Source organism: Bos indicus, chromosome 9 (assembly GCF_029378745.1).
Source record: "Bos indicus isolate NIAB-ARS_2022 breed Sahiwal x Tharparkar chromosome 9, NIAB-ARS_B.indTharparkar_mat_pri_1.0, whole genome shotgun sequence".
NCBI classification, from domain to species: Eukaryota; Metazoa; Chordata; class Mammalia; order Artiodactyla; family Bovidae; genus Bos; species Bos indicus.
Window position 1 is genome coordinate 1,170,433 of NC_091768.1, and position 72,089 is coordinate 1,242,521.

Below are 72,089 nucleotides of genomic sequence, written 5' to 3' on the forward strand. Positions count from 1 at the left end.
GATGAGTTACAAATTGGAATCAAGATTGCTGGGAGAAATATCAACAGCCTCAGACATGCAGATGATACCACTTTAATGGCAGAAAGTGAAAGGGAATTAAAAAGTCTCCTGATGAGGGTGAAAAACCCTTTTGAGGAGAGTGAAAAAGCTGGTAAAGAATCTTCCTGCAATGCAGGAGACCCCAGTTTGATTCCTGGGTCAGGAAGATTTCTTGGATAGGGATAGATTACACACTCCAGTATTCTTGGGCTTCCCTGCCCAGTCACTGCAGATGGTGATTGCAGCCATAAAATTAAAAGACACTTGCTCCTTGGAACAAAAATTATGACTAATCTAGACAGCATATTGAGTTATCAGGGAAGCCCAGCATGGACAGCATATTAAAAAGCAGAGACAATACTTTGCTTACAAAAGTCTGTATAATCTAGGCGATGGTTTTTCCAGTGTCACATACAGATGTGAGAGTTGGACCATAAAGAAGGCAAAGTGCCAAAGAATTAATGTTTTCAAACTGTGGTGCTGGAGAAGACTCTTGAGAGTACTTTGGGCAACAGGGAGATCAAACCAGTCAATCCTAAAGGCAATCAATATTTCCTTGAATATTCATTGGAAGGACTGATGCTGAAGCTGAAGCTCCAATATTTTGGCCACCTGATGTGAAGAGCCAACGTTTTGAAAAATACCCTAATGCTGGGAAAGATTGAAGGCAGGAGGAGAAGAGGACAATGGAAGATAAGATGGTTGAATGGTATCACCAATTCAATGGACATGAACTTGGGCAAACTCTGAGAGATGGTAAAGGACCAGGAGGTCTGATGTGCTGCAATTCATGGGTTCATAGAGTTGGACATGACTTGTTGATTAAACAACGCCGACAATGGCAGTGTGGAAGCCATGGGTTTTTTCTTCCTTCAATGTCTTGAATTCTTCCTATTTTAGGCATACAGTAAATATCTAAGATTTATTCTGATAGGCCTGACTCTTCAATGTTAATAGAATATGAAGAGGTTTAGAAATTTGTTTCCTCTCTCTTCCAAGACTGCTTTCCTAAAAAAAAAAAAAAAAGTTAGTTGGAAATCAGTGCTATTTAACAACCTCTTTGTTTAAAGCAGCAAATGCCCTCTTTTTCACTGGGCAAGGCACCTCAGCATTGAATGTGGATGAATGAAAACCATTTATTTCTAGTGGGATATTGCTTTAATATCCCACTAGTAATATTCCCCTTATATTGTAAAGGGGGAAATTACAAGGAAAATTTATTGTTCACTATTATTTTGTCTTCTAGGTATACACAAAAATCTTCTTATTAGGAACTGGCCCTGCAGCCCCTGGACCTGAGAAGTGAGTTCATTATTTAAGCTACTGAGGGGCAGGTTCAGTTAGTTTTATTTATATAATCTTCTTCCACAAAAGTATGTCATATTCCTAAATTTTCTCAAAACAAACATACAAACAACAAAAACTCCCAAATACTTTCAGGGATCTTTTCAGCCAACATATTACTTGCTTTTTGCAACACAGGTTGAAAAGCGTATCTTTCCTATTTTCCATCTATGCTGTCATTATGGTTCCTTGTTGTTGTTGAGTCATAAATTATGTTTGACTCTTTTGTGACCCGTGGATTGTAGTCCACTAAACTCCTTTGTCCATGGGCTTTCCCAGGCATGAATAATGGAATGGGCTGCCAATTCCTTCTTCAGAGGATCTTCCTGACCTAGGAATTGAACTCAGGCCTCCTATTTGGCAGGTGGATTCTTTATAACTGAACCACCAGGGAAGCCCCATTATTGCTCCTACTATGCTTCAAAATGTTACCACTGATCAGTAGAGAACTTTGGCGATTTGGCCAACAGTGATTTTGATTGATTTGGTTTTGTTCACATTTACATTTACTAAAGTTTTTCTATTATTGGCTTTCTGCCTGCGAGTATTACTTCAAGATGATTCAGATCAAAGTCTTTCTGGTTAGAAATGTGATGAAAGCTACGATCATCTGTGTAGAGAGTCAGGGGACTCTTCACGTGGAATATAAATTTGCTTATAAGGTAAAGGGCTTGTGTTAGGTGAGGGCTGCACCCTGGTGTTGCTCAACTCAGCTTGAATTTTAGCTGAATAATTCTTTGCAGCTCCATTTGTTACTTAATGTAGCTGTGCAAATGTATTGGTCTTTTGGTCTTTGACATTCACCATACATCTCTTAGAGTACTTAACATTCTTTCTATTCCATTTAGGTGGGAAAAAAAAAGCTAAATTTTCCTTTTTTACTGTTGATATAGATTATTTTAAATGATTTCTTACTTGAAAACTGTGATAGAACTCTATGGAGTGAACATGTGGTTTACTGTACCAAGTTGTTTTGTTGATTTAGCTCCAAAGTGAGCAAGAAAGTAAAAGGCAGAACTGAACAGTTTAGACCAAATAAGAGAGTTATAATCCAGATGACAAATATAACTCATTAAAATGTGAAATAAAGTGGCTGACATTAAATTTAGATTTCTTAAATTCATAGGGATTAACTGTATGTAAAATATTGTGTATAGAACATTGAAAACATCTGTTTTCAATCCAGATAGTCAATACTGAAATCAGATTGATTTTATTCTTTGCAGCCAAAGATGGAGAAGCTCTATACAGTCAGCAGAAAACAAGGCCAGGAGCTGACTGTGGCTCAGGTCATGAACTCCTTATTGTCAAATTCAGACTTAAATTGAAGAAAGAAGGGAAAACCACTAGGCCATTCAGGTATGTCCTAAGTCAAATCCCTTATAGTGGAAGTGACAAATAGATTCAAGGGATTAGATATGATAGACAGAGTGCCTAAAGAACTATGGATGGAGGTTCATGACATTGTACAGGAGGCAGTGATCAAGACCATCCCCAAGAAAAAGAGAGGCAAAAAGGCAAAATGGTTGTCTGATGAGGCCTTACAAATAGCTGAGAAAAGAAAAGAAACTAAAAGCAAAGGAGAAAAGGAAAGATGTACCCATCTGAAAGCAGAGTTCCAAACAACAGCAAGGAGAGATGAGAAAGCCTTCCCCAGGGATCAATGGAAAATAATAGAGGAAAAAAATAGAATGGGAAAGACTAGAGATCTCTTCAAGAAAATTAGAGATACCAAGGGAATATTTCATGAAAAATGGACATAATAAAGGACAGAAATGGTATGGACCTAACGGAAGCAGAAGATATTAAGAAGAAGTGGCAATAATACACAGAAGAACTGTACAAGAAAGATCTTAATGACCCAGATAACCACGATGGTCTGTTCACTCAACAAGAGCATGACATCCTGGAATTTGAAGTCAAGTGGGCCTTAGGAAGCATCACTATGAACAAAGCTAGTGAAGGTGAAGGAATTGCAGTTGAGCTATTTCAAACCCTAAACGATGATGCTGTGAAAGTGCTGCACTCAATATGTCACCAAATTTGGAAAACTCAGCAGTGGCCACAAGACTGGAAAAGGTCAGTTTTCATTCCCAACCCAAAGAAAATGGGAAAGAATGTTCAAACTACCACACAATTGCACTCATCTTACATACTAGCAAAGTAATGCTCAAAATTCTCCAAGCTGGGCTTCAACAGTACATGAACAATGAACTTACAGATGTTGAAGCTGGATTTAGTAAAGCCAGAGGAACAAGATTTCAAATTGCCAAAATCTGCTGGGTCATGGAAAAGCAAGAGAGTTCCAGAAAAACATATTCTTCTGCTTTATTGACTACGCCAAAGCCTTTGACAGTGTGAATCACAAAAAACTGTGGAAAATTCTTAAAGAGATCAGAAAAAACAGACCACCTAACCTGCTTCCTGAGAAATCTGTATGCAGGTCAAGAAGCAAAATGAAAGGTTGTTGTCGAATCACGCAAAGACGCCGGGATTCTTGGCCCCCAGAGGAGAAGAATTCAATCTGGGGCCAGAGATGATGCTTGATTTCTCAGAGCTTTTGTGTAATAAAGTTTTATTAAAGTATAAAGGAGATAGAGAAAGCTTCTGACATAGGCATCAGAAGGGGGCAGAAAGAGTGCCTCCCTGATAGTCTTCAGCTGGATGTTACATAGTCACTAGCAGTCTGTTAATGAAAGAAAGGAATGTCTTAAAACAGAATGGCACCAGGCCCCTCACCCATAACATGCACTTTGGGATAATCTTGGCACCAAATGGTTTATCCTAGGCTATAAAATGATTAACTTGAATCTTGAAGAAGGGCAGACCACCATACAAATAGTTTCATTTACATAAATTAGGGGAACAATATCTGAGTATAACATACTGGTTTGTCTAGTAGGTTCTGAGCCAAGAGGCAGAACTGACTTGAAGACAGAGTTTGGGGTAAATGCATAGTACATTAGCATAGCTTAAGACAAACATTTCCATTAAAAAAAGGCATTGGTTGTCTCTAGGTTTGAGAATAGTTAACTTCAGGCGAAACCAGGTGTCATTATGGAAACACAGTATTTTAAGAGAAACCTCCTTTTAAATTTGTATAGAGAAGGAGAAAATATCGCTAGTTTGTTTCCTCCTGCCACTTAAGAGAGATAAAAATGTCTGACACTTGCAGGCTATTTCCTCCGTTTGGAGACCTCTGGCCTTCCTGCCTGTTGCCCTCTCAAAAAGTTAGAACTGGACATGCAGAAACAGATTGGTTCCAAATTGGGAAAGGAGTACATCAAGGCTGTATATTGTCACCCTGCTTATTTAACTTATATGCAAAGTACATCATGAGAAATCTGGGCTGGATAAAGCACAAGCTATAATCAAGATTGCTGGGAGAAATATCAATAATTTCAGACATGCAGATGACACCACCCTTATGGCAGGAACTAAAGAGCCTCTTGATGAAAGTGAAAGAGGAGAGTGAAAAAGTTGGCTTAAAACTCAACATTCAGAAAAGTAAGATCATGGCATCTGGTCCCATCACTTCATGGCAAGTAGATGAGGAAACAATGGAAACAGTGAGAAACTTTATCTTCTTGAACTCAAAAATCACTGCAGATGGTGACTGCAGACATGATATTAAAAGATGCTTGCTCCTTGGAAGAAAAGCTATGATCAACCTAGACAGCATATTGAAAAGCAGAGATATTACTTTACAGACAAAGTTCAGTCTAGTCAAGGCTATGGTTTTTCCAGTAGTCATGTATGAATATGAGAGTTGGACTATAAAGAAAGCTGAGCACCAAAGAACTGATGCTTTTGAACTGTGGTGTTGGAGAAGACTCTTGAGAGTCCCTTGGACTGCAAGGAGACCCAACCAGTCCATCCTAAAGAAAATCAATCCTGAATGTTCATTGGTAGGACTGATCTGAAGCTGAAATTCCAATATTTTGGCGTCCTGATGCGAAGAACCAGCTCATTGGAAAATACTCTGATGCTGGGAAAGATTCAAGGAGGGAGTAGAAGGGGACAACAGAGGATGAGATGGTTGGATGGCATGACCGACTCAGTGAACATGAGTTTGAGTAAGCTCTGGGAGTTGGTGATGGATAGGGAGGCCTGGCCTGCTGCGGTTCATGGGGTCGCAAAGAGTCGGACTTGACTGAGCGATTGAACTGAATCCAGTGAAAGAGACTTCCTGCCCTTCCTATGCATATTTACAGGGGGTGCACAGGGGCAACAATCACTTTCAGCCCATCAACTGATGGTAATCATATGAGGATCCTTTGTCCACAGATATTTGAAACATTTAAAAATGGACTAAAAAATGTCGAGTCAAATTTTAGTTATCGAGCCTCCATCTGATAATGCTGCTGCTGTTGTTGCTAAGTCACTTGAGTCGTGTCTGACTCTGTGTGACCCCATAGACGGCTTCCCACCAGGCTCCTCTGTCCCTGTGATTCTCCAGGCAAGAACACTGGAGTGGGTTGACATTTCCTTCTTCAATGCATGAAAGTGAAAAGTGAAAGTGAAGTCATTCAGTCCTGTCCAACTCTTTAGGACCCCAGGGACTGTAGCCTACCAGGCTCCTTCACCCATGGGATTTTCCAGGCAAGAGTACTGGAGTGGGTTGCCATTACCTTCTCTCATCTGATAATGAAAACTGCCTGATCTTTACTTTTTATCAATGCAAAAACTTTCTTTAAGAAAACTTTTAAAATGTGAAGATAAATATTTTAGGATTGATTTCAGATTTGTTTTCCTGTTTTCCCTGAAAGTAACTAAGTTTTTGTTTGGGTAAAACAAGTTACAATAACTTATTAAATATATAATTACTAGTATGCATACATGTAATGTATTTTTAAAATTTTAAATATAATAGAAGACTTTTCTCCTTGAGGTTGGATACAAAATCTTGACTCGTCTGTATCTGTTCAGAGGTAACAGTGAAAATATGAAGGATTAAACTTCAGAGTTGAAGTACAAAAGGAATCTAAGGGTCTGAGGATTTTTAAAATGTAGTTTAATATCCCATTACTTTTAAAAATAGCTTTCACCTCTATCTTTGTCTACCTATCTACCTATCTCTCTATGGTCTGTCATTTTCCCTCAGTCATCTACATCCATTTATCCACTTGGATTCTCATGGAGAGAGAAAGTAGTCCTCTACATGACCATCCAGCTGAGAGTACACATGTTAATTAGTGCTTACACTTCTCTACATATAAATTTAATTCTAAAGTAGTAACTTGAGTTGAACAGAGCTCAAATATTATTCTCTTTTTGCAAACAAAAAGAAATAGCAGAATTTATTTCCTTTTTTTTTTTTTTAACACTGAAGGAAAGAAGCCTCCTTTAGGAGAGTAATATATTTTAAAAGCTGCATAAACTTTTTTTTTTTTTAAACAACAAAAGACTGAATTGTAAGCCCTGCCTTTTCTCCTTACAAAATTAATCTATAAAATCAAGACAGCATGTCACATCCTGACATTTACATTTGATTATAGTATAGATTTTTTTTTTAATCACAATTTTTCTTTGCCTAAAAAATTGTTTCTGTATTTACAACCTCTTAGAAATGAGGTATAATTTGTCAGAAGATCATGATTTCAGTGATTCCTCACATTTTTTATTCATTTTAGAAGTTTCAAGGTGGAGGCTAGGTCTAGTTTGCTAGTCTTTGGAAATTTTATTTATTCTCATAGTAGACCATGGGTATTCAGAAAGATACAGGGCAGGTGCCTCTGACACATCAACTGTGGCACTGAGGGCATTGCACAAAATGACTTTTGTTCCTTCTCCTTATTACATATTTGGAAGCAACTGACAAACAACTAATCTCAAAAATATACAAGCAACTCCTACAGCTCAACTCCAGAAAAATAAATGACCCAATCAAAAAATGGGCCAAAGAACTAAATAGACATTTCTCCAAAGAAGACATACAGATGGCTAACAAACACATGAAAAGATGCTCAACATCACTCATTATCAGAGAAATGCAAATCAAAACCACTATGAGGTACCATTTCACGCCAGTCGGAATGGCTGTGATCCAAAAGTCTACAAATAATAAATGCTGGAGAGGGTGTGGAGAAAAGGGAACTCTCTTACACTGTTGGTGGGAATGCAAACTAGTACAGCCACTATGGAGAACAGTGTGGAGATTCCTTAAAAAACTGGAAATAGAACTGCATTATGATCCAGCAATCCCACTGCTGGGCATACACACTGAGGAAACCAGAAGGGAAAAAGACACGTGTACCCCAATGTTCATCGCAGCACTGTTTATAATAGCCAGGACATGGAAGCAACCTAGATGTCCATCAGCAGATGAATGGATAAGAAAGCTTTGGTACACATACAAAATGGAATATTACTCAGCCATTAAAAAGAATACATTTGAATCAGTTCTAATGAGGTGGATGAAACTGGAGCCTATTATACAGAGTGAAGTAAGCCAGAAGGAAAAACACCAATACAGTATACTAACTCATATATATGGAGTTTAGAAAGATGGTAACAATAACCCTGTGTACGAGACAGCAAAAGAGACACTGATGTATAGATCAGTCTTATGGACTCTGTGGGAGAGGGAGAGGGTGGGAAGATTTGGGAGAATGGCATTGAAACATGTAAAATATCATGTATGAAACGAGATGCCAGTCCAGGTTTGATGCACGATACTGGATGCTTGGGGCTAGTGCACTGGGATGACCCAGAGGGATGGTATGGGGAGGGAGGAGGGAGGAGGGTTCAGGATGGGGAACACATGTATACCTGTGGCAGATTCATTTTGATATTTGGCAAAACTAATACAATTATGTAAAGTTTAAAAATAAAATTAAAAAAAGAAATTAACCAAACATTAAAATTAACACCTCTTTTCTCAGGTAAAGGACTTCTGCAATTCATACTCTAAAAAATTATAGTTGATTTACAATATTAAGTTAGTTTCTGGTATACACCAAAGTGATTCATACATATATATATATATATTATAATATATATACTATACACGAGTTAGTAATATATGCTTCTGAGTCACTTCAGTTGTGTCCGACTCTGTGCGACCCCATAGATGGCAGCCCACCAGTATGCCCCGTCCCTGGGATTCTCCAGGCAAGAACACTGGAGTGGGTTGCCATTTCCTTCTCCAATACATGAAAGTGAAAAGTGAAAGAGAAGTCTCTCAGTCATGTCCGACCCTCAGTGACCTCATGCACCGCAGCCTTCCAGGCTCCTCCATCCATGGGATTTTTAGGCAAGAGTACTGGAGTGGGGTACCATTGCCTTCTTCAAGGGATCTTCCTGACTCAGGGATTAAAGCTGGGTCTCCTGCCTTGCAGGCAGACAGATCCACATTTTCAGTCTTTTTAATTATAGGTTACTGTGAGATATTGAATATAGTTCCCTGTACTATTCAATAGGACCTTATTATTTGGCTATTAATGTTTTATATAAAGTAGTATGTATCTGGTGGGCTGCTGTCTATGGGGTCACACAGAGTCGGACACGACTGAAGTGACTTAGCAGCAGCAGCAGCAGCAGTATGTATCTATTAATTCCAAACTATTAATTTATCCCTTTCCCTCTTTTTCCTTTGGTAACTATATGCTTTCTATGTCTGTGAGTGTGTTTCTGTTTTGTAAATGACTTCATTTTTATCTTTTTTCCTAGATTCAATACATAAAAGGTTTAATATGATATTTGTCTTTGTCTGACATTGACCTACTATGACAGTCTGTTGCTTCAAACTCAGCAGTGGCCACAGGACTGGAAAAGGTCAGTTTTCATTCCAATCTCAAAGAAAGACAATGCCAAAGAATGCTCAAACTACCGCACAATTGCACTCATCTCACACGCTAGTAAAGTAATGCTCAAAATTCTCCAAGCCAGGCTTCAGCAATACATGAACCATGAACCATGAACTTCCAGATGTTCAGGCTGGTTTTAGAAAAGGCAAAGGAACCAGAGATTAAACTGTCAACATCTGCTGGATCATTGAAAAAGCAAGAGAGTTCCAGAAAAAAAAAAACATCTGTTTCTGCTTTATTGACTATGCCAAAGCCTTTGACTGTGTGCATCACAATAAACTGTGGAAAATTCTGAAAGAGATGGGAATAACAGACCACCTGACCCACCTACTGAGAAATCTGTATGCAGGTCAGGAAGCAACAGTTAGAACTGGACATGGAACAAGGACCTGGTTCCAAATAGGAAAAGGAATACATCAAAGCTGTATATTGTCACCCTGCTTATTTAACTTATATGCAGAGTACATCATGAGAAACGCTGGGCTGGAGGAAGCACAAGCGTAAACCAAGATTGCTGGGAGAAATATCAATAACCTCAGATATGCAGATGACACGACCCTTATGGCAGAAAGTGAAGAAGAACTAAGGAGCCTCTTGATGAAAGTGAAAGAGGAGAGTCAAAAAGCTGGCCTAAAGCTCAACATTCAGAAAACTAAGATCGTGGCATCCAGTCCCATCACTTCATGGTAAATAGGAGGGGAAACAGGCTCCAAAATCACTGCAGATTGTGATTGAAGCCATGAAATTAAAAGACGCTTACTTCTTGGAAGGAAAGTCATGACCAACCTAGATAGCATATTCAAAAGCAGAGACATTACTTTGCCAACAGTGGTCTGTCTAGTCAAGGCTATGGTTTTTCCAGTGGTCATGTGTGGATGTGAGAGTTGGACTATAAAGAAAGCTGAGCACTGAAGAATTGATGATTTTGAACTGTGGTGTTGGAGAAGATTCTGGAGAGTCCCTTGAACTGCAAGGAGATCAAACCAGTCCATCCTAAAGGAAATCAGTCCTGGGTTTTGGAAAGACTGATGTTGAAGCCGAAACTCCAATACTTTGGCCACCTGATGCGAAGAGCTGACTCATTGGAAAAGACCCTGATGCCGGGAAAGGTTGATGGCAGGAGGAGAAGGGGATGACGGAGGATGAGATAGTTGGATGGCATCACTGACTTGATGGAAATGGGTTTGGGTGGACTCTGGGAGTCGGTGATTGACAGGGAAGCCTGGCTTGCTGTGGTTCATGGGGTCGCAAAGAGTCGGACATGACTGAGGGAGTGAACTGAACTGAATAGTCCATTGTGTATGTGTGTGTGTGTGTGTGTGTGTGTGTGTGTGTGTGTGTGTGTATCTCATATCTTCTTTATTCCTTCATGTATTATTGGACACATAGACATGCTTTCATGTCTTGGGTGTTGTAAGTGCTATGGACATCGGGGTGCATGCATCTTTTCCAATTATAGTTTTGTTCAGGTATATGTCCAAAAGTGGATTGCTGGCATATCTCTAATTCTAAAGTATGTCATTAAGCAAATAAAGAAGATAACATTGTGATAATGATTTATGGGGAGAAAGAAATGGCCACCCACTCCAGTAGTCTTGCCTGGAGAATCCTTTGGACAGAGGAGTCTGGAGGGCTGCTGTCCCTAGGATCACACAGAGCCAGACACGTCTGAAGTGACTTAGCTTGCATACATGCATTGGAGAAGGAAATGGCAACCCACTACAGTATTCTTGCCTGAAGAGTCCCAGGGACAGAGGAGCCTGGTGGGCTGCTGTCTGTGTGGTCGCAGCTGCAATGATATTATGACATATTATTGGGGAAGTGGTATTAATAGAAATCAGAGGTTATTAGTGAGGGTGGTCTTTAGGCACGGAAAGAGGAACAGATGGGAAGGACACTAAAAAATAAACAAACACAAAAACTGATTATATCAATATGTAATAGACATATGAGGTACAAATGATGTAGAATCTCTACAAAAATGAGAACTGGGAAGATGAAGCTCATATTTTCAAGTGAAAACTTTTTTAAAAAAGATGCCCTTGATGAGCATTCAGGGTCCAGGCAGAAAAATGCCTGACAGAACAAAAAGTGCTTCTTGTCAATTTTGAGTTAAATTTTAAAATATGAGCTTCCAAGTTAATCAAGAAAGCTCAAAGAGTCATTATAAGGATTAGAATGCCTAATATTTGTGAAATATCTAGCACAGTGTTTATTACATAGCAAGCATTATATGAGCTCCTTTTTACTGTGTTTATTACAGCTGGTCCTTGCCCAATCCTATGGGGTAGATATCACCATTACTCCCTTTTCATGTGCATCTCTGGGGGTCAAGTCATATCCAAGGAGAAACTCTGTGTCCTCACTGAATTGTCTTGGTGGAACTCTCATTAAGGTGACCACCCTTCTCTGGCCAAGGAGTGAGCAGAAACACAAGTTGCTATTCTCAGATGCACTCTTTATTTTGAAATTTATTTATTTTTGGATGCACCATGTGGAATGTGGGATCTTACTTCCCTGACCAGAGATGCAACCTGCTCCCCTGTAGTAGAAGCCCAGATTCCTTACCACTGGACTGACAGGGAAGTCCCTCGATTTTGAAATTTAAATCTCAAACTATTGAAATTCATCAACATTGCACCCTGAAAAGGCTGACCTGGATCCCTGGAAGATACCCTACTGTAAATTCTCTCTGAGCCTGATTCTTGAGATTTCATTTCAGTTCTTGAGCTACTCTGTACCTTTCCATTACATTCTGTTTTTTCCATTGTGACTTCAGCCCTTCAGTTCTCTGCTTGGGTGAAAGGTTGGCATGCACTTGTCAAGGTCCCCTACATTCTACCTGAGTTGGCCCAGGAAATGGGGAATTGCTGGAATCCTTTGTCTTGGGAAAGGGAGGACTTGGAAGGCCCAGTACAGACCTGACACTTGATTTCTCTAATACAATAAAATCATGCTGATAGAGGTGGCCTTAAACTTTCTTCACCCAATTATTTGTGTCATCAAAGTAATGATTATCTGTAGAGTCTGTAGCATTTGTTTAAGTGCTTATGTTCATCCTGATAAGTCTCTTTGTAAATGTCTATAAGATTGTCTGATTGTTTTGTTCATAAATCTGTTTTTATTTTCTCTTATTGAGCCTGTATATTATTGGCCCTTTAAGAGACGGGACCACATGTTTTTCTACCCATTGTTACCTGCCATATTCTAGCTTTGCCATGTGTATCCAAAGCCATTTCTGACACCAGGCCCAGTTGTCTTTTTCTCCTGAAGCCTTGATTTCTGCATGATCCAACACATGTTCCTGCTGTTACCCCCTTGGAATGCTCTCCCTCTCCCACTTCATCTTTTACAATCCTACACTTTCAAGTCTTAAGTGGTCCTCCTTCATTATATATCAATCCATGCTGATTTCTCTTTGAACTCCTAATGCTCTCCAATCAGGGCCTCACAGTATAGTAATTGTTTCACATGTGAGTATTTAAATTCATACATGAGTGGTAAGATTCAGGTAAACAGTGATCAACTGCTTTCCCCCCAATATTTTATTTTATTTTATTTTTTTAATTAATTTTATTTTATTTTTAAACTTTACATAATTGTATTAGTTTTGCCAAATATCAAAATGAATCCACCACAGGTATACATGTGTTCCCCATCCTGAACCCTCCTCCCTCCTCCCTCCCCATACCTCCCTCCCCCCAATATTTTATTGTCAAAAATTTAAACACAAAATAGAGATATTTCACGGTGTGAACAGTCATGCACATACCTTGATCCTATAGTTAAAATTTTGCTATATTCACTTTATCATGTATATATCCCCTCAGTATATCCTTCCATCCTTCCATTGTTTCACCTTATTTTTTTGTGATACATTGAGAAATAAGTTGCAGACATCAGCATGCTTCATCTCCAACAATTTAGCATGCCTCTCACTAGAGTCGCCAATTTTTCACATTGTTTTTTTACTAATTTTTCACTACTTCACAGTTCTCTGTTGAGTATTGACCACTAATTAGAACATTAATATTTTCATATTGGGTTGAATTTAGACAGCACTTTGAAATTCATTGGAATCTAAAAGTGTGGAATCCCAGATAAATAGTTTTTGGAGCCTCAGAGGAACATGAGTGTGGGTGGGTCTTGTGGAGCTGGGAAGAGACCTATTAATGCATAGTTTGAACCAGTCCAACTTGTGAACTATGGAATATATTTTAGGTGTTGCTCAGGCAAAGTTTTGGAAGGCAGTTGGCAAAGAGACCAGACAGGTCACCATCTGACTGACTGGAGTACTGACATGGTGCTACTTACACCGAGAGCTTAATAAAGAAGAGAAGGACAACCCAGTTTCTCTAAAGATACATTGAAATGAGATAATAAAATAGCCACAAAAGGCAGAAAATGGGTGCCTGTGCAGCAGCTCATACAGCTTTATTACAGTTAGTTGGGTTCACTCTTAATTCTTTCACAGAATAGCACACACTCAGCAATACGTGAACCGTGAACTTCCACATGTTCAAGCTGGTTTCAGAAAAGGCAGAGGAACCAGAGACCAAATTGCCAACATCTGCTGGATCATCAAGAAAGCAAGAGAGTTCCAGAAAAACATCTATTTCTGCTTTATTGACTATGCCAAAACCTTTGACTGTGTGGATCACAATAAACTGTGGAAAATTCTGAAAGAGATGGAAATACAGACCACCTGACCTGCCTCTTGAGAAATTTGTATGCAGATCAGGAAGCAACAGTTAGAACTGGACATGGAACAACAGACTGGTTCCAAATAGGAAAAGCAGTACGTCAAGGCTGTATATTGTCACCCTGCTTATTTAACTTCTATGCAGAGTACATCATGAGAAATGCTGGACTGGAAGAAGCACAAGCTGGAATCAAGATTGCCGGGAGAAATATCAATAACCTCAGATATGCAGATGACACCACCCTTATGGCAGAAAGTGAAGAGGAACTAAAAAGCCTCTTGATGAAGGTAAAAGAGGAGAGTGAAAAAGTTGGCTTAAAGCTCAACATTCAGAAAACGAAGATCATGGCATCTGGTCCCATCACTTTATGGGAAATAGATGGGGAAACAGTGGAAATAGTGTCAGACTTTATTTTTCTGGGCTCCAAAATCACTGCAGATGGTGACTGAAGCCATGAAATTAAAAGACGCTTACTCCTTGGAAGAAAAGTTATGACCAACCTAGATAGCATATTCAAAAGCAGAGACATTACTTTGCCAACAAAGGTCCATTTAGTCAAGGCTATGGTTTTTCCAGTGGTCATGTATGGATGTGAGAGCTAGACTGTGAAGAAAGCTGAGCGCCGAAGAATTGATGCTTTTGAACTGTGGTATTGGAGAAGACTCTTGTGAGTCACTTGGACTGCAAGGAGATTCAACCAGTCCATCCTGAAGATCAGCCCTGGGATTTCTTTGGAAGGAATGATGCTAAAGCCGAAACCCCAGGGTTTTGGCCACCTCATGTGAAGAGTTGACTCATTGGAAAAGACTCTGATGCTGGGAGGGATTGAGAGCAGGAGGAGAAGGGGACGACAGAGGATGAGATGGTTGAATGGCATCACTGACTCGATGGACGTGAGTCTGAGTGAACTCCGGGAGTTGGTGATGGACAAGGAGGCCTGGTGTGATGCGATTCATGGGGTTGCAAAGAGTCGGACATGACTGAGCCACTGAACTGAACTGAAAGAGACACTTTGGGCCCAGGCAGAAGAATCTGTGAGGAAACTGCTCTGAACCAGTGTAGGCAGTGACTTTCTGATTTGGAGGAGATACAGGTTAGATTCCAAGATTGAGAAGATCCCCTGGAGGAGGGTATGGCACCCCACTCCAGTATTCTTGCCTGGAGAATCCTCCTTAGACAGAGGAGCCTGGTGGGGTCCATGAGGTCACAAAGAGTCAGGCATGACTGAAGTGACTGAGCATAGTACAGCAAAATGTTATTGTCATAACCATTATTCACCGTGACTTATTTAGGTGTTATACATTTATATCTATATCCCTTCATCTTTCATCCATGTATCTCTGGTCATCATCTTTTTGGAGAGTCCTCTCTTGGTCCTTATATTGACAAGAAAAGCCACTTTCTGGATGACATTCTATCACTGCATTCTATTTTACCTGGAAGCCCAACACAATTACTTACTGTATCCTTTTTAACCTATTTCTTATCTTTCTACCTAAAATTTTATAACTCTAGAATCACATTTTCCCATTCCCCTGTGCAATGATAGGCTCTCAGAGAGCTTGATCCATAACAGACTCCTTATGAAAATGTATTGAATTATAGATACAAATAAATATGAATAGGGGAAAATTTGTTCCAGTATTGTTCCAAATGTCCTTTCTGCGTTTGAGCCCTACCTATGCAGGCCTTCTTCCTTCTCCACTTCCAGATACTTTTTATTGAGGTATTGTTGGCTTATAACATTACACATTTCATCCACGTAACACTGTTTATACTTCTGTATAAACTATAGCATGCTCACCACCAAAAATATAGTTTCCATTTGTCACCACATACTTGATTCATGTACCCATTTTTTCCTCGCCTGTGACCTCCCTTGTTCTGGCAGTCACTACTGTATTATCTTGTTCTACATGTCTCTTTTTGCTTAGTTTGGCTTATTCATTTATTTTGTTTATTTTTGTTTTCATATAAGAGTGTAATCTTGCTGTATTTGTCTTCCTTTGTCTGACATTTCATTTCGTGAAATACCCTCAAGATTCATCCATGTTGTTGCATATGGCAAGATTTCATCTTTCTAATGGCTGGGTACTGTTCCATTGTATGCAGTTACCACATCTTCTTTATCCTTTCATCTGTTAATGGACATTTATGTTGTTTCAATATCTTGGCTATTGTGAATAATCTTGCAATGAACATAGTGGTGCATATATCTTTCCTAGGTAGTGGGGAGTTGTTGTTGTTGTTGTTGTTGTTTTTTCAGATAAATACCCAGGAGTGTAATTACTGGATCATATAGTGGTTCTGTTCTTCATTTTTTTGAAAGCTATTTTGTTTTTCATTTTTTTTTAAAGCTGCATAGTACTTACCATAGTGGCTGTACAAATTTACATTCCCACCACAGTATATGAGAGTCCCATTTTCTCTGCATTCTCATCACCACTTGTTATTTATTGTTTTTTTTTTTTTTTTTTAATGATAGCCATTCTGACAAGCATAAGGTGATATATAAGGTGATATCACATAAGGTGATATTTCATTATGGCTTGACTTGCATTTTTCTACTAACTAATGATGTTGAGTATTTTTTCATGTACTTGTTAGTCATCTGCATGTCTTTTTTGCAAAAATGTTTATCCAGCTCCTCTGCTAGTTTGAAATTACAGTTGTTTGATTTCTGTTGTTGTTGAAGTATATGAGTTCTTTATATATTTTGGATATATAATCATATATGATTTGCAAGTATCTTCTTCCATTTGGGAAGCTATCGTTCTGGTTTATTGAATATTTCCTTTGGTGAACAGAAGCTTTTTAGTTTGATGTAGTCTTTCTGGACGTGTCTCCTCAAGCAAGGGGAACAAAAGTAAAGATAAATAAATGGAAATACATTTCTTTTATTGTTGTTCAATTGCTCAGTCATGTCTGACTCTTTGCAGTCCCATGGACTGCAGTATGCCAGGTTCACCTGTCCTTCACCATCTCCAAGAGTCTGATCAAACTCATGTTCACTTAGTTGGTGATACCTTCCAATCATCTCATCTTCTGTCGTCCCCTTCTCCTCCTGCCTTCAATCTTACCCAGCATCAGTGTCTTTTCTAATGAGCTGGTTCTTTGTATCAGGTGTCCAAAGTACAGGAGCTTCAGTTTCAGCATCAGTCCTTCCAATGAATATTCAGGGTTGATTTCCTTTAGTATTGACTGGTTTGAGCTCCTTGCAGTCCAAGGAACTCTCAAGAATCTTCTCCAATGCCACAGTTTGAAAGCATCAATTCTTAACCACTGAGCCTTCTTTATGGTCCAACTCTCATATCCACACATGACTACTGGAAAAACCATAGCTTTGACTATATGGACCTTTGCCAGAGAAGTAGTCTCTGATTTTTAATATGCTGTTTAGGTCTGTCATAATTTTTCTTCCAAGGAGCAAAAAAGTGTCTTTTAATTTCAGAGCTGCAGTCACCGTCCACAGTGATTTTTAAGCCCAAGGAAATAAGATCTGTCGCTATTTCCATTCCCCGCCCCCCCATATGTTTGCAATGACGATAGGGGACTACATGCCATGATTTTAGTTTTATGAATGTTGAGTTTTAAGCCAGCTTTTTCACGCTTCTTTTTCACCTTCATAGAGAGGCTCTTTAGTTACTTTTCATTTTCTGCCATAAGGGTGGTGTCATCTGCTTATCTGAAGTTATTGATATTTCTCCGGGTGATCTTGTTTCCTGCTTTAGTTTCATCCAACCTGGCATTCTGCATGATGTACTCTACATAGAAGTTAAATAAGCAGGGTGACAATATACAGCCTTGATATATACTCCTTTCCTGGTTTTGAACCAGTCCTTTGTTCCATGTCTGGTTCTAACTGTTGGTACTTAACCTGCATATGGGTTTTTAAGGAAGCAGGTAAGATGGTCTGGTGTTCCCATCTCTTAAAGAATTTCCAAGTTTTTTGTGATCCATACATTCAAAATCTTTAGCATAGTCAATGAAGCAAAAGTAGATGTTTTTCCAGAATTCCCTTTCTTTTTTGTGATCCAACAGATATTGGCAATTTGATCTCTGGTTCCTCTGCCTTTTTTGAATCCCAATACTTACCTAATATTTACCCTCAGTGGACCTGCACTCAGACTTGACTCTCTGAACTGTGCCACAAGTTACAAAATCATCTACCCCATCTCTGAAAACTCCCACACCTTTAGCATGCTGGTCTCAGCTAGAGGTTATGAGATGACTAGATCTAATGGAGGAAATTGATCACAAGCTGTGAGTGATTGAGAGGCTTGCTTAATGTATTAAATCTCCTAAGGATGTTTACATATTATCAAGAGTAGTAAACTCTGGCAGTGTGATTAAGCAACCGAAATAATTTCAGGCAGTTTATATGAAAAAAGATCCAGGGATTTAGCTAAATAAAAACAAAATCTGAATGCCCTTAAAATTGAGAAAAGTTAGTTACTTCTTCTTTGAGTGCAATATAGCCTCAACTGACGTTGTGCATGTTTACAGTACACAGGGAATGCTGATTTTCATTGACTCTGACAATTTATATGGTAGTTGACATACTGAAGAGTGCAGAGAATGATTAGGGTGTGAAGCTCTCTCAGATTATGTCAGTTGAAGAATCACTTAGGAGTTGGAAATATTTAGTTTGCAGAAGAAAAGACTTAGGGAAGATCAGTAAAATTGTTTCATCTATTTGAAAATAACTATTGACCACCTAATATATGCTAGCACTAAATTAGGAGCTGGGGGAAAATGGTGATGAAAATCAAAGTAGAAAAAAAAAAAATCAAAGTAGTCCTATTCACAGAGAACTTAGATTCCGTAGTTAAGGAAATGAAGATGATCAGGTAGAAAAGGAAATAAAGACTATTAGGCAGAAAAAAAATATATTCTTTTCCTTTTCTTTGTCTTAAAAGAGCAGATAAAGGACCAATACACACAAAATTGCATAAAAATACATTTACTTGATCTAAATAAGTCTCTAACATTTACAGAGTAGGAAAACCTAGAATAAGATGATTTCTGGGATGGCAAGTTCCCATTATTGATAATATTTACTTAATACTAGCAAGGTTCAAGGTGGCTGTAGATGAGAGTCCATTGGCACTGGGGACAAAAACAGAAACTTGTCCATAAATTCTATAAATCTTTGTTAGTCAAGATCACAAATTTTCACTTATGATGACCAGAGAAATGAGCACAATTGTTTCTTCAGGTCATGTTTATAAAAAAAGGAGTCATTTGATTTGGAATTCTTGATCCTTTTATGAAACGAATCGCCAGTCCAGGTTTGATCCAGGATGCAGGATGCTTGTGGCTGGTGCACTGGGATGACCCAGAGGGATGGTACTGGGAGGGAGGTGGGAGGGGGGTTCAGGATGGGGAACACGTGTACACCCATGGCAGATTCATGTTGATGTATGGCAAAACCAATACAATATTGTAAAGTAATTAGCCTCCAATTAAAATAAATAAATTTATATTAAAAAAAAAGGAAAGGATGAAGGGTCCTGAGGAGCCTCACATGAAGAATAAACAGCTGACAACTCTCTTAACAGGAAATGTAATCTAGGTCACATAAGGCAAAGATTAAGGCAGGAGCATGTCACCTACAAAAGTAGACAGCAATGGGTGCAGCAGAAAGGGTGTCAAGTGTGACTCTTTTTCTAAATTTCTGATTTTCCCCTGAGTCTCATGGCTCCAAGCAAGTCCCTTTTCCTCTCTGGCATGAAATTTCTTCAGCAGAAAAATGAGGGATTATATTATTATCTCTAATGCAACTTTTTAGTCTCATGTTTAAACACTTCAGAAAGCATTAAATGCATATTTTGTAAGGCTATTTAACTTTTTAATTGCTGAGTAATACTCCATTGTGTATATGTACCAAAGCTTTCTTATCCATTCATCTGCTGATGGGCATCTAGGTTGCTTCCATGTCCTGGCTATTATAAACAGTGCTGCGATGAACATTGGGAGTACACGTATCTCTTTCCCTTCTGGTTTCCTCAGTGTGTATGCCCAGCAGTGGGATTGCTGGATCATAAGGCAGTTCTATTTCCAGTTTTTTAAGGAATCTCCACACTGTTCTCCATAGTGGCTGTACTAGTTTGCATTCCCACCAACAGTGTAAGAGGGTTCCCTTTTCTCCACACCCTCTCCAGCATTTATTGCTTGTAGACTTTTGGATCGCAGCCATTCTGACTGGTGTGAAATGGTACCTCATAGTGGTTTTGATTTGCATTTCTCTGATAATGAGTGATGTTGAGCATCTTTTCATGTGTTTGTTAGCCATCTGTATGTCTTCTTTGGAGAAATGTCTATTTAGTTCTTTGGCCCATTTTTTGATTGGGTCATTTATTTTTCTGGAGTTGAGCTGTAGGAGTTGCTTGTATATTTTTGAGATTAGTTGTTTGTCAGTTGCTTCATTTGCTATTATTTTCTCCCATTCTGAAGGCTGTCTTTTCACCTTGCTAATAGTTTCCTTTGATGTGCAGAAGCTTTTAAGGTTAATTAGGTCCCATTTGTTTATTTTTGCTTTTATTTCCAATATTATTATACACAATGGAGTATTACTCAGCAATTAAAAAGAATACATTTGAATCAATTCTAATGAGGTGGATGAAACTGGAGCCTATTATACTGAGTGAAGTAAGCCAGAAGGAAAAACACCAATACAGTATACTAATGCATATATATGGAATTTAGAAAGATGGTAACAATAACCCTGTGAACGAGACAGCAAAAGAGACAGTGATGTATAGAACAGTCTTATGGACTCTGTGGGAGAGGGAAAGGGTGGGAAGATTTGGGAGAATGGCATTGAAACATGTAAAATATCATGTATGAAACGAGATGCCAGTCCAGGTTCGATGCACGCTTGGGGCTAGTGCACTGGGACGACCCAGAGGGATGGTATGGGGAGGGAGGAGGGAGGAGGGTTCAGGGTGGGGAACACATGTGTACCTGTGGTGGATTCGTTTTGATGTTTGGCAAAACTAATACAATTATGTAAATTTTAAAAATGAAATAAAATTAAAAAAAAAAGAAAAAGAGGATCCTATAAAAAAAAAAAGGATATTTAACTAAATTTTTTGGACCATTAAGATAGCATTTTGGAAATAAAATGTGTCATCTCAGTGGATCAATTAGAATCATCACATATAAAAAATACTGCTCTTTTGGTTCTTGAATCTGGCAATAAATTCAGCAATGAAAAGTCTTTGAATAAACACTTAGAAATATTTTCAAATAGCTTGCATGTGATATTTTAAAGCAGTTATTCTCTCAAATAATAAATATTATTGCAGCTTGTATTCCTCTGTTTTATTCTGTGAATTGGATATCTGAAATCCATTTCAACAAAATTGGTGATTTCAGAGGCAATGCATATCTGAAAGAACACACTATTCTTGCTTGAGAAAAATCTGAAAAAGAGATATTAGTTTATATGAGTCTTTTAATAAGAAATACTAATTTTATTATACTATTCCTCCTTTCATTACACAGTAAGATATTGTGCTGAACATTCCTGCTATTTTAGACTTCTTAAAAAGATGTGCCTACAATAGAATATAATTGGCCTATGTAATTTTCAAGGATGAAAATTATCCTTTCTAAAAGCTTTTTGTATAGTACCCAATAATTGTAGCCTAATGAATTTGTAACAAAATGGGATGGCTTTTTCACAATAACAAAGGTATTAAAATTTTAATTTACAATAAGTACAACAGCGTATGACAATTCATGAGTATCTTCAAAATATCTTTAAGTTTACTACATCTACATATTTTGTAGCCTGAAAAAAATTTATAAATCTATCTACTCCTCTTATTAATTGCAGAATTGACTGATGATGTACTAATTCCACTTTTTGTTTCAGTATGTCATCACAATTAAAATATAATTTTCACTCAACTTCACTTTGTGAAATACCCTAAGAAGGAAAATAGTAATTGAATAAGTCAAAGTTGAAAATAGAAACTCAAAGAAGTTTTAGATTTTGTATACTTTTTATTTTTATAATAGTCTAGTTTTCAAAACTGTTATACTTACTAATTTGCTAAAGCATATTTTAAAGTTAAAAAGATAGAGAATTTTGAATATGTCTTGTTTCATGAAATGTGCAAAGTAAAAAACATTTTACCTATATTTGTTACGTATAATATAGTACATGGTATGCTGGGTTGTGATTAGCGGTAGCCTCTGGATTCAGACCTTCTGAACTTGGAAACCTCTCTCTATGCTTTCCCACTGCCCCAAGGCTCTGGTGCCTTCCTGTACTCCTCTTTAAAATGAGTATAATAGAACCTCAATGGATGGTTTACAATAAATAATTAAATCTAGGTAAAGAGCCTAAAAATGTGTTTACAAAGTACTAGGAGCTTAGTTAGTGGTAGCTATTTCATTATTAACATTATGATTTGGACATTTTTTCAAGAAGAAATTAGAATCAATTGCTTCTCTATCTAATCTTCAAGGCCATTTATTCTTTTGCAGCACAACTTCTGGAGTTCTCTTTAGGCTTAAGTCAATTTTCTAATTTCTCATATGAACATTTTGATCAACTGTGAATTTGTCTATGCCAAACCCAATGCCTAAATATTTTCTTTAAGAAGCTATATTTCCACAACATTCATCTACTTACCTAATCTCCTTTGGTAAGATTTTCATGATGCCGTCTAATTGATTTTCTCTCACTTGTCATATACTCAACCTTTACATGCTTGCTTATACTCGGTTGATTCATTTCACTGGTCATTTTGGGGGCCATTTACTTACTTACTAAATACTTACTGTATTCCTAGAATTTTTTATAGTACTTTAAGTGTGACAAAGGGAATAAATTTTTGGTTTTGAAGATGAATCTATCCAAAAGACTGACAGAGAGTATCACAAGACATGAGCATGCCAGGAATTGACAGTAAAGAAGAGGAGTGTGAGTTGGGGCCAGTCTAGACTACCGTCCAGGAGCATATTGTACAATTCAGGAGAGAATTTCAGCGGAGAAACTAGCAATGTAGGAAAAGGTTAGGATTGTGTTTGGAGTAGTTAAGAGCTGTGACTTTAATAGAATTGGATAGTCCATGCTGCATCACGAAGAAAAGAAGCTGAAAATGACCTTGATTCTAAGCCTCATGATTTGTCCTTGAAATGATAAAGGATAAAGGAGGAACTCATAGATGCTTTGACTTGAGATGATTTTGTTTTAGGAGTATTTCAGGAAGGAAAATATGAACACCACTAAACAGGGAATCTAGAGTAAAACTGTCTAAGTACTGCTTTTAAGTACTCATTGCATGACCTTATGATAAATTACTTCATCTCTTTAAGCCCAGTTTTTTCATCTTTTAAGTAGGTGTCATAGAAGTAACTACCTCTGCAATATATTGTCAAGACAAAATGAGATTGTATGTAAAAGGATGTATTATAGTGCAAAATATGTATAGTTATTATATAGCTATTAATGGGCATGAGTAAATAACTAGATGGAGATTATTGTTATGCAAGTGAAGTTTCTAGCATGCCCTTGTAGATAAAATTTTGTTTGTTGGATCCACCCAAAACTTAGCAGACATGTCCACTTCACAGTCACCTGGACAACCTTCTCTACTGTCATGGAAATAAATCTGCCTTTCATGGTACAGACTTTTTGTGTGTGTGCTTGGTCTACTATTCTACTCATCTTCTTTTTATACTGTATACCACAGTCTGCCTCTGATAGCTCCAGGCTTATCACTTTCCCACCCATGAAACTCTAAAAGGAGGCAACCTTAATAAGTAAGGAACTTCTCAAACACATTTCCACCAGAGGGTAGTGGATTAATTATCCTACTGTCTAATTTGCAGTGCAAAGACAGTAGCCTTCAGAATAAGCCACTGTATCTCCTATATCACACAAAATACATATCAGCTTCCTCCAAATAGTATTGAAACATGTGTATTATCATATGTGAAATAGATTTTCAGTCCAGGTTCGATGGATGTCACAGGGTGCTCAGGGCTGGTGCCCTGGGATGATCCTGAGGGATGGGATGGGAAGGGAGGTGGAGGTAGGTGAGAGGGAGGTTCAGGATGGGGAACACATGTACACGCATGGCTGATTCATGTCACTGTATGGCAAAAACCACTAAAATATTGTAAAGTACTTAGCCTCCAATTAAAGTAAATAACTTAAAAAAATAAAGTAAATAAAAATTAAAAAAAACTTCTTTAGCAGATTTTTAAAGGTATGTTGAAATATATATTGTGTAAATCTGTTGAAAGACTTTCCAATCTTTTCAAGAAACAGACAAGCTGAAAATGAATATATGTTGAAAGAGAAGTGAAAAGATATAGAGAAGATTTTTACTTTCACTAAACATATTGTTATCTCCTTAATATATTCCTTGAATAATACCTATAATGAACATTTAATAAATCTAAACTGATAAATATATTGTGTATATATATATATATATATATATATATAATTTTTAGACCTGCCTGTTGATTAAAAAAATATGTTGTTAATAATCCATAGGAAAATTCCATAAGAAGAAACATATGAATGACTTTGATCCTCCTGTCCATGTAAAAACAGAATCAGCCATAAAATTCAACTAATAGATCTTAGGAAAACTTTGGAGGAAATTCAGAATATAGTGCACGCGAAGTCGTTTCAGTTGTGTCTGACTGTCTGTGACCCTATGGACTGTAGCTCACCAGGCTCCTCTGTCCTTGGAATTCTGCAGGCAAGAATACTGGAGTAGGTTGCCATGCCCTTCTCCAAGGGATCTTCCTGATCCAGGGATTGAACCCTGTGCCTGTTACGTCTCCTGCATTGGCAGGTGCTTTCTTTGCCACTAGAGATACCTGGTAAGAGGTGCCTAAATATAATTAAATATAGTGTCTAAAATATTAATATAATGCCTAAATATAGTGCCATTAAACAATCAAATGATTCAGGGACAAAAACATGAGGAAGTAAGTTTATTTAATTGGAAGGAGAAATATCCATAGAAAACTTCATTATACTTTTATGAAGAGTTTTAATGAGATGACAAAAAATAAAAAGTAGTGAGGATTTTTGCTAGTCCAAGGGCAGCAATAGAAGAAATAGATTTTTATGGATGATAAATCATTATAATAATACTACACATTTGAGGGACACTTGATGCTTCAAAGAACTTTCATATGTATGATACTCACAGAGGCCTGCATAGCAGAAAATGGGTGATATTATCTTTATGTTTCAAAGAAAAGAACAGAGGGTAAAATCCTTCTTTGGAGTTATATGGACAGTGCTTTGCTACCTCACTTCCCATTCACAGGATTTTGCCCATAAGGTGTCTTGTGCCTTCATTTGTTTAAACTTTTATATTATTTTTTGAATTTTTAAATTTATCTTGAAGTATAGTTGATTTACAATGTTATGTTAGTTTCAGGTATACAGCAAAATGATTTAGTTATACACAGACACATATATACATATATATATTATTTTACATATTCTTTTCTATTATGGTTTATTTATATTATTATTATTATTTTATATAAATTTATCTATTTTAATTGGAGGCTAATTACTTTACAATATTGTATTCATTTTGACATACATCAACATGAATCCACCATGGGTGTACATGTGTTACCCATCTTGAACCTCCTTCCCACCTCCCTCCTCGTACCATCCCTCTGGGTCATCCCAGTGCACCAGCCCCAAGCATCCTGTATCATGCATCAAATTATTATAGACTATCAAATATAGTTACTGGTGTTTTACAGTAGAACTTTGTTGTTTATCCATTCTATATACAATAGTTTACATCTGCTAGTCACAAACTCTCAGTTTGTCCCTCTCCCATCCCCTTCCTCTTGCAACCACAAATCTGTTTTCTATGTCTATGGATATATTTCTGATTTGTAAATAAGTTTATCTGTGTCATATTCTAGATTCCATATATGTTGTATGGTATTTGTCTTTCTCTTTCTGATATCACTTAGTATAAGCTGGAAGTAAAGGAACCTCTATGATAAACATCTACCAGTGTTGCTGCACATGGTATTATTTTATTTCCTTTTATGTTGTAGCTTCATTTTGAATCATGATGAACATGCAAAGACCTATGATTTTACTCTATATCAAGATATAGCCTAATGGGCATTGCTCTATGTTTTGATGATACATCAATGAATGGCATCATTTGCGGTTTTCTGTGTCCACACTACTGTACATTTCCAACATTGGCATTTTGGGATTTTGATGTGATTAGTATTCAGCTTTTCTTCCTAACAATCACTATTTATTCAGATCACCCCTGACAAGAGACAGTGGAACCATGTCATTAACAAGGGGAACTCAGCCTGCTAGTTACTGTGCTGGATGTTATAGAGGATGTGGCAATACATGTCTTATCATTGTTGTTCAGTCACTAGGTCATGTGTGTTTATGACCCCTGTTGGTCACTGTCTCCTGGAGTTTGCTCAAACTTTTGTGCATTGAATCGGTGATCCAACCATCTCATCCTTTTTGCCCCCTTCTCCTCCTGCCTTCAATCTTTCCCAGTATCAGGGTCTTTTCCAATGAGTCAGCTCTCTGCATCAGGTGGCCAAAGTATTGGAGCTTCAGCTTCAACATTACTCCTTCCAATGAATATTCAGGATTGATCTCCTTTAGGATTGACTCGTTTGATCTCCTTACAATCAAAGGGACTCTCAAGAGTCTTCTCCAGGACCACAGTTCAAAAGCATCAGTTCTGTGGTGCTCAGCCTTCTTTATGGTCCAACTCTCACAACCATACATGACTATGGGAAAAATAATAGCTTTCACTATATAAACTTTGTCACAAAGTGATGTATCTGATTTTTAATATATTGTCTAGGTGTGTCACAGCTTTTCTTCCAAGGAGCAAATGTCTTTTAATTTCATGGCTGCAGTCACCATCTGCAGTGATTTGCGAGACCAACAAAATAAAATTTGCCACTGTTTCCATTGTTTCCCCATCTATTTGCCATGAAGTTATGGGACTGGATGCCATGATCTTAAATTTTTGAATGCTGAATTTTAAGCAAGCTTTTTCACTTTCATCAAGAGGCTTTTATTTCCTCTTTACTTTCTGCCATTAGGATAGTATCATCTGCATATCTGAGATTAGCTATTTTCTCCCAGCAATCTTATTCCAACTTGTGATTCATCCAGCCTGGTATTTTGCATGTACTGTGCATATAGGGAACTTCTCCATGTGGCTCAGTGATAAAGAATGTATCTTCAGTGCAAGAGATGAAAGAGATGTGGGTTTGATCCCTGGGTGGAAAAGATCCACTGGAAAAGAAAATGGCAATCCACTCCAGCACTCTTGCCTGGGAAATCCCATGGACAGAGGAGCCTGGCAGGCTACAGTCCATGGGGTCACTAAGAGTCTGACACTACTGAGTGACTAAGTGCAGCACTATGCATATAAATTAAGCAGGGTGACCGTATACAGCCTTGACATACTTCTTTCCCAATTTGGAACCAGTCTGTGGTTCCATATCCCGTTCTAACTGTTGCTTCTTGGCCTGCATAAAGATTTCTCAGGAGACAGGTCAAGTGGCCTGATATGTCCATCTCAGTATAAAACAACACTAGCTGGTTTAGGTGTCAGTCAAACTCAAGTGCTTTGTGGTTCATCAACCTCTGAGTCCGGATGTAGCCGTGAGATTCCCCAGTTGCAGTGGGTGCTGTGGGTGCTGCCCTGGATTGCTTGACTCACTTCAGGAAACTATGAGCACCCTTTCTCTGGAGCTCCCTTTAGGGTCAGTTGTAGTCTTGCTGGGACTGTTTTGCAATTCAATTTCTACCTTTTGTCAATGTTGCCCTTCTTACTGCCTTACAGATGAGCTCTCCCTAATAAAAGTCTTTGCAAGCAAATCTCCACCGTCTATTTCCAAGGATCCTGACCTAAGACACTATTTATTAAATTTTGATGGCTGAGAACCAACTCTACTAATTGCAGGAGTTAAATCATGTATTCAATTTCCCTCTGTAAATATTTTTAGGAATCCTCAGGACTGCTTGCATGTGGGATGTTCAAGTAGCAGACTTATTCATTTTTGATTTCTGGGCATCGCCAATCCAAACCTTTACTTTTTCTTATTCCAGTAATTCTCCACAAAGGCTATGCTGACTAGAATTGTGTTTTTATTACTTTTATTTGAGGACTGTGTGCTAGAGCAGGTGGAATTCTTCTTCAGCACAATTTCTGCTACTGCACCCTGGTAACAAGGATGAGTGTCATTGCTAACACAATGAAAACAGGAGAATGTTCCTTTGCTGTTTTATTCATTTGGAAGATAGGAGAGCACTGGGTTGAGTTCATCCTATTTCAACACCTATAATTGAAAATTTCTGTCCTTCAATCAGTGGGAACTTTACTGAAGTGAGTAATAAGCCCTTATGTAAATTTTTAGGGTATTTGACATAGGGTGTTGTCCTGGAATCTCCTTCTTTTTATCTGTGTAATATTTTTGTCTTTGAAGGCAGGATTGGGATTCTGATATTAGTGGCAATTAACATTAAGCCAACTATTACAAAGCTAAGAAGTAGGAAGGACCAGGACAGAATTTGATATCAAACACCATAAGATAGGAATTAACTGTCTCATGATGGCACTAGAGCAATTATCTGAAGAAATATTAAAAGTTATTGTTCTATATTTGTTGAATTAGAACAACAATGGCCCCGGTACTAATGCCTAGCTATGAAACCAGCTTTCAAAATAAAATTTTAGCAAATCTTTTAAAAAGTCTTAAGCTACTCTTAAACAAGTCTGCATGAGTCAGAACAGAGTTCACAGGTTTAAATTGTGAAATAGTTTATATCGATATGTTCAGTTCAGTTCAGTCACTCAGTCATGTCTAACTCTTTGTGACCCCACAGACTACAGCACACCAGGCTTCCCTGTCCATCACCAATGCCCACAGCCTACTCAAACCCATAGTCCATCAAGACGGTGATGCCAGCCAACCATCTTAACATCTGGTGTCCCCTTCTCCTCCCACCCTCAATTTCCCAGCATCAGTGTCTTTTCAAATGAGTCAGTTCTTCGCATCAGGTGGCCAAAGTATTGGAATTTCAGCTTCAGCATCAGTCCTTCCAGTGAACATTCAGGACTGATTTCATTTAGGATGGACTGGTTGGATCTTCTTGCCATCCAAGGGACTCTCAGGTGTCATCTCCAACACTATAGTTCAAAAGCATCAGTTCTTCAGTGCTTGGCTTTCTTTATAGTCCAACTCTCACATTCAAAATGACTCCTGGAAAAACTACAGCTTTGACTAGACAGACCTTTGTTGGCAAAGTAATGTCTCTGCTTTTTAACAGGCTGTCTACTTCGGTCATAGTTTTTCTTCCAAGAGCAAGCATCTTTTAATTTCATGGCTGCACTCATCATCTGCAGTGATTTTGGAGCCTAAAAAAATAAAATCTGTCACTGTTTCCATTGTTTTCCCATCTGTTTGACATGAAGTGATGGGACTGGATGCCATGATCTTAGTTTTCTGAATGCTGCATTTTAAGCCAATGTTTTCACTGTCTTCTTTCAAAAAGACATATTATCAAGAAGCATATTCCAACATACTGAAAAGTGAAAGTAAAGTGAAAGTGAAGTCGCTCAGTGGTGTCCGACTCTTTGCGACCCCATGGACTGTAGCCTACCAGGCTCCTCCATCCATGGGATTTTCCAGGCAAGAATACTGGAGTGGGTTGCCATTTCCTTCTCCAATATATCTTCCTGACCCAGGGATTGAACCCGGGTTTCCCACATTGTAGACAGATGCTTTACCATCTAAGCCACCAGGGAACCTTTCAACATGCTAAATCCCTTTATTTAATATATTTATTTAATTTATTATTTACTTATTTTTTAAATTTAATTCATCTTTATTTAGTTTATTAAATCCCTTTATTTAATATTTAACATTAAAGGGATTTACCATTAAGTCCCTTTACATAATATCAAGAGGCATATTTCAACATATTAAATCCCCTTATTTAACTGTCTTGTGTGGCAAGAAGTGTTTTCTGATACTATCAATTATGATTTCTGCTTAAATTACTATATATTTAATTTGCCATTAAGTCTTCATTTGCTTCCTTTTGCTTTCTTATATAACCTTACACTAATGCATTTTAGAATTGTACAGACAGAAGACTTTTAGAGGCTGAAGTCTATTTTGCTATATACTCTGCCACCACGTAAGAGTAATTCAAACTTCCTCAGTAGCTCCTTTGACAGTTAAAAAAATCTACCACTAACAGTAAAGGATGAAAAAGTGTCTGAAGCATTCCTCAGTGTATGTTGTTAACCTTTAAATGAATTTTTTTGCCTTTATTTTAATTTATTGTTATTTCTTGCACTGGAAATTACAATGTTTGATGTGATTTGCTGAAGAGCGAAGTGGTTTTGTACCTTGAACTTTATGTCCTCATTATACCCCATCTCTATACAATTTCCTCACAAGTGATGTTATTACTCTTCACCATGATGTCTTTGCTGATCCTTTCCACATGCTGGCCCCTGGTAAATTCCTAATTCTCCTTGCAAATCCAGCTCATTTCCTCCTCTGTTCTCCATTTTATAGATGCAGTTGCTGACTGCATCTCTCTTCCTCTTAGGTGGAGCCTTTGTGCTGCTGTCAGGACTCAAGAGTTGGCCAGTTCTCTGGTATCTCAACACAGGAAAATGAGAAGCTGTGGTCCTGAGTCGTCACTTCTGTAACTTTGCTGCTAGCCATTTCATTTGAGGAATTTGAACTGAATGTGCATTTAAGAAGAACAAATATGTGATTATAATCACTTGAAATTTTTTAGATGACACTAAATTTATATATACTGATCAAATCTATTGATATATTGTTCAGTGAACATATTGTGAAGACTCAGGTTCATATTCAAATTATGATGTCTTTTCTCAGAAAACTCTGTTTCTGCATCACCAAGTACCAAACTGATATTTAACTTCTTTGCTTCTCAAAATACATATGAAAGTTAACAGAGGAGTCTATGCAGTAATCTTAACCCTTTACACCAACTTCTAGACTCAAGGGCATTCTTTAAAGATTTTCTTTAATTTACTTAAAGAAATCTTAGGTTTGCAGTAGATAGATAACATTATAGATTGCTGTATACCTAATATTGATGTATGTTATGCATGCACATATTATGTATGATTAGTGTGTGTTGTATAGGTGAAAGAGCAAAAGCAATGGTTAAATCGATGTGTTTATATACTTGTCAAAGTAGTAACAAAATATTATGGTGTATTTTCTATACTGAGCTCCAGTTTTCTCTAGGAAATACCAGATGGAGGAGCTGATGGAGAAGATAAGGAAATTAATATTGAAATGATGAAGTCTGACCTTTTTAAGATGAAAAGCTTGTCAAACTTTCCATTGACATGGCAATGTTTAATGAATAAATCTAATATCTTATAGATTTATCAAAGTTCAAAAATTACCTTCTGTTTTAGGAAGTGAAGGTTCTCACTATTGCATAGTTTCTTGGCTCTAAGACTAAAGTCATGGAATCCCAGCTTATATAATATTAACTGTTAGGAATGTGTGAAAATTTCTATATATTTTTGAAAATAACAAACATAAAGAATATTTTGAGTTATTCTCAAAATTATATCTGACAGTCCATTATGAATATTCTTCTTACATGAACTTGGGTGGTCTTCTGCTCATTTTCTATTTGGAATTATAGGTCAGTACCAGCTGAGTTGTAATGCAGAAAATTTACATGGGAATATAGCAAAGTACTGCAATCTGATTTTGAGCAGAATTGTCTGTAAGGCCTTTGACAATTAAATGCAGGTATTGTAAGAAGTTGTTGTTTGTTCCTTTCTTATTTTTTCATAAACTATTTACTAGTAAATTTATTCATCTGATATAGCCAAAATCAATCCTAATCAGAATTCTTTTTACTTCCTATTTTTTTAAGTTAATTCTGGTTTTGCATTATAATAAATTTTTTATCTACTTTCCTGATCAAACAACTGTTGGAAATGAACTAATAAAATAAAATGTATTCTACCTTTCTATTTCCCTCACACATGGATATACATCTACCTGTATGAAGATTTTATCTCATAGAAATTAATAAGATCAAAAAAGAGGTAAAAATCAATCCACTTATAAAACTCAATAGCAGTTTTTATTAGATTATTTTGTTTTCTGACAAAGTATTTAGGACAGTATTGTGACAAAGTCTGTGTTAGTCACTCAGTCATGTCTAACTCTTTGCGACCCCATGGACTGTCACCCACCAGGCTCTTCTGTCCATGGAGTTCTCCAGGCAAGAATACTGAAGTGGGTAGTCATTCCCTTCTCCAGGGGATCTTTTCAACTCAGGGACTGAACCTGTGTCTCTTGCATTGCAGGTGGAGTTTTTACTGTCTGAGCCACCAACATGGGTGATCTGACTCGTGTCTCAAGAGTTAGACATGACTTAGTGACTAAACCTCCAGTGTGACAGAAATGCTTGCAATGGTTTTCCTTACCGTTTGTTTGAGCTTTCTCAAGTACTGAGGTTCTTGCTATCTAATTATTAGGAATTTTTCCAGCCTCTGTTCTGGCCTTAAACCAAGCATTAATTCCTTTACACTGACTTGCTAATAACAAGTTGCTGACAAAGATGTGTATGTATAGTCCTGACATTCATACAATTCTTGGCCAATACCTACTTTGCTTTGTCTACCCAGAAGTTAACCAAAATGAATGATTAGATACTAGAGTGTGCCTGAGATGTACATGGATAACTTTACACCTTTGGATACATATTTGAGAAAATGTTGTCAGGTATTTGGAATGGTGAACTAGGGAAGGCAGAAGAGGGTATGGGGTTCTAAAACATGCAGATACCACAGTAAATTCCTTAGAAGAAAGGACATAGGGGTTCTTTAGGGGGAAAAAAAAGTAATGAATAATAAGTCAGCTTTTGTATACAACAGACACAAAAGGTACCAAAAAAAATTAAACTTAGAAGATATATATATAGTAAGACACTTTTTAAACTTCCCTAAAGGAGAATAGACCTTGTGGAAACCAAGATTTTCTGTGATCCCTTTCAAAATTTGTTGAAGTGAAAGACAAACTGTGCATGAGTATGAATTACAATGTATCTGTAGAACTGTGTACTCTGCTCCATTTCATTTAAGAAGAACTTCTATCTTGATATTGAATTGACTTCAATCACTGAAAGTGGCTTATTCAAGTTTGTTCTACTCTGCCATCTCCTCTCCTACAGATATGATGCAGATTTAGTTGGAGGAAGTAGTGACATAACAAAATAAAAATCAAAGCCATATTTTACGTGTTTATCTTTGAGCTCATTCCATTAAGTTTTGAAAATAAGTTCTTACCAACCATGTTATGGTATTTTATCTTCACAAACTCTTAAATACAGAAGACAAATTTCATCAACATTTATATAATTAAAAAGGAACCTTTTCTGCATGCTTTTTAGGATCTGTTCTGACTTTGTGTAGAAAGACCTCTGTTAGTAAGAACTCATGATTTCAATTCTAAAGTATGCACTTGTCAGGCTTTCCTGATAGCTCAGTTGGTAAAAATCCACCTGCAATGCAGGAGACTCTGGTTCAATTGCTGGGTCAGGAAGATCCTCTGGAGGAGGGATAAGCTACCCCCTCCAGTATTCTTGGGCTTCCCTGGTGGCTCAGCTGGTAAATAATCCACCTGCAATGTGGGAGACCTGGGTTGGGAAGATCCCCCAGAGAAGGGAAAGGCTACCCACTCCAGTATTCCGGCCTGGAGAATTCCATGAACTGTCTAGTCCATGGGGTCGCAGAGTCAGGCATGATTGAATGACTTTCACTACTTCAAGGATGAAGAGATAGAAGTGAAGCACACAAGATGGAGTGAGAATGAGGCATAAATCACTGAATAAATTGAGATAAATCAAAGCAGTCATAGGCCAAAATTTTACTGGAAGTCAGAAATAACAGCCTTAATGTCTACATGTTTCACCACTTCCTTGCTTTTCTGCCAGGAGTCTTTTCTCATGTATATTTCATCTCCTGGCTCCAGAATTCTAAAGGAATTGCTGTTTTCAGTTGTTCTCTATTTTTGCATGTATTAAACACCTTCCTCTCTAATAATTCCAGTTGGCAATTAAATATGCTCAAATCTCTTTCGTCTTATATTTTTTCTCTCTTAATTTCTCACCTCTCTCTAGATCTCATATTACCTTTTTAATATTTCACAGTAAAACTTTTTGAAAGCTGTCTATACTTGTTATTTCAATTTCCTCCAATCTGTCTTACTGTATCTTCCTGCAATAATGTCTTCAGGGCATGGAATCATGCAGACAGTTCAATGGACTATCAGAGCATTTCATAAACCTTTCCACTGCTTTCCCTGGCACTCTACTCCTTTTGTTTGCTTCCTACTTCTCAGACTGGTACTCCTTCTCAGATTCTTTTATAATGTCATCTTTTTCTACTCAGTCATGAAATATTAGCTTCTCTTCTGAGTGTTGTATCCATATACACAGCTTGTAAACTCCACTTTGATGTATCAAGCCACCTAATTTCATCAATGTTCAACCATTAGCAATCTTCTGTATCAAAAATGATTTTCTTGCATTGTTTGCTAAAATCTATGTAGTTGCACAACAGAAGATGTGTATTCATTTCTGATACCTCTCTTTTGCTTTGATACCTTACTCCTAATTAGGTGTTTTTCCTTTTAGGTTTGTTGAGGTCTAATTGACATAGAGCACTGTATGAAATTAAGGTGTACAGCAAAATGATTTGACTTAAACACATCATGAAATGATTATCTCAATAAGTTTAGCTAATGCCCATCTATTTCTGCTTTATTGACTATGCCAAAGCCTTTGACTGTGTGCATCACAATAAACTGGAAAATTCTGAAAGAGATGGGAATACCAGACCACCTGACCTGCCTTTTGAGAAATCTGTATGCAGGTCAGGAGGCAACAGTTAGAACTGGACATGGAACAACAGACTGGTTCCAAATAGGAAAAGCAGTACGTCAAGGTTGTGTATTGTCACCCTGCTTATTTAAATTATATGCAGAGTACATCATGAGAAACGCTGGACTGGGAGAAACATGAGCTGGAATCAAGATTGCCAGGAGAAATATCAATAACCTCAGATATGCAGATGACACCACCCTTATGGCAGAAAGTGAAGAGGAACTAAAAAGTGTCTTGATGAAAGTGAAAGTGGAGAGTGAAAAAGTTGGCTTTAGGCTCAACATTCAGAAAACAAAGATCATGGCATCTGGTCCCATCACTTCATGGGAAATAGATGGGGAAACAGCAGAAACAGTGTCAGACTTTATTTTTTTGGGCTCCAGAATCACTGCAGATGGTGACCGCAGCCATGAAATTAAAAGACGCTTACTCCTTGGAAGGAAAGTTATGACCAACCTAGATAGCATATTCAAAAGCAGAGACATTACTTTGCCAACAAAGGTCCATTTAGTCAAGGCTATGGTTTTTCCTGTGGTCATGTATGGATGTGAGATTTGGACTGTGAAGAAGGCTGAGCGCTGAAGAATTGATGCTTTTGAACTGTGGTGTTGGAGAAGACTCTTGAGAGTCCCTTGGACTGCAAGGAGATTCAACCAGTCCATTCTGAAGGAGATCAGCCCTGGGATTTGTTTGGAGGGAATGATGCTGAAGCTGAAACTCCAGTACTTTGGCCACCTCATGTGAAGAGTTGACTCATTGGAAAAGACTCTGATGCTGGGAGGGACTGGGAGCAGGAGGAGAAGGGGACGACAGAGGATGAGATGGCTGGATGGCATCACTGACTCGATGGACGTGAGTCTGAGTGAACTCTGGGAGTTGGTGATGGACAGGGAGGCCTGGCATGCTGCAATTCATGGGGTCACGAAAAGTCAGACATGACTGAGCAACTGAACTGAACTGAATGTTCATCATCTTGTATAAATATAAAATTAAAGAAATAGAGGAAAATTTTCTTTGTGATGAGAAGTCTTAGGATTTAATCTCAACAAATTTCGTATATAACATACAGCAGTGCTAATCATATTTATCATTTATCACATTATTTCCTTATTTGTAACTTAAAATTTGTACCTTTTGACTGCTTTCATCCAACTCCCCTCCCCCATTCCTTGCCTCTGAAAACCACAAGTAACTGACTGTTTTCCCCACACTGTACATTTAATAATCATGATTCATTTATTTTGCAGATGGAAGTTTGTGCCTCTTAATCTCTCTCACCTATTTCTATCCTTCCCACCAACCTGTTCCATTCTGGCAACCAGCTGTTTGTCCTCTGTATCTATGACTTTATTTTGCTATGTTTGCTCCTTTGGTTTGTTTTTTAGATTTCATATATAAGTGAAGTCATACAGTATTTGTCTCTCTTTGTCTGACCTAATTCACCTTGCATAATATTCTCTAGGCCCAACTTAGTTGCTGCCAATGACAATATTTCATTCTTTTTTATGGCTAAGTACTATTTAATTGTGTTTGTGTGTGTGTGTTTGTGTGCTTGTAATTTGTTGTCTTTTTGATAATAGTCTTTCTTACAGGTGTGGGATGATATCTCATTGTGGTTTTGATTTGCAAACCCCTGTTGACTAGTGGTGTTGAGCATCATTTCATGTGTCTGTTGGTCATCTATATGTCTTCTTTGGAAAAATGTCTATTCAGATTCTCTGCCCAATTTTTAGTCAGATTATTATTATTTGACATTGTGTAGTACAGGTTCTTTGTATGTTTTGTATATTGACTCCTTATTGGACACATTATTTGCAAATATCTTTTCTTTTTCAGTAGTTAGCCTTTTAATTTTGCTGATAATTTGCTTCACTCTGTAAAAATATTTTAATTTGATGCAGTACCATTTCTTTATTTTTGCTTTTGTTTTCTTTGCCTGAAAATATATAAGCTATTTTAAAAATTATTACTAAGATCTGTGTCAGACTACTTATTATTATTACTATTTTTTTTTCTAGCAGCTTTATGGTTTTAGGTCTTACATTTAAGTCTTTAATCCATTGTGCATGGATTTTTGTGTGTGGTGTGAAAGAGTAGTCCGGTTTGATTCTTTTGCATGTAACTGACCAGTTCTCCCAACACCCTTTATTAAAGGGACTTTTTTCCCCCATCATTATATATTTTTGTCTCCTTTGTTGTAGATTAAATAACCAGAGAAGCCTAGGTTCATTTCTGGGCTTTCTCTTCTGTCTCACTGGTTTCATTTGTTTGTTTGTTTTGGTGCCAGTAATGTACTGTTCTGATTATACTAGTTCTGTTATTACATATTTTTTAGTACAAGTTTGAAACCATGGAGTAAGATAATTCCAGTTATGTTCCTTTTTCTCAGGATTGTTTTGGATATTTGGGTTCTTTTGTGTTTTCATACACATTTTAGAATTCTTTGCCTTAGTTCTATAAAGTGTCATTGGTGTTTTGGCAGGAAATGCACTGAACCTTTAAATAGCCTTGGGTAGTAAGATTGTTTTAATTTTCCAAACCATGGACACAGTAGATATTTCAGTGTCTTATAGTTCAAGTATAAATATTTTATCTCCATAATTAGATTTATTTTTAGGCATTTTATCCTTTTTTGATATGATTAAGTGTAATTGTTTTTTTGAAGGATAATTGCTTTACAGAATTTTTCTGTTTTCTGTCAAACCTCAACATGAATCAGCCATATGTACACATATATCTCCTCCCTTTCGAAACTCCCTCCCATCTACCTCCCAGTCCTACTCCTCTGGGTTGATACAGAGCCCCTGTTTGAGTTTCCTGAGCCATACAGCAAATTCCTATTGGTTATATATTTTACATATGGTAATGTAAGTTTCCGTGTTACTCTTTCCATACATCTCATCCTCCCCTCCCCTCTCCTCATGTCCATAAGTCTATTCCCTAAGTCTGTTTCTCCATTATTGCCCTATAAATAAATTCTTCAGTACCATTTTTCTAGATTCATATATATGTGTTAGAATACAGTATATATCTTTCTCTTTCTGGTAATAGGTTCTAGGTTCAACCACCTGATTAGAACTGACTCAAATGTGTTCCTTTTTATAGCTGAGTAATACTTCATTGTTTATATATACCACTACTTTATCCATTCATCTGTCGATGGAGATCTAGGTTGCTTCCATGTTTGAGCTATTGTAAATAGTGCTTTAATGAACAGTGGGGTACATGTGTCTCTTTCAATTTTGGTTTCCTTGAGATATATGTCTAGGAATGGGATTGCTGGGTCATATGGTGGTTTTATTACTAGTTTTTAAAGGAATCAACATACCCTCTTCCATTCTGGCTGTATAATTTACATTCCCACCAACAGTGCAAGAGTGTTCCCTTTTCTCCCCACCCTCTCCAGCATTTATTGTTTGTAGACTTTTTGGTGATGGCCATTCTGACTGGTATGAGGTGATATGTCATTGTAGTTTTGATTTGCATTTCTCTAATAATGAGCGATGTCAAACATCTTTTCATGTGTTTGTTAGCCACCTTTAAGTCTTCTGTGGAGAAATGTCTGTTAAGGTCTTTTCCCCACTTTTTGATTGGGTTGTTTGTTTTTCTGGTATTGAGTTGTATGAGTTGCTTGTATATTTTGGAAATTAGTCCTTTGTCAGTTGTTTCATTGTCTATTATTTTCTCCCATTCTGAAGGTTATCTTTTATTTGCTTTTTCTTTCCACTTTCTGAGGGTTGTAGTTTCCTTTTCTGCAAAAGCTTTTAAGTTTAATCAGTCCCACCTGTTTACTTTTGTTTTTATTTCTGTTACTCTAGGAGGTGGGTCATAGAGGATCTTGCTTTGATTTATGTCATCGAGTGTTCTGACTATATTTTCCTCTAAGGGTTTTATAGATTTTGGTCTTACATTTAGGTCTTTAATTCATTTTGAGCTTATCTTTGTGTATGGTGTTAGGAAGTGTTCTAATTTCATTCTTTTACACTTAGTTGCCCAGTTTTCCCAGCACAATTTATTGAAGAGGCTGTCTTTGCCCTATTGTATATTCTTGCCTTCTTTGTCAAAAATAAGGTACCCATAGGTGCATGAGTTTATTTCTGGGCTTTCTATCTTGCTCCATTGATCTATATTTCTGTTTTTGTGCCAGTACCATACTGTCTTTTTTTTTTCTTTTTTTTTTTTAATTTTATTTTATTTTTAAACTTTACATAATTGTATTAGTTTTGCCAAATATCAAAATGAATCCATCACAGGTATAAATGTGCTCCCCATCCTGAACCCTCCTCCCTCCTCCCTCCCCATACCATCCCTCTGGGTCGTCCCAGTGCACTAGCCCCAAGCATCCAGTATCGTGCATCGAACCTGGACTGGCATCTCGTTTCATACATGATATTTTACATGTTTCAATGCCATTCTCCCAAATCTTCCCACCCTCTCCCTCTCCCACAGAGTCCATAAGACTGTTCCATACATCAGTGTCTCTTTTGCTGTCTCGTATACAGGGTTATTGTTATCATCTTTCTAAATTCCATATATATGCGTTAGTATACTGTATTGGTGTTTTTCCTTCTGGCTTACTTCACTCTGTATAATAGGCTCCAGTTTCATCCACCTCATTAGAACTGATTCAAATGAATTCTTTTTAATGGCTGAGTAATACTCCATTGTGTATATGTACCACAGCTTTCTTATCCATTCATCTGCTGATGGACATCTAGGTTGCTTCCATAGCTTTGTAGTATAATCTGAAGTCAGGAAGGTTGATTCCTCCAGCTCCATTCTTCTTTCTCAAGACTGCTTTGGATGTTTAGGGTCTTTTGTGTTTCCATATGAATGTGAAATTTTGTTTCCAGTTCTGTGAAAAATACCATTGGCAATTTTGATAGGGATTGCATTAAATCTGTAGATTGCATTTGGTAGTATAGTTATTTTCACAATATTGATTCTTCCTACCCAGGAACATGGAATATCTCTTCATCTGTTTATGTCATCATTAGTGTCTTATAGTTTTCTGTGTACAGTTCTTTTGTCTCCTTAGGTAAGTTTATTCCTAGATATTTAATTATTTTTGTTGCAATGATGAATGGGATTGATTCCTTAATTTATCTTTCTGATTTTTCATTGTTAGTATATAGAAATGCAAGTGATTTCTGTGTATAGATTTTGTATCCTGAAACTTTGCTAAATTCACTGATTATCTCTAGTAATTTTCTAATACTATCTTTAGGGTTTTCTCTGTACAGTATTATGTCCTCAGCAAACAGTGAGAGCTTTACTTCTTTTCCGATATGTATCCTTTTTTTTTTTTTTTTTTCCTTTTTCTTCTTGGATTGCTGTAGCTGGGACTTCCGGAACTATGCTGAATAATAGTGGTGAAAGTGGACACCCTTGTCTGGTTCCTGATTTTGGGGGGAATGTTTTCAGTTTCTCACCATTGAGAATAATATTTGCTGTAGGTTTATCATATATGGCCTTTACTATGTTGATGTAAGTTCCTTCTATGCCCATTTTTTGAAGAGTTTGAATCATAACTAGGCTCTGAATTTTGTCAAAGGTTTTTTCTGCATCTATTGAGATGACCATATGGTTTTTATCTTTCAATTTGTTAATATACTGTATCACATGATTTATTTGCATATACTGAAAAATCCTTGCACCCCTGGAATAAACCCAACTTGATCATGGTGTATGAGCTTTTTGATGTGTTGCTGAATTCTGTTTGCTAAAATTTTTGTTGAGGATTTTTGCATTTATGTTCATCAGTGATATTAGCCTGCAGTTTTCTTTTTAGTGTTTTCTTTGTCTGGTTTTGGTATTGGGGTGATGGTGGCTTCATAGAATGTGTTTGGAAATGAGGAGATGGTTCGATGGCATCACCCGCTCAATGGACATGAGTTTGAGCAAGCTCTGGGAGATGGTGAAGGACAAGGAAGCCTGATGTGTTGCAGTCCATGGCATCACAAAGAGTCGGATTCAACTGAGTGACTAAACAATAACAAAACCAACAACAACAGTGTGTACAGATAAAAGAGCATACAAGCTCTTTGTCAATCATAAGTCTGACCATCTGGCCATTCTCTTATAGGGGGTCACTTTTGATGAACATACATTCTTAATTTTAGCATGAATCAATTTATCAATTGTTTTCTTTGTGGTCATAATTAGTCATTTCTATACCATCTTTAAGGTATCTTTGCCTGCCTAATGTCACAAAGTTTTTCTCTCCTGTTATCTTGTATAAGCTTTATTTAGGATCTACACTTTACTTAGAATTGACTTTTGTATACGACGTGAAATAAGGTGTTGTGGTATGTTGAATAATGGCTCCAAAAGACACTCATGTCCTAACAGTTGGAATCTGTGAATATAAAAGTGCAAAGGGACTTTGCAGGTGACTTTGCAAAGGGACTTTGCAGATTAAAGATCTTGAGATGGGGAGATTATTCTGATTTGGTCATAAAATTAGTCAAAAGCGTCCTTTTAAAAGGGAGTCAGAGGGAGATTTGACAGTGGAAGTGGCAGGTTATATGACTATAGAAGCAGGGATTGAAGTGATGTAGTCACAAGCCAGAAAATGACAGCAGCCATCAGAGGCAAGGAATAACTTCTCTGGAGTTTGCAGAAGGAACCGGTTCTGCTAACAACTTGATCTTAATAAGACACATTTTATGCTTCTGCTCTCCAGAACTGTAAAAGAATACATTTTTGTGGTTTTAAACCACTTAGTCATGGTAATTTGTTACAGCAGCAACAAGGAATTAATACAAAAGGTCAATTTTCAATTTTTTCTCTTGATTTCCAGTTGATCCAAAATCATCAAAGCAAGTAATTCTCATGATGTTTTTATTGAATTCTCAGATATTTATAGAATATATATTTTTAAATTTCTAGTATCCCCACTCTATTCTTTTTAACATTTACTTATTTTTGTGAATATATACATTTAAGATAATGCTTTTATTGTTTACTTTTTACTCAAGCAATATAAAAAATAAACATGAAAGTGCACTAAAAACTGAAAGTACAACTGTCAGAAGTGATTAGACATTGGAGAGTGTGTAGAGAGAAGAGAACCCTCCTACACTGTTGCCAGGAATGTAAATTAGAACAGTCACTGTGGAGAACAGTATGGAGGTTACTCACAAAACTAAAAGTAGAGCTATTGTTTGATACTGCAATCCTACTCCTGATCATATATCCAGCGAAAACCACAATTTGAAAAGATACATGTGCCCCAATGTCACTGCAACAGTATTTGCAATAGCCAGGACATAGAATTAACATATGTGTCCATTGACAGATAAATCAGACATATATAATTTCAGTTCAGTCACTCAGTTGTGTCTGACCCTTTGTAACCCCATGGACTGCAGCACGCCAGGCTTCCCTGTGCTTGCTCAAACTCATGTCCGCTGAGTCAGTGATGCCATCCAATCTTCTCATCCTCTGTCATCCCCTTCTCCTCCTGCCTTCCATCTTGTCCAGCATCAGGGTCTTTCCCAGTGAGCCAGCTCTTTGTATCAAGTGGCCAAATTATTGAAGCTTCAGTGTCAACTTCAGTCCTTCCAATGAATATTCAGGACTGATTTTCTTTAAGATTGACTGGTTGGGTCTCCTTGCAGTCCAAGGGACTCTCAAGTCTTCAACACAACAGTTCAAAAGCATTGATTCTTCAGCACTCAGCTTTCTTTACAGTCCAACTCCCACATCCATACATGACTACTGGAAAAACCATAGCTTTGACTAGACAGACCTTTGTCAGCAAAGTAATGTCTCTGCTTTTTAGTATTCTGTCTAGTTTGGTCATAGTTTTTCTTCCAAGGAGCAAGCATATTTTAATTTCATGGCTGCTTTCACCATCCACAGTGATTTTGGAGCCCCCCCCCCCCCCAAAAATCAAGTCTGTCACTGTTTCCATTGTTTCCCCATCTATTTGCCATGAAGTAATGGGACTGGATGGCATGATCTTAGTTTTTGGAATGTTGAGTTTTAAGCTAACTTTTTCACTTGAAATTATCATACTATGTGAAGTAAGCCAGACAAAGCCAAATATAAGACATCAATTATGTGTGGAATCTAAAAAAAAAAAAAAATGATACAATTAAACTTATTTACAAAGCTGAAATAGATTCATAGACATAGAATATAAAACAGGATAGGGGAAAAGTTGGGGGGATACATTAGGACTTTGGTAATAACATATAAATACTACCATATAAAAGATAAACAACAAGGACTTATTGTATAACACAAGGGACTATATTAAATATCTTTTAATAACTTACAAAGGAGAAGAATCTGAAAGAGAATATAACTGAATTAATTTTCTGTACACATGAAAGTAACAACTTTGTAAATCAACTGTACTTCCATAAATAAAAAATAAATGACCAGCATTAATATTTGGTGAACACTTCCATAGATATGAAGGTAGATAACTGGATAGATGAATATGTAGAAAAGTTTTTTTCTTTTTATTGAAAGAAAATCATATTTTGCATGGATTTAAAAATGAAAATTACATTATATCAGTAGTTTTCAAACTTTTAGGTCTAAGAACACTTTGAAAGTGGAAAGTAAAAAGTTAGCTGCTCAATCGTGTTTGACTCTTTGTGACTTCATGGACTATCATCCACCAGGCTCTTCTGTCCATGGAATTCTCCAGGCAAGAAGACTGAAGTGGGTTGCCATTTTCTTCTCCAGGGGATCTTCCTGGCTCAGGGATAAAACCTGAGTCTCTTGCACTGCAGGCAGTTTCTTTACCATCTGAAGTACCATTTAGCATACTTAAAATCTACTGAGAAGTTCCAAAAGCTTTGGTTTACACGGTTTCTATCTCTTAATACTTAACTGGATTAGAATTTAAAACTGAGAAAGTTTTCAAGTATTTTCCGATTAGTTTAGTTAAAAGTAATAGTAAAATCTATGACTTATAACCTAAATAAACATATTTTGTGAAAAGCATTGCATTTTCCAAAACAAAAATGAAATAATCAGAGGAGAAGTATTATTCTATACTTTTGCAAATATATTTAGTGTAATGCTTAATAAAAGACAGATGGATTCTTATATCTACATCTGTATTCAATCTGTTGCAAATTGTTGCTTTGGTTGATGTATAGGCATTCTAGCCTCACAAAGAATGTAGTCGGAAAGAAAGGACTAGTTTAGTAGCTTTTTAAATACAGACAAATTGGACAAATAGTAATTCCTTAAAGTTTAGTTGCATAGAGGAATCTGAAACTATGTTAATGGTTGCTACTGCTGCTGCTGCTGCTGCAGCTGCATCGCTTCAGTCATATCTAACTCTGTGTGACCCCAGAGACGGCAGGCCACCAGGCTTGCCCGTCCCTGGGATTCTCCAGGGAAGAACATTGGAGTGGGTTGCCGTTTCCTTATCCAATGCATGAAAGTGAAAAGTGAAAGTGAAGTTGCTCAGTCATGTTCAACTCTTCGTGACCCCATGGACTGCAGCCCACCAGGCTCTTTGATCCAGGAGGACCCACTTTTCTTGCTTTTCCAGGCAAGAGTACTGGAGTGGGTTGCCATTGCCTTCTCACTACATACTCTGTTATATTAAAATTCCATTGGTCTTTCTTGCACTTTGAATGGGTATTCTACTTGTGCATGATTTTATAATATCGTGCATTAACTACTTGAAAAACGTTAGTTCATAGGCTGAATAAATCTTTTAAATGTTGATATATTTTACTATATAATATATTTTTTAAAAAAATGGATGCTTGGGGCTAGTGCACTGGGACGACCCAGAGGGATGGTATGGGGAGGGAGGAGGGAGGAGGGTTCAGGATGGGGAGCACATGTATACCTGTGATGGATTCATTTTGATATTTGGCAAAACTGATACAATTATGTAAAGTTTAAAAAATAAAATTAAAAAAACAAAAAACAAACAAACAAAAAATTCATTGATATAACTACTGAACTCATCAGACAGTACTGGGAAATTTTGAAGCTTATCATAGAGAAGGTAAGTTTACTAAAACTGCAATTTTTCTTAAGAAACTTGAGTTTTATCATTGTCAACAGATATTGTTAGTGCTTAACTTAAAATAATAAGCTTACTTTGTTAATTTTTGAAAAAAATACTGTAAAATACACAACTCTAAGTAATTATAGGTTATCTTTTAGTCATTTTTCACATCATAGTTTCATTGTAGCTGCTTCAATTAGCAACTTAAAAGATGCACATGGTCTTTTCCTCAAATAAGTTATTGTACTTTATTGTGCAACATGTATCAATAGTATGTAACAGACTTGCTTTATGTATACTTCACCTTTTATACATAGAAAATTAGAGTTTCACACACAAGGATTGAGAATTTTAAAAAGTGAATTCATTTTCCTGCACCATTTAAGGATATTTCTGTGTCTATTTGTACTTTGAGTCCATAGTGGAGTAGAATAAAATGAACAAATACAATTCGGGGCCATTGCCAGAAGCTTCATCCATTCTGACCTTTGTATCATCAGTAAAAACATCACTACAGTGAAAAAGACAAATGGCTTAGTTTAGGTAAAAAACAAACAAACAAACAAAAAAACTAGATATTATGGAAACCTGAAACGGTTGTGAAGATACTCAGGAATCTGGATAAATTTGAATAATATCTGTATTACAGTTCAATCAATTTAAAAGAAACAACATAGAGTGAAACTAGACCAGAAACTGACTGTGGCTCAGGTCACAAACTCCTTATTGCAAAACTCAGACTTAAATTGGAGAATGCAAGGAAAATCACCAGGGCATTCAGGTATGATCTAAGTTAAATCCCTTATGACTATACAGTGGCAGTGGCAAATAGATTCAAGGGATTAGATCTGATAAAGTACTGGAAGAACTATGGACAGAGGTTCATAACATTGTACAGGAGGCAGTGATCAAACCACCCCCAAGAAAAAGAAATGCAACAAGGCAAAATCATTACCTTAGGAGACCTTACAAACAGCTGAGAAAAGAGAAGTGAAAGGCAAAGGAGAAAAGGAAAGATATATCCATCTGAATGCAGAGTTCCAAAGAAGAGCAAGGAGAGAGAAGAAAGCCTTCATAAGTGATCCATGCAAAGAAATAGAGGAAAACAATAGAATGGGAAAGACTAGAGATCTCTTCAAGAAAGTTAAAGATACCAAGGGAACATTTCATGCAAAGATGGGCTCAATAAAGGACAGAAATGGTATGGACCTGAAGAACCAGAAGAGATTAAGAAGAGGTGACAAGAATACAAAGAAGAACTTAATATCTTCTTGAAAAAGATATCTTTTAAGATATTAAACAATTATCTTAATGATCTGGATAACCACTATGGTGTGATCACTCACCCTGAGTCAGACATCCTGGAATGTGAATTCAAGTGGGACTTAGGAAGCATCACTATGAACAAAGCTAGTGAAGGTGATGGAATTCCAGCTGAGCTTTTTCAAATTCGAAAAGATGATGCTGTTCAAGTGCTGCTCAATATGTCAGCAAATTTGGAAAACTCAACAGTGGCCATAGGACTGGAAAATGTCAGTTTTCATTCCAATCTCAAAGAATGGCAATGCCAAAGGTATTGCCAAAGGTAACATAATGCTCAAAGGTATTGCTTAATCTCAGATAAGTGTTTCTTTAACATCTCAGCAAGAATGCCATGAGGTTTAAGCCTCAGGCTCTACAAGAATGGAATAAAACAACACTCAGATCTCAAGAATGGTTCAGAGAAAAGTGCCAGAAAAGATTGTGAAAGAAATTAAAATATGAAAGAAAAATTCTAGCTCATCCATTCAGCTTCTTGTCACTTTTATCTTTGAGCTGGGAGTTGGTGATGGACAGGAGGCCTGGCATGCTGCAAATCATGGGGTCACAAAGAGTTGGACACGGCTGAGCTACTGAACTGAACTGAACTGAACTGAAGTTGGAGAAAATGAATAATATTTGAAATAATTCTTGTCTATAGAATGCAAACTAATTGTGTCTAGTAAAATGCAATTGCTTATTACCCTAAAACTGCTTTCCATCTTTTGGCAAGTTTTACTTTACTCCTTGAATTTTCCTTTGCACTGGCTATAATGTCTTACCAGTTTCATCATTAATTATATGTTAAATAAAATCTTTGACTTGAGCTCATTTTATATGTCTTTTTGAAGTGTCCTTTAACAAAGGAAAATAAGCTAATTTCAGTTTCTGAAATTATTAGGTACATCAGGAGAAATGATTCACATTATATTAGAGTAAATAAAATGAAAATCAACTTCAAGGAGAAAAATTTCATCAAATGCAATGTGAATTAGTTCCCCTGGTATTAAGCAAGTTAGAAATCTTAAACTGGACAGCAATGCCCACCATCACAGACAATCAAGATTGGGAAGAAAAACAAGGAAGAATTCAAAATACAATTAAAGAATCTTATAGCAGTGAGATCAGATTGGTATCTAAATAATAGAAACAGATGTCTAAAAAATACAATCTACAAGATAGACTGATATCTAAAAAATAGAAACAGATATTCCATGAGTGCTCCAAGCTATAGAACCTATTGAGACTATAAATCCAGTAAAAGAATAACACAAAATGAAAATATAAAATAGAGTAAATCAATATTGCAGAAGTAAGCAAACAAACTGGACAAAAGAACAGCACTAAAGATTTAATCATGAGCAGCAATGGACATAGACATAGACAATACTTTTGTGGACTCAGTGGGGGATGAAGGGGGTAAGGCAAATAGAGAGAGTAGCATTGAAACATATGCATTGCCATAAGTAAAACAGATAGCCAGTGGGAATTTGCTGTGTAACAGAGTGCTCTGTTGCTCTGTGATAATTTAGAAGCAGGGATGAGGTGGGAGTTGGGAGGGAGGTTCCCGAGGGAGGGGACATACATATGCCTATGACTGATGTTGATGTACAGCAGAAACCAACACAATATTGTAAAGCAATTATCCTCCAATCAAAAATACATAAATTAAAAAAGATATAAGTATGAAATATGAGTAGCAAAGGACAGGGTAAACATAGTTGAAAATCATTCTTTTGAGATCATCCTAAATGTTCCTTACTAGAGTACACTCAGTCCATCCAAATTTTTATCATATTTCTGAGGGCTTCATCTAAACAATTCTCCAAATTAGCCCCTGCCCAACAGAGAAAAATGCACTTTTACCTTTTCTACCTCTCCTGAGATCCATTGGCAGTTCTTTAGGCTTTTATTTTTAGTGTTTTTCCCTTATTTTACCCATGACTTCCTGATCAATTTCTCAGGCTGTTTTTCTTTTGAATTTGAGAGTATAATTAAACTTTTTATTATAGTATTATTTTTAACTCCTCTTTTTACTGGGAGGAGGCAGTTAGGGGAAATGGGAGCACATTTAGAATATTGACCTCTGTACCAGCATCTTGTGTTTTCTGCTCTTGAATACATAAAAGGTTGTGTCATAAAATGACATTGGTTTGTTCTTCTCTCTTGAATTGTTAGCCTGTTCTCCACCCTAATCCTTTTGGCAGGGGGGAGGATGGTTTATTTTATTATGCACAAATGGACACTCTGTACCCTGCTCCATCCACTCTTTTTACTCAGAAGTTTATATTGTTTAGTATATTTATAAATTGCTTTATGTTACCATTTCAGATGTATTTTTGAGATACAACTTAGAAATATGGTATATAGAGCAATATGGAACAGAACTGAACATTTAGGTCAAACTGTTGTGCCACATGCACGGGTTTGTTTTTCAAAGCTTCAAAAACTGAATTTTAAAAATTGATTATGTACTTTAAGCAAGATTTATGTAGCACCATGCAGGAATAAGTTGCTTATAAATGAAGCTCAGCCATTAACATCACTGACAAGGATGAACAGTCTTATCTAAGTTTCAGTTCAGTTCAGTTCAGTTCAGTTGCTCAGTCCTGTCCAATTCTTTGTGACCCCATTGACTGCAGCATGCCAAGCCTCCCTGTCCATCACCAACTCCCGGAGCTTGCTCAAACTCATGTCCTTTGACTCAGTGATGCATGCCTTCTAAGCATATCAACATCCCACTGTGAACCATAGGTACCTGGTATTATAATACATGATTAAGGCTGCTTTCATATAGGTAATAAGAATGAAAATAAAAATAAACAGTTAAGCTCAGTTCTGCCTATAGTCTGCTAAAGAGTAATAGGTTTTGATTCATTATACTGCTTTATTAATAAGCAATTTATTACTATATAATGGTGAAAGTGAAAGTGAAAGTCACTCAATGGTGTCTGACTCTTTGCAACCCCTTGGACTATAGCTTGCGAGGCTCCTCTGTCCATGGAATTCTCTAGGCAAGAATACAGGAGTGGGTAGCCAGTTCATTTCCCAGGGGATCTTCCAAGCCCAGGAATCAAACCCATGTCTCCCACATTATAGGCAAATTCTTTACTCTCTGAGCTACTAGGGAAATCCCATAAAGAAATTCAGATTTGCTAGTAACATGTAATGGTGGGTTTGGAAATGGAAGACCTGCATCTACTGATATATTTACATGATTTAACAGTAAATTATTCAACGAATATGAGTCTTAATGTTTGATTGGCACCTTCACTTCTGAATCATTTAATTTTGTATCACAAAACTTAGAGGAATTCTTTAGTTTTCACAAACAGTACTAAAGACATTATACTTCAAACACAATTATGTTAAAATATTTGACTTTTAGAATTGAAAAATTAGTTACAATTAGTAAATGAGTACTAAAATATAAGATTTTCAAATAGAAATATTAAAGAAAATTATAAGTAATGACAACTCTTAGATACATTTTTATATTATACCTTAAGGATTGAGTAATCCATATGCCACATTGAATTTAGTTCATCATTGCTCACTGAACCCAAAGGTAAAAAGCAAATATGAATCTCTCCTGTATCTCTTTCTCCATTTTATCCCAGTTCATGCTACCTTTGGACAGGAGTTGAACACTCTAGAAGAGTTCATTATTAAGCCATTGAAGAAAAGTCATTCTGTTGCTTAAGTCATTCTGATGTTAAGTTAAACACTTTGACCTTTAAACTGATTGGTTAGAAATAACATATTTTAAGGATGGCAGCCAACACAAATGTACAGATTAATACTGGCAACGATATAAATCTGCTGTAATCCTTGCCTTTTGGGGGACTCTTTACCTGCTCTCAGTGTCTATGCTGAGAACTTTGTACTTTCCTTCTCTCTAATAAATCCTATATGCTTACTACCATAAAAAAAAATGTCATTCGGTTGCTTCACTGAAAAGATGCTTAATGATTAATACAGAAAAATGAACCTATTTTTTTCTGAAATAATTCTTTATGCTTTTAAGTTGTGTAATAATTTGTTTCAATAAATCTTTAATGTATTGAGCTTTTTTGGATATTTATCCAGAAAATATTTTGAAATTCTATAAAGTCTAAAATTATGAAATTTTGTTTATCTTAATGAAATTATTGATTTGTTACCCAATTAAGATTTATTAACTATAAGAAATGCTACTTAAAATGAAGAAATGTAATTTTTATTTGTAAAACAGTGGATTCTAGTTTCTATACAGCTCTTTTCAAGAGATAATTCTAATAATCTTGAGTAAAATTTATGTGTTTTGTGTATATAGTACATATTTAAATATATCACAGTATATATTGCACATGCATATGTTATTAATTTCATAAGAAAGGAATAATAATGAAATAAGTCAAAGAGAAAGAATGATAGCCTACTCAATTTTAAAAAAAAAGTTGGTTTGCTTGTATATTGAATTGGGTTATAGATATGCAATTTTCTAAGCATCAATACTTCATCACTTCACTGAAATATTGAAGGTATTTATGGTTTATATAATTATATGGTTTACTACTTCCACTAAAAATGAGTTTTTCTCTATTTGAACTATTCTTATAAATGCTCCCAAACATGAATGACAGCTTGATATGAGATCATGTATAAACAAGTGATAAGAAGAGATTCACCATCATCATTTTGAATTAAAATAAAACTCATAGAATTGAAATAAAATTAAAACTCATAGAATTGAATTAAATTGAATTAAATTAATTGAATTGAATTAAAATAAAACTTATAGAATTGATGGTGATGAATACAGATAATATGTTTCTTAAATCAGGTATACAGGTAGTCAAATTAAAAAATTTCCATAAAGTGACATGGATTTCTATAATACCATGTCCCATAAACACACACACACACACAATTTTCATGGTACTTTGTATTTTTCAGAACACGTTTATGTACATTGTTTCAAACTTTGTGAATTTGATTGTAAAATTTACACCTGCTTGCTTGTAGTCAGAAATACAGGAAGTTTAATTGATTGACTCTATGTTGTACAGCTGGCTCATAACTAAACTTGGGCTCAAGTCTTGGGTAATTTTTTCCCCTCTGTACACTTGAATCGGAACTGCCTGTGCCAGCAGCTGATGATCTCTTCCTCCCCGGTGCCTGCCACCTGGGTGAATGTGATAAAGACTGTTCTCCAAGTTTGCCCTGAGTTCTCTGTTGAACACAGGCTCTTGCTGCAGCTCTAGGACTCCACTTTTGCTGTCCTGAAAGTCCTGTATTTGTCCACAGAAGCAAACCAACAGCAACCTCAGCAGTTCAGGGTTTGCAGATAGCATGGAGCACAGGTAGCAACGTGGGCAGTGATATTTATCTAGGATGTGGTTGGGGTGAGCTGGCTGGTCCCTGGACAGACAACATGCAGAGAAGCTCTGAAAAGGGCAAAGGAGCCTTCAGGCAGGCTGGCATGCATACCTAATTATTCCTTGTTTCCCACATGCTGCAGAGTGGGACAGTTTATGAAATTTAAAGAGAACCTATTTTAATTTTTCCAAGCCTGGTAGCTGTGCTTAATCAGTAAAGGAGAGTCTTAGAGGAAATGCATCTTCATTTGGAAGAAATGGATAAGAATGGAAACTAAATATTATACCAATTTCATCCCACTACTGTAGCATTTCTGATTTAGAATTTTTCATGGTCAAATTCTTCTTTTTCATGGTGGATATGTCTACCAAACAGATGCAACATGAGTGACATTCATTCAAACAAAATATCCTGGGTCTCCCATTCCTAGAGTCCTCATCAGGAATGCATGAGGAAGGAGAGATTGAAGCCTATCTGAATAGAGTGTTTGAGCTCTTATGCAATTTATTGTGTGCTCAACCACAGTATTAAGCACATTAAATATGGTAACTCTCTCAATCCTAACAATAACTATTTAAACATCTTTGGCATTGTCATTATTAATAGGATTCCATTTTACAGAGATGTTCAGTAATGTGCCAAATGACAGAGCCATGAGGAGCAGCTCCGCAGTAATTTTCCTAATCACAGATCACACTGCTCTTGAACTGAGCATGGCTGGAAATTCAGTCCTGACTGGGCTCATTCATTTCTTTCTGCCCCTTCCTCTGTCTACCAGAAGTGAACTTGTTCCTTATTGGTCCATTCCCTTTGTAATAATATAGGAAGCAGAGTTGAATTGCTCACTGATTTATTTCTTCATAAAATTTAGTCATAGAAATAGAATCAATCTAATTGTCCTTAACACAATTCTTCTCTTTAAAGGGATGCTTAATGAATCATATTGTTCTAGGTCAAGGCTTGGCAAACTTTCACCCATGGACCAAATTTTTCCATCTGGTTTTGTAAAAGAATGTTTTTGGAACCCAACATTGATTTATTTACTTTCTTTATGGCCACTTTCAGGTTACACTGGCAGAGCTGAGCATTTGTGACAGACACTGTCTGGCCTGCAAAAAAGTTTGCTCTCTGGTTATTACAGAAAAATTTACCAACCCCCATTCTGCTCTTGATTGTTGAAGTAGACCTAAGGAAAAAAATTATGTTTGATTCAAGCTCTGTTTTGACTAAACCTTGAAAATCTATGTCCTTTTGTTGGAAGAAAGTATAGCGATGGTTAACAGAATGATTTCCTAAAGTAAAGTTTCAATTACTACTAATTTTTTATTGCAACTATCAAAGTTGAGTAACTCACAAACAGAACTTTAAGAACTATTCTAATCAGGTGTTGATATATCTATGCTGTGGTTGAAGTACTTGAGTGGGTAGGTGAAATAGATGTAAAATCCAACTGGGAAAATGAGATATTCCCTAGTTAGAGAAGAAACATAAGCCCAGATTCCTGGTATGGTGAATCTCCACTCAGTGCTTGTTCTTACTGTGTACTGCTGTTAGAAAATCTTCACAGTTAGCTCTCTCATGGAGTTAGGCTCATAGGATCTCTCCATTGAATGATTAGATATAGGACACAGACCATATCTTATTCATCTAAATACCCCGTAGGGCCTAGCAGAGTGAGGTGCACTTTACAGGCACTCAGTCAAAATTTGTTGAATTTGATTTTGCTATCAGAAACAATGTTACAATTAAAGCAGTGTTTGTGTATTTTATGAATGGTAATGCATGACTTCTTCCACCCCTGTCCTCAACTCCACTCTTTCCAAGCTCCATCAGGAGCTAGTAAGGAGGGGCAAAGATATTCAAGGATGTTTATAGTACATGTTGTAAAACTGATTAAAAAAAACATAGCAAACTTTCTATAGGCAAAGATGTTTTTAATATAGTGTCAGGAAGTAGTGTGGGATTTCATTGGCCTTGACATGAAAGATATCTAATAAAGATATTGTGTGTTCTTCTGGGAGTCATTTTATAGAGAAAGACAGGTTATGATTCTGTTTAATTTTAATCTTAAAGTTTAATTTTCTTCTCTTCAGTAATATAAAAAAATCTCTTCTTTCAATCCTTCCTCTCTCTCTCTCTCTCTTTCTCTCTTTAGTCACTAAATTGTGCCTGACTCTTGTGACCCCATGGACTGTAGATTCTCCAGGCACAAATACTGGAGTGGGTTATCATTTCCTTCTCCATCATTCCTTCCTAGATACACCAAAAAGGAGGCCCCAGTAATTTTATCTGTTCTATCAATTCCTACCAGGAATAAGTTCCTAAGACCAGTCCTTTTACTCTCTTTCTTAATGCAAGCACTAATAAGAAAAATTATTTCCGAATTCTGTTCTCCTACTAGAGCTGCTCATGGAATTTCTTCCAGCAACTCAGTCAGATGTCTGTGCCTAGTTCTCAGATCATATCCTTCCAAAGGCCTGCTTCTTTCCTCTCAAAGTAAAAGCACAGGATGGATTAACCTGCATGGTAATGGGCCCCATGACAAAACCTGACTGGTGCTGCTTGCTGACCAGGCACCATCCCCTGGTAGTACAAACAGAGGGTTCTATGTGCCCCGCCCCCACCCCGTGACATATCAGCAGCTCCTCTGCTGGACTCTTGAATTCTGAATTGTTCAGTGGCAGTTTCAAAAGCTTTCTTTCCTATCTTGACTACTGTTCTCAAAGCTGTCTCTCTCCCACAGAGAGTTCTTTTAAAACTATCCTTTTGAAGGAATTTTACTGTAACCCCATGAGGGTTCAAGGTTTATTTCTCTTTTGTTCATTTTCAAGATCAGTTAGTTGAAGCAAATTGAGATAAATCTACAGTTTTGAACGAGGAATATAATTCAAAGTTGGCATTGACTAATCAACCTGATATTTATTTTTTTTCCCTTTAATAGTTGATGATACAAAGTACAAATGATCAACAAATGTTTGTGAAAAGAAATTCAGTTTTTGCTAATATGTTCAGGAATAGAAAAATTAGCAAAACAAAAAGCAAATTCCCCTATACATGCAAAAACCAAAAATCAAACCAAAATTTTCTGTTACAATCTAATATGAAACATCTGTTTTAATTTCCTCACAACATTTAATTGATTCTACACATAATATTACTAAACCATTCTAGCATGACCTAAATCAAATCCCTTAAGATTATACAGTGAAAGTGACCAATAGATTCAAGGGATTAGATACAGTACTTGGAAAACTGTGGACAGAAGTTTGTTAATCACCCCCAAGAAAAAGAAATGCAAAAAGGCAAAGTGGTTGTCTGAGGAGGCCTTACAAATAGCTGAGAAAAAAAGACAAGCAAAAGACAAAGGAGGAAAGGAAAGTTATGTCCACTTGAAAACAGAGTTCCCAAGAATAGCAAGGAGAGGCAAGGGAGCCTTCCTAAGTGATATATCCAACAAAATAGTGGAAAACAATAGAATGGGAAAGACTAGAGATCCCTTTAAGAAAGTTAGAGATAGCAAAGGCACATTTCAAGCAAAGATGGGCACAATAAAGGACAGAAATGGTATGGACCTAACAGAAGCAGAAGATATTAAGAAGAAGTGGCAAGAATACACAGAAGAACTACACAAATGAGATCTTCAGCTCAGTCATTTCAGTTCAGCTGCTCGGTCATGTCTGACTCTTTGCGACCCCATGGATGGCAGCAGGCTAGGCCTCCCTGTCCATCACCAACTCCTGGAATTTACCCAAATTCATGTCCATTAATTGGAGATATCATCCAACCATGTCATCCTCTGGGTCCCCTTCTTCACCTGCCTTCAATCTTTCCCAGCATCAGGTCGTATCAAATGAGTCAGTTCTTTCCATCAGGTGGCCAAAGTATTAGAATTTCAGCTTCAACATCACTCCTTCGAATGAACACCCAGGACTGATTTCCTTTAGGATGGACTGGTTGGGTCTCCTTGTAGTCCAAGGGACTCTCAAAAGTCTTCTCCAACATCACAGTTCAAAAACATCAATTCTTCAGTGTTCAGCTTTCTTTACAGTTCAACTCTCACATCCACACATGACCACTGGAAAAATCATAGCCTTGACTAGATGGACCTTTGTTGGCAAAGTAATGTCTCTGCTTTTTAATATGCTTTCTAACTTTTCTGCCAAGGATTAAGTGTCTTTTAATTTCATGGCTTCAATCACCATCTGCAGTGATTTTGGAGCCCCCAGTAATAAAGTCTGCCACTGTTTCCCCATCTATTTCCCATGAAGTGATGGGACCGGATGCCATGATCTTAGTTTTCTGAATTTTGAGCTTTAAGCCAACTTTTTGACTCTTCTCTTTCCATTTCATCAAGAGGCTTTTTAGCTCTTCTTTGCTTTCTGCCAAAACAGTGGTGTCATCTGCATATGTGAGGTTATTGATATTTCTCCCAGCAATCTTGATTCCAGCTTGTGCTTCATCCAGCCCAGAGTTTCTCATGATGTAATCTGCATATAAGTTAAATAAGCAGAGTGACAATATACAGCCTTGACATACTCCTTTTCCTATTTGGAACCAGTCTGTTGTTCCATGTCCAGTTCTAACTGTTCTTCCAGACCTACATACAGATTCCTCAAGAGGCAGGTCAGGTGGTCTGGTATTCCCATCTCTTTCAGAATTTTCCACAGTTTATTGTGATCCACATAGTCAAAGGCTTTGGCATAGTCAATAAAGCAGGGATAGATGTTTTTCTGGAACTCTCTTGCTTTTTGATGATCCAGCAGATGTTGGCAATCTGATCTCTGGTTCCTCTGCCTTGTCTAAAACCAGCTTTAACATCTGGAAGTTCACGGTTCACATATTTTTGAAGCCTGGCTTGGAGAATTTTGAGCATTACTTTACTAGCGCATGAGACAAATTAAATTGTGTGGTAGTTTGAGCATTCTTTGGGATTGCCTTTCTTTGGGATTGGAATGAAAACTGACCTTTTCCAGTCCTGTGGCCATTGCTGAGTTTTCCAAATTTGCTGGCATATTGAATGCCGCACTTTCACAGCATCATCTTTAGGATTGGAAATAGCTCAACTGGAATTCCATCACCTTCACTAGCTTTGCTCAGAGTCATACTTCCTAAGGCCCACTTGACTTCACATTCCAGGATGTCTGGCTCTAGATGACTGGTCACAGCTTCGTGATTATCTGGGTCATGAAGATCTTTTTTGTACAGTTCTTCTGTGTATCCATCACAGTGACAGCAACAATTATGTGAGACAAAGATACAGGCTGTTTGTCATTCCATGGGCACTTTTTCTCACTAATAATCTCTCATTTGACTTTTGGTAGGTCATTGTCTACAAAAGACAAAAGTCCTCGTATGACACTGATGTCAGCTTGGGTTTACCCGTTTAGAGCACCAGCCTGAACAGAGCAAGCACACATGGCATGTACCTTCATAGCCTTCAAAAAGAGCACTTTGAGTGACAGTATGGAACTGGGCCTGCAGCATAAGACCAGAGGAAGGGAATTCCCATAGGTTGGTTGTTTCTTTGGCTATAAGCTGTTTTTAGATGGTTAAAACACACTTTTTAACCTTCCAAGTCTATGTAATTCAAAACATTGCAAAGCCAGAAAATCACTTTGCTTTCTTTGTGGCTTTAAAGTGTAATGTTTGTCTCCTTTGTTCTAGGTTTTGATTTTTTTGTTTCTCCAGCAATGCACTATTACCTCCAAATTTCATGGTCAACTAATACCACTTAGGTTTCCCATATAAAACTCAGTTTTTCTTTTTTTTTAAATCTTCTCTCTTGTAACATAATCAAGTATTCTAAAGCCATTACTTAAACATGAGTGCTTACACTCCTGGGAAATAAACAAGGCTGACATAATTTTGACAAGTTAATTTCTTTCTAAAATATAACAGAAATTCTCAGTTTTAACTTAATGTTCAAAACTTTTAACTGTATCTCGTTTTCCAAAAATGCTACTTTAAAGAATTTTTCTCATATTCAAATAACAAAAGAGGTTAAATTGTGTTTAAAAGTACAGAATGATGAATCAGTTTCCAAAATACTTTAAAGTAGATGAGAAACTTACTTGGGAAATGAGTTGCCTTGAAATGGATCATCGGACCAAGTACTGAAGACATAACATCTCCAACGTAGGGAAGTATTTGAAGTATGGTATATTCATTTCAAAAGAGAGAAAGCAATTGTCACATTTGAAACACTGCAAGCAACACACTTTAGTGGTATTCATCCATAAATGTCAGAGACCATAAGGTAGAGAACCCTGCACATGGAAGTATTTCCTTAAAAAAAATATTGTTAATACTATTTTTTTAAAGACAGCTAATTTTATGATAGTGCTTTAAGAGTAATAGGAATTTTCCCAATTTTTAAATGAATACCATGTTTGAAATGCCTTTTTCCAAGTTACCAAGCATGAATACATTTCATGTTTGGTTATTTATGTTACAAAAATGTGCCATCTGAAACATTTTCCACATTACTGTTTCCCTGCTATAGCCATATGCCATCACTTACATATGCTCGCTATATCTTTCTTGCTGGTTCAGAGCCTGTTTGTAAGTCGTGATTCATAACTAACTCATAAATTGAAGAAATTCTAAAGAAAACTAGAAAGAACCAACATTTCACTTTAGTATTACTTCATACACTGGGCTAGAAAGGTTTCTCCCAAACATTTAAATGAATACTTCAGTAATTTAGTAGGTTAACATTTGAGAAAGAAACATGAAATACAGAAGGTCAAACTTTTAATACTCTCTGTAGGGAATTGTACCATTCAAAGCCTTTGTTGTTATACTCAAGTAGATGTTAATGATTCTGTTATGTTCCTTCTCCAGGGTTGTAAAAAAGTCAGTTCTAAGTAGGAATCCCCATTGAAATATGGAAAACATAAATCTACATCTAAAAAAAAATTATATGAGTATATTCTAATAGCATTCTATTGCTAATCAAGTAGATGAGAATATAGCATTCATAGTTAACGTTCATTAAAACATTAACACTAATATTTATAAATATTTGGCACAAGAAGGTGAGGGTGGGATGCTTTGAGGGAATAGTATTGAAACATGTATGTTACCATATGTAAAATAGACGACCAGTGCAAGTTTGATGCATGAAACAGGGCTCCCAAAGCCAGTGCTCTGAGACAACCCAGAGGAATAGAGTAGAAGGGGATGGGAGGGAGGTTCAGGATGGTGGGGGTGGGGGCACACATGTATACCTGTGGCTGATTCATGTAGATGTATGGCAAAAACCATCACAATATTGTAAAGTAATTATCCTCCAGTTAAAATAAATTGATCAATTAATAAAATAAATATTTGGTCCAATCTCAAGAAATTTAGATATATAAGTATAATACATTTGTAAAGTCATTGTCTTGAATAATTAACAGTCAGTCTGCAGGAAAAAACTTTAAGCAAAAATTTTGAATGAGTGATAAAACACCCTAAAATTGTGTAGAAAAAAATCTTTGTCCCTGCATATATGAAATAACAGTTTTCATTAGATTTTTAAAATATTCTGATCCAAATGGCAGTACATCAAATTACACACTTAAAATTTTTTAATTTTATTTAATGTAATCACACTTCAATAAAGAAGCTAAAACTCTGTAACACAAAGAGATTATAAATTTGTTACATAGTGGGGCTATTCATATTCAGTAATATAATATTTTTAATGATACTTAAATACTTTATAAGTAGTATTACTAAGTTTTGAGTTATCCTTTTACAATTATTATTTTAAATGAATTAATCTCATGAAATCTTGAAGCACATAAAATTTGCAAAATATTTTATTGTCATATGTGCTTGATATACTGAACAAGTGTAATACATGGGATGTCAGAAATCCAACCTTATGTTTTGTGTCTCTCACAATGGGGGTAATTTTATCTACCTCTGGAGGAAAACTTGGCAGTGCCTGTAAGTCCTACATTCTTTCTGAGTTATACAGTGATACAGAGATGAACTAAGCTAAGACATTTATCAGCACTTAAGTTTCCCTTCAGAGACCTGACTTCCGCAGCCCCCTCCACTAGCCAAGGCCTGTAGAGCGCTTGAAATCAGCTGTCTTTAGGGGCAGGAGGAAGCTAGTTCCTGTTCTTTTTCTCCTAGGGTCTCCCCTCAAGCTAGCTTCTGTTTTAGGTACTTTCAGCTTTGAAGAGAAGGTGAAGTGGGTGGAAAGGAAATAGAGTTCATGGTAAAGAGTAGGTGTTAGATGTGGCCATCAATACTGTTAAAAACAAACAGTCCTTTGCTCTCCAAGAAGAACAGATGTCTAAAACTGTTTTTCTTACAGTAAGGATGTCATATAAAATATAGGATGCTCAGTTAAATTTCAATTTCAGATAAATAACACATAATTTTTCAGTGTAAGTAAGTCCCAAACATTGCATGAGATAAACTTATATGAAAAAACTACGTGTTGTTTATTTGAGATTCTAACTTAACTGAATGTTCTATGTTTTAACTTTTTACATCTGGCAACTGTATGATTCGTGAGCATTTGTGTAATCTTTAGACACACTTTGCCAGCTGCAATTTTCTAGGACTTAAGCCCCACATCTTTAACTTGACCCTACTCTGATTTTTCACTTTATACAGACTCTTGTTGTACTTTGAACTTTTTTTTTTTTTTGCATTGCCTTCTTTGGGACTGGAATAAAAACTAACCTTTTCCAGTCCTGTGGCCACTGCTGAGTTTTCCAAGTTCACCAGCATATTGAGTGCACCACTTTAACACCATCATCTTTTAGGATATGAAATAGCTCAACTGGAATTCCATCACCTCCACTAGCTTTGTTGGTAGTAATGCTCCCTAAGGCCCACTTGACTTTATACTCCAGGATGTCTGGCTCTGGGTGAGTGACCACACAGTAGTGGTTATCTGTGTTATTGAGACCTCTTTTGTACAGTTCTTCTGTGTATTCTTGCCACCTCTTCTTATTTTCTGCTTCTGTTAGGTCCTCACCATTTCTGTCCTTTATTGTGTCCATTTTTGCATGAAATGTTCCCTTTCTATCTCTAATTTTCTTGAAGAGATTGCTAGTCTGTTCTATTTTTCTCTTGTATTTCTTTGCATTGTTCACTTAAGGTTTTCTTATCTCTTCTTGCTATTCTTTGGAACTCTGCATTTGAATGAGTATATCTTTCCTTTTCTCCTTTGCGTTTTGCTTCTCTCCTTTTCTCAGCTATTTGTAAGTCTTCTGTAGAAAACTATTTTGCCTTTTTGTATTTCTTTTTCTTGGTGATGGTTTTGGTCACCTTGTCCTATACAACGTTATGAACATCCATCCATAGTTCTTCAGGTACTCTGTCTATCAGATCTAATCCCTTAAATCTATTTGTCACCTCCACTGTATAATCATAGGGATATGATTTAGGTCATACCTGAATGGTCTAGTGGCTTTCCCTGCTGCTGCTGCTGCTGCTAAGTCGCTTCAGTTGTGTCCAACTCTGTGCGACCCCATAGATGGCAGCCACCAGGCTTCGCCATCCATGGGATTCTCCAGGCAAGAGTACTGGAGTGGGTTGCCATTGCCTTCTCCAGTGGTTTTCCCTACTTTCTTCAATTTAAATCTGAATTTTGCAATTAGGAGCCCATGATCTGAGCCACAGTCAGATCCCAGTCTTGTTTTTGTTGTGTAGAGCTTCTCCATCTTTGGCTGCAAAGAATATAATCAATCTCAGTTTGATATTGACCATTTTCAATTTCCATGTGTAGAATCATTCCTTGTGTTGTTGGAAGAGGGTGTTTTCTATGACTAGTGCATTCTTTTGGTAAAACTCTGTTAGCCTTTGCCTTGCTTCAATCTGTACTTCAAGGTCAAATTTGCCTGTTACTCCAGGTATCTCTTGACTTCTTACTTTTGCATTCCAGTCCTCTGTGATGAAAAGGACTTCTTTTTTTGATGTGAGTTCTGGAAGGTCTTGTAGGTCTTCACAGAACCATTCAACTTCAGCTTCTTTGGCATTCGTAGTTGGGACATAGACTTGGATTACTGTGATACTGAATGGTTTTCCTTGGAAACAAACCAAGGTCATTTTGTTATTTTTGAGATTGCACCCAAGTACTGTACTTTGGACTCTTGTTGCCAATAAGCGCTATTCCATTTCTTCTAAGGGAAGGATATAATGGTCATCTGAATTAAATTCACCCATTCAGTTCTCTATGTCATAACACTTTTTCATACATTTTCAACAAAGTCATCCTTAGACAAATAAAACTATTGCTAAATTTTTCATTTGTGGGAGTTTTGGAAAAAATGGGACAGAAAGACATTCTTATAATTAAAATAGAATGATGAAACTCTATAGAGATGGAGCTGTGGCCTTTTTTTCTTGTGGATAAACTTTTTGTTGTTGTTGTTTTTTTTTTTAAATCCACAAGGAATTTTTTTTAATAAGCATTTACATATGAATTAAAATATTTGGATTCATAATCAGGCTTACTTATTCTGAGACATAGTGAACTCACCAAGAGCAATAAAATTATAATTTAAATTGCCAAAAAATGACTTCCATGTTACTTTGAAGGAGCATAGCTATTGTGTAATTTAGGTATAATTTAGGTGTGTGTGCCTTTTTCCCAGCTTCCATGCTCCTTGAACCTTTTTATCAGAGCTGACAAATTTTATGAAAATTTTGACAGGAAAAAACAATTATAGCCATAAATATTTGCTATTGAATTGCTTTCTAACCACATTAATTTTCTCTGTCATCCTATTTAGTGAATATGTTGAAAAGCAGAAGTGCACTGAATGTAGAAAACAAGACTAATTGGGGTTAGATGGAGTGTTTTCCTACTGCTTCCAAAAGCCTTTCAGCAATATTATTTCAACACGGTCCAAATTTATTTTTCCTATAATTATAAATTAAAAAAAATAACTCATGGCCCTTATATAGAAATTTATATCAAACGTCTTAAAAATATGTCATGTAGTAATCAATTAGTGGCTTCTGGCTACAATATAGATATCTGCAATGTATGAATGTGTTAAAAGATAGTACAGAGAGATCTAACATATAATATTAACTTTAACATGGTTAAAACTTTTAAAATGAGTCTGATCCATGGGAAAATACAATAAATTAACCCAGGAGAAAGAACTTTTAAATCTCTAAATTTTATGAAATTCTAAAATTGTCTAAAGAAGGTATGGAATCTCAGTCTGAGTTTGAAGCACCTTATGAGCTTCCCTCATAGCTTAGCTGGTAAAGAATCAACCTATAATGCAGGAGACCCTGGTTTGATCCAGAATACCCACTCCAGTATTCTTGGGCTTCCCTGGTGGCTCAGTAAAGAAAACTTGACTGCAGCGCAGGAGACCTGGGTTAGGAGGATCCCCTGGAGAAGGGAATGGTTACCCACTTCAGTATTCTGGACTGGAGAGTTCCATGGACAGAGGAGATTGACAGGCCAGACACAACTGAATGACTTTCATTTTCACACTTTCATATTAAAAATATCAATTAATTTAATTGATATAATCAAATGCATTTCTAAAGTATGAAGCAGAACTATAGTCAGTTAATAACAACACATTGTAATTTATCCAGGAGAGCACCATGGAGAATGTTATGATAAAGAAAACACAGAAGAGACTAATATCTGTATTCTGAACAAAGCGCAACTGTAAAACACAAGTGATAGTCTCTCTAAATAGAAATGGCACTCCTTTCTACATGAGTCACAATTCTCTTGTGTTTATATAAAGGTCTTGATCTAACCCCAGAAAATAATACTAACATACAAATAAAGCTTTAAATGCAGTAAATCATGAATTATCCGTATACCATCATTTCAATTCTTGGTATTAGACAAAACATAATATTGGAGATTATTCCTTCTTTGTAATGGAAATAAATTGATTTACTCAGTAGATATTAAAAATTAGTAATATTGAAACATTTTTGTTAAATTCTTCTTACATTCTCCAGAAAGAACATCATACAAAGGCAACACAATTATTAGCAAATATCCTTTTAGTTTAAAACTATCACATTCCTTTTTTTATAAATCTAATTTTATTAAATTCTGCAATTAAAAAGAGTATCACCAGTTAATAAGTGCGTATATCACTTTTCCTAAAGATTCATCACTTAAACATAGTATGTCTAACAAGAACATTCAAATATATACAATTTATAATCATTCACATTATTCCAAAATTATTAATATAAAATTAAATATCAAGATCAATGACATAAAATTAAATGCTATACATATTAATCATGAGAAACTTCAGTGTCTTAAAAGATTTGTATATATATATATATGCTGCTAAGTTGCTTCAGTCATGTCCGACACTGTGTGACCCCATAGATGGCAGCCTACCAGGCTCCCCCGTCCCTGGGATTCTTCAGGCAAGAACATTGGAGTGGGTTGCCATTTCCGTCTCCAATGCATGAAAGTGAAAAGTGAAAGTGAAGTTGCTAAGTCGTGTCCGACTCTTTGTGACCCCATGAATCGCAGCACGCCAGGCCTCCCTGTCCATCACCAACTCCCGGAGTTCACTCACACTCACGTCCATCGAGTCAGTGATGCCATCCAGCCATCTCATCCTCTGTTGTCCCCTTCTCCTCCTGCCCCCAATCCCTCCCAGCATCAGAGTCTTTTCCAATGAGTCAACTCTTCACATGAGGTGGCCAGAACACTGGGGTTTCAGCTTTAGCAACAAGCCTTCCAAAGAAATCCCAGGGCTGATCTCCTTCAGAATGGACTGGTTGGATCTCCTTGTAGTCTAAGGGACTCTCAAGACTCTTCTCCAACACCACAGTTCAAAAGCATCAATGCTTCGGTGCTCAGCCTTCTTCACAGTCCAACACTCACATCCATACATGACCACAGGAAAAACCATAGCCTTGACTAGATGGACCTTTGTTGGCAAAGCAATGTCTCTGCTTTTGAATATGCTATCTAGATTGGTCATAACTTTCCTTCCAAGGAGTAAGCGTCTTTTAATTTCATGGCTGCAGTCAACATCTGTAGTGATTTTGGAGCCCAGAAAAATAAAGTCTGACACTGTTTCCACTGTTTCCCCATCTATTTCCCATGAAGTGATGGGACCGGATGCCATGATCTTCATTTTCTGAATGTTGAGCTTTAAGCCAACTTTTTCACTCTCCTCTTTCACTTTCATCAAGAGGCTTTTTAGTTCCTCTTCACTTTCTGCCATAAGGGTGGTGTCATCTGCATATCTGAGGTTATTGATATTTCTCCCAGCAATCTTGATTCCAGCTTGTGCTTCATCCAGCCCAGAGTTTCTCATCATGTAATCTGCATATAAGTTAAATAACCATGGTGACAATATACAGCCTTGACGTACTCCTTTTCCTATTTGGAACCAGTCTGTTGTTCCATGTCCAGTTCTAAATGTTGCTTCCTGACCTGCATACAGGTTTCTCAAGAGGCAGATCAGGTGATCTGAATAGAAGGCATCTTTCAAATCAACTACTGAGAAATATTTGGCTCGTTCAGGAATTTCAGACAGTAGAGTATAAGGATTAGGCACCACGGGGTGTAAAGGAACTACAGCCTCATTTATTATATGTAAATCTTGAACTAGTCTCCATTTACCATTTGATTTCTTTATACCCAAAATAGGAGTGTTGCAAGGACTGTTACAGGGAATTAATAGTCCCTGCTCCTTTAAATTTTTGATGATGGGTTTTAACCCTTCCTTAACCTCAGGTTTTAGTGGATACTGCTTCTTATGTGGAAATAAGTGCAGGTCTTTGAGTTTGACAACTACAGGAATAGCATTTTATTCTGGACCCATAGATTTTCCATCAGCCCATACTCTAGGATTTACACTTTGTTCAACTAAAGGGAGATAAAGGGAGTGCTCCATATTCGTGAAAACAGAGGCATGGACCTTGCTCAGTATATCCCTCTCCAAAAGGGGTGAGGGAGATTCTGGCACGATCAGAAACTCGTGTGAAAATAGCACAGAATCCCAGTTGCAAGATAAAGAATAACTGAAATAATACCTTTTGGCTGGTCCAGACAGTCTCATCATGGAAACGGATTGGGAAGAAAGTGGGCCAGGGGCTTCAGTAAGCACAGAATACGTTGCCCCAGTATCTAAAAGGAAATCGACGGATTGGCCCCCCCACAATTATTAATACCCGGGATTCCTCATGTGTAATTAGGACAGGAGCTTGTGTGGGGACCCCCGGGCACCTTCAGTCCTGATTGTCTTGAGAGTCTGACCCTGGAGACCTATGCCTCTGGGGGCAGTCTCTCTTCCAGTGTGGTCCTTTGCAGACTGGACATGGAGCCGGGGTGGCTTAGATGCCTGAGGGCAATCCCCCCGCTTGAGTTGCCCCTCCTTTCCACAGTAATAGCAAGCCCATTCCTTTTCACCTAGGTCCCTCTGGGCATCTTTCTCAGGCTGTTTAAGAAAGTTTTCCATAGCCATTGTGAAGGCTTCTGCCTTTTCCTTTGTCTTTTTTGCCTTTCTTTCTTTCCCTCATATTCCGTATCATAATAGACTGTCTGAGCCAGTTGTAACAGAGTATCTAAAGACTGATTTGGTCCATACGCCCGTTTTAATAGTTTACAGCGGATATCTGGAGCTGACTGAGTGAGAAATCTATCTTTTAAGATCACTTTTCTCTTGGTACTTACAGAACCGGTCTAATTTTAAAACAGTATTATACTTAAGAGACCCTCCAACTGGCCACTGTTCGCCATCCTCCAATGGATATCGTGGCCATGTAGTATCACATAGGAAGACCAGGTATGTCTTCTTTAAGCCCTGGGGATCAAATCTATCTCAGTATTTCAGGATACAGTTCAAAAGGAGTGAGGCTGGAATTGTTAGCTCCCATCTGTAAGAGAGAAAAAAAGCGACCAGCACCATTTTTCTACCGGAGGCATCCCTCCCTGCTCTAGATGGGGGTGTAGACAGATGTTTCACCAAAAGTTTTTCCTTCCTGGTCGGACTTAGTCTGTCCCTTACCGACACAGGCACCAACCTCATCCCTCCCAGTTCTACCACCAAGACAGGGTGGGATGTACAGGGGTAGACATGATAGCATCCCTAACTGATGTCCAGCTCTTCACCATTAACGTTGCTTACCTCTGGTGCCACCAGAGTAACCTTCCAGAATGCCTCCCAAGCTAAGACCGCTGGGGGAAACATTCATCACCTGAGTGCCTGTGCACGACCCTGAGTATATTCCCGATCACAATAAGACCGATATAAGCATAAAGCTGAGATGTTCTTTTCAAGCATCATCACACCAGTATAAGAGCCTCCTCTGGTCCACTAAGAGCCAACGTTACCAAAGGAAAAAAAACATTGCGGTCCCAATCTGAGTAACCTTTAACCTCAGAGATGTTCTTGGAGCTAGAGCTCCATCTAGCTTCTGAACTTCCGATTCTTAGCGAGGCTAGGCACTTTCTTGACTACCAATCCAAGTTTGGGACCTAAGCCGCAGTACACGGTAACAATATAGATCACAAGTCCCTTGAAAGTCTATGATCCAGTAGCTTAGGTTAGTACTTCTAATTCCCAAGGAGTTATGAAATGGTCAAAGAGACTGAAAAGTTTGAGAAAGGAGAGAGCAGTCCACACGCTTTGCGCATTTCTAGTTGGTTCCCGAAGGAGACATTGGGTGCCTCTTGGCATTGGCAGGTCGGTATAAACCCCTGACAGGTTTCTGCCATAAGCCCTATGAGATCACTGTGGAACCACAGAGCTGGGCCCCTCATTTGCTTCACTCAGGGCATGTCATTCATTCACACAAGCACACCGTAGCGTTAGTAAACACAGCAGAAAACGTGTTCGCTAAGAGAACAAAGAACTAGAGCTCCAAGCATCCTTACCTTGTCCTGAAGGATCCCGGATGAGCCCTCAAGATGAAAGGTTGTTGTTGAATCATGCAAAGAGGTCAGGATTCTTGGCCCCCAGAGGAGAAGAATTCAATCCGGGGCCAGAGACAAGGCTTGACACCTCAGAGCTTTTGTGTAACAAAGTTTTATTAAAGTATAAAGGAGATAGAGAAAGCTTCTGACATAGGCATCAGAAGAGGGCAGAAAGAGTGCCCCCCCTGCTAGTCTTCAGCTGGATGTCATATAGTTACTAGCAGTCTGTTAATGAAAGAAAGGAATATCTTAAAACTCAGAATGGCACCAGGCCCCTCACCCATAACATGCATTTTGAGATAATCTTGGCGCCAAATGGTTCATCCTGGGCCATAAAATGATTAACTTGGATCTTGAAGAAGGGCAGATCACCATACAAATAGTTTCGTTTACATAGATTAGAGGACCAATATCTGAGTATAACATACTGGTTTGTCAAGTAGGTTCTGAGCCAAGAGGCGGAACCAACTTGAAGACAGAGTTTGGGGTAAATGCATAGTACATTAGCATAGCTTAAGATAAACATTTCCATAAGAAAAAGGCATTGGTTAACTTCAGGTGAAACCAGGTGTCATTATGGCAACACAGCATTTTAAGAGAAACCTCCTTTTAAATTTGTATAGAGAAGGAAAAAATATCGCTAGTTTGTTTCCTCCTGCCGCTTAAGAGAGATAAAAAAAATGTCTGACACTTGCAGGCTATTTCCTCTGTTTGGAGACCCCTGGTCTTCCTGCCTCTCAAGACCTCACACTTTCAACGCAAGGGGTGTGAGTTGTATCACTGGTTAGGGCAATAGGATTCCAAATTTCATGCAGCATGGCCAAGAAAATAACCCAAGTCTCATGGAATAAATTACTGCCTTTACTCTGAATAATTTCCCTATAGTAGACAGTCACCTTTATATTAATTCATAAAAGTTGATCAACTTGTTAAGTGGCTAATAAGAATTATCAAGTACTCTTGCTGCTGCAAGCAGAGCTGCTGTGTTTGCTGTAACTACTGTTCTCCATAGAAAGCACTTGCAAAAATCGGGACAGAACTAACATTTCTCCTTCTGACCAATGCTACCTCATTCCCCAATTTAAAGCAAGAGGAGAGTTGCTCTGCATCTGACCAAAGTAATGCACAAAGAAACAAGTTGTGATTAAAAAAAAAAAAAAAAAGAAACCCATCCTTCGTTGTCACAACCAATCTAGTGATGCTTTTCTTTATTCCTTGGTTTCTTTGTCAAAGAAGGTAGATGATCATGTTCTGCCCTTTGAGTCTCTCTCCTTTCTCAGTCAAACTTTTCAGTCTCTTTGACCATTTCATAACTCCTTGGGAATTAGAAGTACTAACCTAAGCTACTGGATCATAGACTTTCAAGGGACTTGTGATCTATATTGTTACCGTGTACTGCGGCTTAGGTCCCAAACTTGGATTGGTAGTCAAGAAAGTGCCTAGCTTCGCTAAGAATCGGAAGTTCAGAAGCTAGATGGAGCTCTAGCTCCAAGAACATCTCTGAGGTTAAAGGTTACTCAGATTGGGACCGCAATGTTTTTTTTTCCTTTGGTAACGTTGGCTCTTAGTGGACCAGAGGAGGCTCTTATACTGGTGTGATGATGCTTGAAAAGAACATCTCAGCTTTATGCTTATATCGGTCTTATTGTGATCGGGAATATACTCAGGGTCGTGCACAGGCACTCAGGTGATGAATGTTTCCCCCAGCGGTCTTAGCTTGGGAGGCATTCTGGAAGGTTACTCTGGTGGCACCAGAGGTAAGCAACGTTAATGGTGAAGAGCTGGACATCAGTTAGGGATGCTATCATGTGTACCCCCGTACATCCCACCCTGTCTTGGTGGTAGAACTGGGAGGGATGAGGTTGGTGCCTGCGTCGGTAAGGGACAGACTAAGTCCGACCAGGAAGGAAAAACTTTTGGTGAAACATCTGTCTACACCCCCATCTAGAGCAGGGAGGGATGCCTCCGGTAGAAAAATGGTGCTGGTCGCTTTTTTTCTCTCTTACAGATGGGAGCTAACAATTCCAGCCTCACTCCTTTTGAACTGTATCCTGAAATACTGAGATAGATTTGATCCCCAGGGCTTAAAGAAGACACACCTGGTCTTCCTATTAATTCCCTGTAACAGTCCTTGCAACACTCCTATTTTGGGTATAAAGAAATCAAATGGTAAATGGAGACTAGTTCAAGATTTACGTATAATAAATGAGGCTGTAGTTCCTTTACACCCCGTGGTGCCTAATCCTTATACTCTATTGTCTGAAATTCCTGAACGAGCCAAATATTTCTCAGTAGTTGATTTGAAAGATGTCTTCTATTCAGTGCCTTTGGTGGAAGAAAGTCAATTTCTATTTGCTTTTGAAGACCCTACGCAGCCAGCTGCACAGTTAACCTGGACAGTTTTGCCCCAGGGATTTCGTGACAGTCCTCACTTGTTTGAACAAAGTTTGTCACGGGATCTACAAAACTTTAATAGCTCTGAAGCAGTGGTGTTACAACATGTACATGATATTTTGCTCTGTGCTGAAACAGAGGAAGCTTGTTCACGAGCCTCAGAAGATTTCTTAAACTTTCTGGCAGGCTGTGGTTACAAGGCATCAAGAGAAAAGGCTCAGCTTTGTCAACAATCGGTTAGATATCTGGGCCTAATCATATCAGAAGGGACTAGCACCATAGGCCCTGACAGAAATAAACCTATACTAAATCATCCCCTACCTATGACTTTAAGACAATTGACAGGATTTTTGGGAATCACAGGTTACTGTCGCATTTGGATTCCAGGTTATGGGGAACATGCCCAGCCTTTATATAAACTTATAGCTGAAACTCAGCAAGCCCAAACTGACAAACTGGTTTGGTCTCCAGAAACTCAAAAGGCTTTTAAGGTTCTTCAGATTGCTGTCCTGCAAGCTCCTGCTCTAACCTTGCCCACAGGGTCAGAATGTAATTTGTTTGTCACTGAAAGAAAAGGTATGGCCTTAGGAGTTTTGACACAACCCCAAGGGCTTTACCAGCAACCTATTGCTTATCTAAGCAGAGAATTAGACGTAATTTCACGTGGGTGGCCCCACTGCCTAAGAGTAATTGGGGCAGTGGCTTTATTAGCACCTGAAGCTTTAAAAATAATTAATGGATGAAACCTTACTGTACTGACTTCTCATGATGTGAGTGGAATCTTAAATTCTAAGGTTAATATTTGGATGACAGACAGTAGGCTTCTTAAATATCAGTCACGGTTGTTAGAAGGACCCGTAACTAAACTCAAAGTTTGTGGAAATTTAAATCCTGCCACTTTCCTTCCTGAGAAGGAAAATGAAACACCTGATCATGATTGTTCCCAATTCCTCACTTTAAACTATGCAGCTCGGGAAGATCTAATGGATACCCCATTAGACAATCCTGACATAGAAATATTTACAGATGGCAGTTCTCTTGTTTGGGATGGAAAGCGTAAAGCAGGTTATGCCGTGGTGACTGCCGAACAGGTTTTGGAAGCAAAATCTCCCCCCCAAGAAATCAGTGCTCAGTTAGTGGAACTTATGGCTCTGACCCGAGCTCTAAAGTTAAGCAAAGGGTAGCAGGTAAATATATACACTGATTCTAAGTATGCTTACTTGACTTTATATGCTCATGCTGCAATATGGAAAGAAAGTTTAAAACAGCAACGGGAGAACCTATTAAGTATTTCAGAGAGATCGAGAGACTTTTAACTGCTATATATTGTCCTAAAGAAGTAGCTGTTATGCATTGCAAAGGGCGCAGCAGGGATGGGAGTAAAGTAGCCCAAGGTAATCAGTTGGTTGATTGTCAAGCCAGAAAAGCGGCACTTTACGAAACCCTTTCACTGCAGACGGCTTTGATCTGGACACGTCCTGTGGAGCAGGAAAAAACACAATATACTGAGGAAGAATTAGAAAGATATGAGAAACGAGGAGCAAAGGTTACTGATAAAGGATGGTTGCAGTCCGAGGATGGACGATTAATAATTCCTGAAAATGCTCCGTGGAAAATTCTTAAGGGTTTACATCAGAGTTTTCATTTGGGTGCAGAGAGTACTTACCAAATGGCTTCTCGTTTGTTTGAATGTTAAAATGTAATGAAAAATTTAAAGAATATTATCAAAAGGTGTGAGGTTTGTCAGAAAAATAACCCAAAGACTGAAAAGCTAGCAAAATCTGGATTACAACGAAGTGGGAAGTATCCTGGAGAGGACTGGGAAATTGATTTTACTCATATGCCAAAAGCTAATGGATATTCTTGCTTACAAATTTGGGTAGATACTTTTACTGGTTGGATTGAGGCTTTCCCCTGTTGTAATGAACAGACTAAGGAGGTTATAAAGATTTTAATCCATGAAATTATCCCCAGGTTTGGGCTGCCTTGGAGCCTTCAGAGTGACAATGGCTCCGCCTTTAAAGCTGCTGTAACTCAGGGAGTATCTAAAGCTCTAGGAATAGAATATCACTTACACTGTTCCTGGAGACCCCAATCCTCAGGAAAGGCTGACAGAGCTAATGACATTATCAAAAGACATTTGCGCAAATTAACTCAAGAGACACGGGACAATTGGATTAAAGTCCTCCCCATAGCTTTAATGAGGGCTCGAACTGCCCCAAGAAACTTCCCCATAGCTCAAACGGTAAAGAATCTGCCTACCATGCAGGAGACCAGG